At 50.9% G+C, this 71,107-nt stretch overlaps 3 protein-coding genes across 3 annotated transcripts; 1 reads left to right on the forward strand and 2 right to left on the reverse strand.

The window, feature by feature from the left end:
- Positions 1–11,856: 11,856 nt before the first annotated feature.
- On the reverse strand, positions 11,857–12,786 carry LOC134057299 (olfactory receptor 14J1-like). Its single transcript, XM_062514291.1, has one exon. The coding sequence runs from the start codon at positions 12,784–12,786 to the stop codon at positions 11,857–11,859; it is 930 nt and encodes a 309-aa protein (XP_062370275.1).
- A 15,415-nt stretch (positions 12,787–28,201) lies between these two features.
- On the forward strand, positions 28,202–41,108 carry LOC134057300 (olfactory receptor 14J1-like; the record flags this gene model as incomplete). The annotated part of the gene is made up of 4 exons (XM_062514292.1): positions 28,202–28,663; positions 38,954–39,081; positions 40,804–40,920; positions 41,021–41,108. Coding segments are annotated over 4 exons (795 nt in total), but the record flags the coding sequence as incomplete, so codon positions are not given.
- A 3,021-nt stretch (positions 41,109–44,129) lies between these two features.
- Positions 44,130–45,447, reverse strand: LOC134057392 (olfactory receptor 14J1-like). Its single transcript, XM_062514380.1, has one exon. It carries the CDS (start codon positions 45,060–45,062, stop codon positions 44,130–44,132), a length of 933 nt encoding a protein of 310 aa, XP_062370364.1. The 5' UTR covers positions 45,063–45,447.
- Between the last annotated feature and the right edge of the window lie 25,660 nt (positions 45,448–71,107).

Genomic DNA, 71,107 nt, shown 5'->3' on the forward strand with positions numbered 1-71,107 from the left:
ATGGTTCTGAGCCCCTTCTCTTTCTCCTGGGGAAAATCACGTTCCCATATCTCCAGCCGCTTCTTCTTTTTATAAGAGTCCTCTGTTTACAAAGGTCCCCAGCAGGTTTTTCCATTCACAAGGTCCAGACCTCCACAGCTCTCAGCTGCTGGCAACTCTTCCTGGTCACCTTCCCCTGCTGGGGTTCCATCTCCACCGCTGTCCCCATGGTCGGGTTATTGCTGATCACTCATGGCAGTGGAGACAGAAGGGATGACACAAAACTTCATGTTCATGTGACAGTAATTACTAACATTTCAGTTATAAAATTACAGTCAGGATTAATTATAACTGTAAGGCCTCAAGGCCAGCTGTTAGCCACTACACACAGCCACTGAGCAAAGCCACTGACCAGCCCCAATCACCACTCCTCACAGCTCACAGACCACCTCCACTGACCACACCAACAACTGACCACACTGCACTGGCCACCCCATTTACCACACCCACTGACCACCCTCTCACTGCCCAAAGCCACTCACGACCCCCCAGCAACCAACTGACCACACCCAATGACTACCCAAATGATCACACCCAAATGACCACACCCAAATGACCACACCAGTGACCACAGCCCACACCAGTGACCACACCCAGAGACCTTCCAACTGCCCACACCCACTGCCCACACACAGTGATCACACCCACTGACCACAGCCCAAAGAACTCCCAGCTGACCATACCCCAGCTAACAACCCCCAACCATAACCACTGACCACACCCCAATGACCCCTAAACTGACCATACCCCTACTGAACAGCTCCATTGTCCTTAACCAGTGACCACAGCCACTGACCACACCCATATCAGGAAACCAATGTCCACACTCACTGACCACACCCCAATGACCACATTCACTGACCACTCCCCCTTGACCAAACCCCACTGGCCACACCCCTTGACCACACCCAAAAGACCTCCCAACTGATGATACACCCAGGGACCACACCCACAACCCACATCCACTCCCCACACCCACTGACCAAACCCCAATGACCAACCCAATGACCACCCCCTCTGACCACTCCACACTGACCATGTCCAATGACCACACCCACTGACCATAACCACTGACCACACCCAGTGAACACACCTATTGCCAAGACACCAATGTCCCCACCCCACTGACCACACTCACTGACCACAGCCCACCAAATTCTGCCATGGACCACCCCCACTACCCACATCTACTGACCACATCCAACTGACCACAACCACAGTCCACACCTACTGACCACAGAAACTGACCACACCCCAATGACCCCCAAACTGACCATACCCCCACTGACCACCTGCACTGACCAGAATCACTGACACCCACACTGACCACACTCACTGACTCCATCCATACCAAAAAAACAGTGCCCATATCCTAATGACCAGCACAACTGGCTGCACCCACTGACCTCCCCCAATGACCACATCCACTGCCCACACAGACCGCACCAAGAGACCACCCCTCACTGACCACATCCCAATGACCACACCCACTGACCACACCCCACTGACCACACCTGCAGCCTTGTGAAGCCATATGTTCAGTGACTGAATTGGCTGTAAAGGCATCTTCCTTATCAGTCACCATGGACTCCTGAGTTCTGTGAGGAGACACGTTCCCACACTGTCACAATGGCCCCTTGGTTCCATGGGGATCCATAGTGTCTCCATGGTGTCCTTGGATCTGCTGCTGTCCTTGTCACAACTGACCCATGGTTCCATGAGGTTCTGCAGTGTCACCATGGTCACTGTCAGAGGCTGGATGAGATCCATGTCCTGAGAGACCTCGGGATGAGCTGTCAGTCAGTCCCACAGTGGGCTGGTGCTGACCCAGGCTCTCATTGCCCGAGCCATCCCAAGTCCCACCTGGGGGGAGGCCCACGAAGGGCCAGGGGCTGAGAACACAGAGCAGGAGCTCAGCCCATGGTGCGTACCCTGCCTTCTCCTGGGGTCTGTGTCTCACCCACACTGGAACCCTAGGAGTTGGTAGCCATGTGTGTGTGTCTTTCTAGAGAGCTTCTGTCCTTCGGTCTCTCTCTCTTTCTTCTCCTTCTAATGTCCTTTATATAGAACAGTTTAGGGTACCTCAACAATTTAAATGTTTAAAGGTTTCTAAGTTTAAATGGCCAAAGTTAAAGAAGTTCCTGCCATGATAAGAGTTTTATGTTGAATTGGATTTGATATTAAATCATTTTCCAGAATTCCTTGATTTTCTATACTTTGCCACTAAAAGTTTTGTGCCACTTTGACCTCTTGAGAATATCTGGCTGGGGTTTCTCCTGTGCACCAAACTCAAGTAAAGGAACCTTTGGTTACCCATATCATTTCATTCTTCTGGGGTGTTACAGCCCTGCAGGCTCACCGTGGCCTCTTGTTTCCATGAGGCCCCACAGTGTCACCCTGTGCCTTGGTTCCATGAGCATGTGGAGTGTCCCACAGGCTGATGCCATTTGTCCTTGCTGCCCCTGCCATCCCACTGCCCCAGCAACAGCCCCGAGCCACCCGTGAGGGACAGGCCCTGCTGTCCCAGGCCTGGGCTCAGCCTTGGCCTTTCTGCTTCCTCCAGCCAGCCCAGGCCTTGCTCAGCATTGCAGTTCCCTGCTCACAGCCTTTGGCTCCTGCAATCCTGCCCTCAAGGATCTGCTCTCCCCAGGCCCTGGGGAGCCTTGGGCACTCCCTGCCCTCACTCATGGCGGCCACTGATGCTCCAAGGCACTTGCAGTTTTGCTGCTGACTCCTGCAGCAGCTTCTTCAACCTTCTCTCAGTGCCTCAGGCTCCTGCCATCAGCCCCAAATCCCCAAATCTGGGCATCATTAAAATACACAAAGGCCTTGGGAGCTCTTTGTCTTCCTTCCATTGTCTTCAAGTCTCCAGGGCTTGTGCAGCTGCTTGCAGTCACTTTGGAGTTGTGTTAAGGAGGGAGATTCCAAAGTGCACCTCATGATTTTTGGTTTTAATCCAGGGCATATTATTTTTATTTTTCAGCTCATTGCAGAGGAGATAGAAAAATGATAGATCACTCCCCAGGTGATGTTGATGCTGAATGTCTCCTTAGGAGGTCTGGGCACAGAGAAGAATGATCCCTTTCAGGGCTGACCCTGTTTGAACAACCTGCTCCTCACCCCCACCCTCACCATGTCTGACATTGCCCACCTGAGACTGACATCCTGAAAAATAAAAAAAAAATCCCTATAAATGTATTCTTATAATTACAATTAAAGTAAACAATAAAATTATAAATATATTTTCCTTATAAAAGGAAATATTAGCAGTTTTTCATTTAATAAATGAAAAATAATTAAATTTACTAAAGAAATTTATTTTTCTATTTATAAAAAGAAACATTATTTTTAATTATCTAATTTTAGTTTTTATATTAAAATCTATCAATTTTTTAGAAACCAGAGAAGTTACTAGTCATTGGTTCGAAGCAACACAAATCCTTTAAATTATTGGCTGTTCATTTCTCCTTCTTTATGCTAGTGTTTTTAGCAGTCCTTTTGTAATCCTTTTTATGCCAGTTTGGGATCTATGGAAACTTTTTTGGGGCACATTTGGGGATGATTTGTGTCTGGGGAGGGAATTTAGATAGAACTTGAGGGTCTGCAGGACACTTCAGGGAGCCGGGTGGGCACTGGGCAGGGCACTGAGGGATTCTGACGGACACCTCGGCGTACGGGGCAGCTCTTGGGGGTCCAGGGGGAAAAACTTGGAGGGAGGGGAGGGGAATGTGGAGCCCTTCGGGGTCCGGGCGGGCAATTGGGGGGCTCGAACGGGGCTCTCTGGGGCGCGGGGCATGATGGGAGTTGTAGGCGCGGGTAGAATACTGTTCAGTGGAGCCGCGGAGCATCACGGGAGTTGAAGGCGCAGCTGCAATGTCTCTCTGTCGGGCGCGGTGCATGACGGGAGCTGTAGTCCCGGAAGTGTCTGGGACGGGGCATTTGGGGTCCGGGAAGGCTCCTGGGGGACACTTTTGAGTCCGAGCTGTGACTTGACGTGCTCAGGGGGGAACGTGTACGGTTCGGGAGCATTTGGGGGGAGCTTGGGGAGGTCCAACGGGGCCCTTTAGGGCGAGGAACACGGCGGGTGTTTTAAACGTGCAACTGCGTTATATGGGGCTATGGGGCCGCGGGAGGTGACAGGAGATTAATTCCCAGAAGTGGTTGTAACGGGAATCTGTGGCGCTGGGAGCATCCAGGGAATCCGGAGCCGCTTTTGGGGGATTCTGAGAGGATGGTGAGGGGGCACTTCGGGATCCTGGAGAGTGTGGGGGACTATTATGGTACATGGGGGGAGGGGGCAAATAGCGGAGTTCTGTGGAGCGCGGGGCATGATGGACGTTGTAGTCCCAGCTCCAATGGGGCTCTATCGGGCCGCGGTGCATGATGGGTGTTAGAGGCGAAAAGGAAAAGATGGCGCCGTCACAGGCCCCGCCCCCATTCCCCGATTCCCGGCGCTGATTGGCTGCGGGCAGTGATGGGCGGGGGCGGGAGCAGCCCATTGAACCCCTCCAGTCCCTCCCAGTACAGCCCAGTTCATCCCCAGTACAGTTCAATACAACCCCAGCACCTCTCCAGGCTCTCCCAATACACCTGAGTTCATTTGTATTCTCTTCCAGTACTCCCCAGTGTCATCCATAGTACGCCCCAGTGTCCCCCGTCATCCCCACACTGTTCAGAGTGTCTCCAGTTTGTCCCAGTATACCCCATTATCACTCAAAGTATTCATAAATTGCTCCAGTATTGCCCAGTGTCAGTCCCAGTATGTCCCAGTATGTCCCAGTGTGTTTCTGTGAACCCCCACAGTCCATCCCAGTCCACCCAGATCCCCCTCAGCATTCCCAGTGTTCCCCAGTATGTCCCAGTCCTCCCCACTGTTTCCAAAGAAAATTGAACTTCTCATGGTTTCCATGGCACCCAAACCCAGCAGTGGGGTCAGTGCAGTGTCCATGGCCACAGCCCCTGGCAGTGCCCAATGCAGGTTGGGATGATGATCCACCCTCACAGCTGGCCCAGGGCAGCTCTGCAGTGGTTTTGGTGGCACCTTGGGCTGGCACACACCTGAGAAGTGTGTCTGTTTGCAGTGGGGAAACTAGGAGTTTCATAAGTAGAGTTGAAACTTTCCTCATGAACTGCAGCAGACCAGTGGGGAATCAAGGCAGAGCTGTGGTTTGTTAGGAAACCTCTCAAGAACTCCAAGCCAGAATCGAAGTCCAAAGTTTCTTTCACTTTTAATGGGTCCCACTGAGGGACACAACTGAGAAAGTGTGCCCAGGTTGCAGTCAGAGCAGGAAATTGGAGGCAGTGATGACAGGAGGGGACAAAGAGAAGCCAAGTCTTGGTGGCCTGGGGCACAGCAGGGTCTGTGCCAGCAAGGGCTGTGAGCAGACACCTTGTCCTGAGCCCCTGGGGCCTCCTGGCACAGCCCCAGCAAGGCTGGGCACTGTCAGCCCTTGTCCTGCCCTCAGCATCCCCCCACATGCCAGTGGCCTCAGGGATCTGCTGGGACCAGTCCCTGGGGAGCCTTGGTCAGGAATGGCCCTGGGGGCTCCTTCATGCTCCCAGGGACTGCAGGTTTTTCCATGGACTTGGGGTTTTACTTTTGCCTTGGAGTCTCTGAGAGCTTTGTGCAATCATGGCCTCCAATTATCTGCTTTAATTAGTCTCTTGAGAGGGCTCCTCAGTAACAGCACTCAGTGGTGCTCATTAATGCTTCAAGGCACTTCAGTTTTTTTAAAGAACTTTCCCTTGTCTTTTCCTCTCTCATTGTTTGAGAGGTTTTTGGGCAATTGTGGCCTCCAGTTGTCTCTTCCAAGGAGTCCAAGAGGATCTTATGTTGGGGATGTACCTCAGTGGATCCCATTAATGCTTTGAGACACTTTGGGTTTTTCTTCTGACTTGGACTCCTGGAAAACTTTGTGCAATCTCCTCTCAGGCCCTGAGGTTCAAGAGCTCAGCACCAAATGCACCACGGGGCTCATTGGGATCAAGCAAGTCCTGACAAACCATTGGTGTCTCAATGCTCTTTTTGCTTCCATGAGGCATTGATTTGTTGCAAAGGACTCTTGGTTCCATGAGGTTCATTGGTGTCTCCAAGGTCTCTCTCCTTGGTTCCATGAGGTTCATTGGTGTGACCATGGTCTCTCTCCTAGGTTCCAGGAGGTTCATTGGTGTCACCATGGTCTCTCTCCATGGTTCCAGGAGGTTCATTGGTGTCACCATGGTCTCTCTCCTAGGTTCCAGGAGGTTCATTGGTGTCACCATGGTCTCTCTCCTTGGTTCCGTGAGGTTCATTGGTGTCACCATGGGCTCTCTCCCTGGTTCCAGGAGGTTCACTGGTGTCACCATGGTCTCTCTCCTTGGTTCCAGGAGCCATCACAATGTCACAACACCCCCCTGGTTCCATGAGGTTCCTGCAGGAGGACTTCCCCTGTGGCACAGCAGAGCTCATCTGTTCTGTCCATCAGCTGGGCCATCACTCAGGGCATCTTCCCCCTCTCAGCAATTGCTGAGATAACCCAGGCTGGACATCTGTCCTGTGCTGAGTTCTCTCTGGTGCCAGGGAGGTGGAATTCCCAGCTGCCCATGAACATCCTGCCTTGAGAGCAGACTGAAGGGAGGGAGATAAGCCTTGAATTTCTGAGTGACACACACTTCACTGTACAAACTATAAAATATACACAAAACTTTCACCATACAAAACTCTTCTGCATAATCCCTGGAAACAGATAGGGCTTCACTCCCAAATCTGGATGAATCTTTGTGTTTCCTTTTCTGGAAGCTGAGTGAAAGGGCTCCATGTGCATTCCCTCATCAGTTCAGTGGTAAGTTACATTGACTCCTGATCTCTGCTATTTCTTCACTAGCTGTAATATAGGTAACTTTATTGTGCACTGGGTTTGTATCTACCTGTACTTCTTTGGTTTGTATCTGTGCAGTAAGTAGTCCATTTAAAGTCTCTTGTCTGTTAATCTTGAGTCCATTCAGTAAATAATTCATTTTATAATAGACCTAAATTTGCATTCTCAAGAACTTGTTAAGCAAAAAGTTGATGTTCAGGTATCCTGAAACAGAGCTACTACCAAAAACTGGAGCATGAGCCAGAACTTGTCTAAGCTTTCACTCAAATCAAAATATATTTCATTTCAAAACAAAAAGAGAGAAGATATTTTTTCATATTTATTATTTTCATATTTATATACTGATATCAGCAATTTCCAGTTCATATTTATCCCCCAGCACCTCCTCATGCATTCTGAGCAGATATGAACATCCAGTCCCTTTATGGCTGACAATCAATCACACTCTGTCCCTACCCCCACTCCACCATTTCCCTCATCCAAGCCCTGGCACTCAGAGCAGCCCAGTGCAAATCTGAGCTTCCTCCAGTCCAGGCTGTGCCTGCAGCTTTCAGCTCCTTGGCACCAAGTCCCAGCTGCTTTCCTTGGAGAAGGAGCTGCCCCAGACACAGAGGGATGTTCATTTGGGGCCAGCAAACAGAAGCCAAGGCAGGCCCAGCTCCATGGCAAACACAAGTGCAGCCCAAGGAGTGCTGGGCAATGGAGCCACATGCAGGGGTGTCCCCAGGGCTCAGGACTGGGGCCAGGGCAGTTCAATGTGTTCCTTGCTGATGTGGACCAGGCCATGGAGGGCACCCTGAGTCAGTGTCCAGGGGAGCCCAAGCTGGCTGGGAGTGTGGCTGTGCTGCAGGGCAGCAAGCTCTGCACAGGGATCTGGCCAGGCTGGAGCCATGGGCCCAGGACAATTGGATGAGCTTCAGCAAGGCCAAGGGCCGGCTCCTGCCCTGGGCTCACAACCACCCCAAATCCCTGGCCGTGCCCTGCCCCTGATCCCCACAGCCTGTCCTGTTTCCTTCATCCCTGCATTGCCAGGGACTTTGTGGGACAAGGGAGCTCTGCTGTGGCTGTGGAGGGAGGTGCAAGAGCCACCAGTGCAGTGGGCACCACAGCTCATCAGGTTTGTGTCCTTTGGGGGTCAGGAACTGCTGAGACTCAGAGGGACAGGAAGGCTTCTCTTCATGGCCAACATAAGAAGTGTATCAATGTTATAATTTAATAAACATCAGAATTCTTCCCTCAGTTCTGTGCAATGTCAAACCAGTATCAGATATGTCCACCATGCACAAGGGATTTCCATTCAGAAACAGTTTAAAAAAAGACATTAGAAAGGGTGATTCTATTACAAATGAAAACACAACTAAAACTGATGTGAAATTATCAGAGAACAAGTGGAGAAGGAAATCTGGGAGCAATGGGAGGGCCATAGAACCATCTCGTCTCGTGAATAGATATCCTTAGACATGGCCATTTAAACAGGAGAGCGGGTAACACCCAAATGGAGAGGGACATGAAATAATAGACAGCACAGAAGTGACACAGGTAGAGGGGAAGGGCAGGATTTCTTCTCCTGTCATCAGTACATATCCAGGAAATTTCTGTTCTCTCCTGGTGGGAAGACATGGATATTTCTTCAAGTACTCAAATGCCCCAGCTAGTGAGATGTGTTCATGCACCTTGCAAGTGTCAGGTTCCCTACACCCCCAGAGGGCTCCTGTCCCATAAAAATCTGCTCTGGCCCATTCCAAAATCGAGCGCAGCATTGTTCCAGGATCATCAAGGTGCTGAGGATGGAAGGGACCTCAGCAAGTCTGCAGCCCAAGCTGTCAGAGACTGGGTCAGACCAAGTGGTTTAAGGCCAGGTGTGATCAGAATTTGATTATCCAAAAGAAGAGTGATAGGGCATTATCTGAGAACCTGTCTGAGCCCATGGGAACAAGAGTTTTCCACATGTCCTGTCTGATCTCCCCTCTTTCCCCCTTTCCACCCATTGTCTTTTGTCTCCCCCCAGGCCCCCCGGTGAAGATCCTGGCTCTGTGTTCTCCATCAGCTCCTGGCTGGCACTGCCAGGCTGGGATGAGGAGCCCCTCAGCCTTCCCTGCTCCGGGCTGGACAAGCCCAGCTCCCTCAGCCTCTGCTCACAGCCAAAGGGCTCCAGCCCCACCTTGGAGGCCCTTCCCTCACCCTGCTCCAGCTGCCAGACATCTTTCCTGCCCTGGGCAACCCAAACCAGGCCCCAGTGCCCTGGATAATCCACGTCCTTGATGTCCTGGTCCCACAGCCCTGGGTGCTCCTGCCCTGCCTCGCTGCCAGGGCACACGGCTGCCTCCTGCCCAGCTCCTGCCCACCAGGAGTTTTCTGACAGGGCCTGGTGGATACAGGGAGGGCTGTGGATGTTGTCTACTTGAACTTTAGCCTTGGACACCCCATCCCACAGCATTCCCTGGAAAAGCTGAAGCCTGTGTCTTGGAGCGGTTCACCCCTCCCTGGGCTAAGAACTGGATGGACATCGGGGCCCAGAGAGTGGTGGGGAATGGTGCCACATGCAGCGTGTGTGCAGTGGTGTCCTGCAGGGATCAGTGTGGGCCCAGTCCTGTTTAACATCTTTATTGATGATGTGGAGAAGGGAGCACAGTGCAGATGGCACCAAGCTGGGTGTGAGTGTGGATGTGCTGGAGGGTAGGAGAGCTCTGCAGAGGGACCTGGACAGGCTGGATCCAGGGCCCAAATCCAACAGGGTGAGGTTTAACAAGACCAAGAGCTGGGTCCTGCACCTTGACCACAAGAACCCCTGCAGTGCTCCAGGCTGGGGACAGAGTGGCTGGAGAGGGGTCAGGCAGAAAGGGACCTGGGGGCACTTGTCTGTGGAAAAGTGAAGTTCTCCAAGGGGATCTTGCCTGAGCTGTGTGCAGAGGAATCCACATCAGGCCAGGCTGGGGGTGCTCAGTGGCCAGTCAGTTGCGTTGACTGGAAGCTTCTCATGGAGCATTTCCAGGGATGGAATGTTGGGTCTGCCACAGCTGTGGTGTCCCAGAAGGGGGAATGTTGGCACTGCCCTGCTCCTAGCCAGCACGAGTAGGACAGTGATTCTTCACCTGTACTCAGCACTGGTTGGGCAGCACCTGGAGTGCTGTGTCCAGTTCTGAGCCCCCCACTATAGGAAGGACATGGAGGGGCTGGAGCAGTAACAGAGGGGGGCAACAAGGCTGGTGAGGGCTCTGGAACACAAGTCCTGGGAGGAGCAGCTGAAGGAGCTGCTATCCTTTATCCTGGACAACAGGAGGCTCAGAGGAGACAAGGCGGTGTCAGGGAACAGGTTGGACTTGATGATCTCCAAGGTGTTTTCCAGCCTTCCTCAATCTGTGATTGTCTGAAACCACCCCTGCAGCACTTGCAGGATGTGCCCTGGGCCTCCTCCTCAGAAGGTGCAGCAGCTCAGGTCCCTCAGCTTCTCCTCACAGCCCCCAAAGCCCATCCTTTCAGTCCTGCAGAGCCTCTCCAGCCCCTCCTCATTGCCCACAACAGGGAGCCCCACAGCCAGACACACCAGCCCAGATGTGCCCCCCTGGCCTGGGGTGCCTCTGGAAAGAGCAGCACCAGGCACTGCAGGACCCTGCAGACAATTCCTGAAGCACTTGGAGGTTGATTCTGCTCCTTAAGGGATGTTCCTATTGAGCTAGCTCAGGAAGTGAAATGGGGAGTGGGGCCAGAGAGGAAAGGGCAAACAGGGATGGACTGATTGCATGGGAGGGCACAGGGAGGGCAAGAGGAAGAAATCTGGATAAGGAAAGACTAAAGAAAGGAAATGTGAAGCAAAGGAAATGCTCAGGGCAGTTTGGGGGTGGCTGCCTGGCAGCCCTGGCTCTGAGCAGCAATGTCTGCAATTGGACAGGAAAGTCACAGCTCATGGGAACAAACTTTCTGTCTGACTTCAGAGGCCACGACAAACCTGAGTGGTTTCCCTCTGGTCCCGCAGGCCTTGCTGGCCCCAGGGGCTGATGGCATTTGTGCTCCCTCAGGTCCCTCTGCCCACAGCAGCACCATGGCGGTGCTGACGCCTGCTCTGTGCAATGCAAACAGGGGCTCCTGAGGCAGTGCTGCCGTGTGTGTGCCTGCAAGGATGGGGCACCTGTGTGAGCTGGGGGAGAGGCCAGGGCTGCAGAGGGGGGATGTTGTTGGCAGGTGCACGAGGACGCTCTGGGACGCTGCCCTGGGGTGTCCAGCACACTGGGGATGGATCAGCCCCTGCTCTGCTGCTCCTTGCCAGGCTCTCCCCTTGCAGGGACCTTGCAGAGCACCAGCCATGCTGTTTGGGCCCAGCCTGCCCACGGCCAGCCTGGGGCTGCTCCCGGGGCTTTTCTGTGCTCAGCGTTGGCCTGGCCAGGTGTTCTGGAGAGAGCCTGGGCAAGGAGCCTCCAGCCCCCAGGCCCTGCCCTGAGGTGTCAGCGCTGCCCCAGCAGTGCCCATGGCCTGTCCCTGCTGCAGCCCTGGCACTGCCACCCCCAGGGCTGTGCCCGGCCCCGAGAGCACTCAGGCCCTGCAGCAACACCAGGGGCAGGAGGGCAGCGGGGCAGTGGCACGGGAGCAGCACTGGCAACACCAAGTGCTGCTGCTGCTGCTGCTGGGCACAGCTGCTGTGCCAGCACTGATCTGCCCCAGCTCTGCACACAGACCTTGCTGCTGCAGCTCCAGAGAAGGGAACAAAATGGGCATCTATGGAGAAAACTTGGCTGAGAGATCCCTTATTTCATTTTAAGCCACTGAGAGCACAGGTCCTCAATGAAAGAGTGTGTGGCCCCAGTGAAGGTAGAGAGAAACAAAATTACAGATGGCACCAACAGTGACCGTTATTTGTGGACAATATTAAAAAACAAAAACAAAGGGAAAAAAAATGCAAACCAAACCAACAAGAAGTATAAAAATTACTTTTATTACAAGTGATTTGCTGAAGGTGGCCAGCAGATTAATGTTTCTGAAATCGAGTCATCAGTTTGCACACTGCAGCCTTGAGCTCCTGGTTCCTCAGGCTGTAGATGAGGGGGTTCAGGGCTGGAGGCACCACTGAGTACAGAACTGACAGGGCCAGATCCAGGGATGGGGAAGAGATGGAGGGGGGCTTCAGGTAGGTAAATGTGGCAGTGGTGATAAACAGAGAGACCACAGCCAGGTGAGGGAGGCAGGTGGAAAAGGCTTTGTGCCGTCCCTGCTCAGAGGGGATCCTCAGCACAGCCCTGAAGATCTGCACATAGGAGAAAACAATGAACAAAAAACAGCCAAATACCAAACAGACACTAACAGCAATGAGCCCAAGTTCCCTGAGGAAGGAGTGTGAGCAGGAGAGTTTGAGGATCTGGGGGATTTCACAGAAGAACTGGCCCAGGGCATTGCCCTGGCACAGGGGCAGGGAAAATGTATTGGCTGTGTGCAGCAGAGCATAGAGAAAGGCACTGGCCCAGGCAGCTGCTGCCATGTGGGCACAAGCTCTGCTGCCCAGGAGGGTCCCGTAGTGCAGGGGTTTGCAGATGGACACGTAGCGGTCGTAGCACACGATAGTCAGGATTGAGTATTCAGCTGAGATGAAGAACAAAAAGAAAAAGAGCTGAGCTGCGCATCCAGAGTAGGAGATGTTGTTGGTGTGCCAGAGGGAATTGTGCATGGCTTTGGGGACAGTGGTGCAGATGGAGCCCAGGTCAGTGAGGGCCAGGTTGAGCAGGAAGAAGAACATGGGGGTGTGCAGGTGGTGGCCGCAGGCTACGGCGCTGATGATGAGGCCGTTGGCCAGGAGGGCAGCCAGGGAGATGCCCAGGAAGAGGCAGAAGTGCAGGAGCTGCAGCTGCCGCGTGTCTGCCAATGCCAGCAGGAGGAAGTGCCTGATGGAGCTGCTGTTGGACATTTTTGGTGTCTTGACATGGGGATCTGTAAGAACAGTAATAATGGAATAGTTTGGTTTGGAGATGACTGGAAATATCCCAGCCCAGCTTGGTGTCACTTTCCCCCCACTGCCTGCCCAGGGCTCTGCTGCCTGGAGCTCTCCCTGCCAGCTGCTGCTTCCCTGTGCCCAGGGCCGGGCCCTGCCAGTGCTGCCAGAGCCCAGCCCAGCCCTGGGGGCTCAGCTCTGCCCTGCAGACCCCTCCCAGCACAGGGCACTGCCAGGGCCAGCTCTGCCTCTGCAGCCTCTGATGCCAAAGTCAGAGCAACCCTGAGAAGGTTGGAAAAGCAACACTGATGGTGCCTGTAAGGGGCCCTCTGCTGATTTCTTTCTTTGCCTGGTTTATTCAGACCTGAGAAAATTGTTTTTATTGTTCTCAGCCTGAACAGACATATGAATATCAATGTTCAATTTTTTATCTAGGTGACCCTGAGCGGTAGATTATAAAATCAGGATTTTCCCTTTTATGCAGCCCCTGACTTGCTGTGCTCCCTGTATAATCTATTTGGAAATGTTCTGGAGTTAAATGTCACGCTGGGAGCAGTCCTGATCACTGCACCATCCTCACCACACAAGGAGAACACTTCCAAGTCTCACCAGCTGTCTCCCTCCACCCAGACCTTGTCCCCCAGTGCTGGCAGCAGCTCCCAGGGCTGGCTGAGAGCTGTCCCTGGCAGGCAGCAGAGTCCCTGCCCAGCACAGCACCCTGGGCTGCAGGACCCTGCTCTGCAGGACAGCCCTGGGCACCCCTGGCTGCTCTACAGGAGAGAGAATCAGAGAATGTACTCACAGAGTCTGTGGGCATTGGGATGTTCCAGCTTTAGGAGATCACTGCAGGAGCTGCAGCTGCATTGTCCTGCAGCCAGAGGCTTCCTGTGCCCAGGGCTGGGAGTGATTCTGCCCCCGGCACTTGTGAGCATCTTCCCAGCCCTGACTGATAGAAGCTCTCTGTGCCTCTGTGCTGTGCCTGGGGTGGCTGCAGGCAGTGCCCTCAGCCCTGCTGGGCTGGGAGAAGAGCTGCTCATCAAGAGAAATGGGTTTTTAAAGGTCTTCCTGGTTGCCAGGATTATCCTCTATGCCAGGATCCCAGTCCAGCTCAGCAGCACAGACACAGCACAAGGACTTTAATGAACCTCTCTGGGATTTGGTGCTGTTTACATCAGACTCAGTCCCTCAGAGAGTGTGTTCAAAAAACTTGTGAAGAACTCAATCTCACACTGAAACTTCAAAATATCTTAAACTTTTAATAGATCCCACTGAGGGACAGGACTGAGAAAGTGTCTCCACTTTCCAGTTAGAGCAGAACACTGGAGGCAGTGATGACAATTGAGGACAAACAAGGGAAAGGTGTCTGTGATGCTGAGCAAACCTGGATGTGTCTCAGCAATGCCAAGGGCCAAGGGCTGAGCCCCAGCCCCTGGCAAGGCAGATCCTGTCCCTCCCTCCTTGCTCAGGGCTCTTCCCGGGGCACTGGGCTCTGGGGATGTGCAATGCCAAGGGCAGCACCATGGGGCGGCCCCTGCCAGGCTGCTGAGCAGGGACAAGGAGGCAATGAGGCCCCAGCACAGCAAGGCTCACTTGTCCCCTGCTGGCCAAGGGCCCAGGGCCAGCAGCCATGGCCAAAGTGCTGCAGCACTTGGCTCTGGCAGGGCCTTTCAGCTGCTGCCCATCCCTGTGCCCTCTGCAGCCCAGGCTGTCCTACGGTGTCCATGCCCTGCCCCTCTGTCCCTGCAGGCTGTCCTCATCCCCCGGCTGCCCCACCTGGCTGGCCCCTTCCTTTGCTGACAGCTCTGCGTCCTGCCTGCCTCTGCCTGCACACACAAAGCCTTGGGCTGCTCCTGACTCCTTCTGGGGGATGTGTTTCACCACAGTCCTGGGTTAGAAATTCTTTTCTCCTTAGGTCCATTCTGGACCTCACTTTCTCTCCTTGGCATTTTTTTTTTTATTTTCTCAGGCTGTTTTCCACAATGTGAAAAGGGTCCTCTGTCTCTGAAACCACCCTTCAACCCCTCCATGGGCTCTGTACTTCGGTCCCCAGACTCCACTCCACTGAACACAGAGGTCCTTTGTTCCTATACATTGTTCATGGGCTTGAGGCTCCAAACCCCAACCTGAGGAGATTTCTGAGCCCTTTCATGTTACTGGCAAATCAAAACTTTCAGCTCATAGTAAATCATCAGAGGAACAAGGCCAGCCTGACCTCTCTGTTCTGAGTATTTTTGTCTGGGAACAATACTTGCATAGACATAATTTGGGAGGCTAAATCCCACTTTTGACCATGGCCCCTAGACAAAGAAGGCCAGTTCTTTTCCATAAGAAGGAAGGAAGGAACAGAGCCCCAGTGTTTGGTGGTAGATGAGAGACAGCCAGCAGGAGGCCAAGGTCAGGCAGAGCTGTCTGTCCTGGCAGATTTTGGCTGGGACATCCCTTGTATATAGGGAACTCTATAGAGGGAGTACCAATTTCAGCCATGGGCACCAGGAAAGACTAACAGCTCTTTTCCCTAGGAAGGAAAGCACAGAGCCCCAGTGCTCCAGGAGCTGATGAGAAGAAACCCTCAGCTCTCCAGGATCAGCCAGACCTGCCAGGTGGCCCCCGGGACGACCAGACCAGCCAGACCTGTTCCATGTGCCCTTGGCTCCACAAGGCTCCACGGTGTCACAATGTTCTCCTGGATTCTGCAGTGTCACAATGGCCCCTTGCTCTCATAGGACCCTGCAGGGTCACAATGTCCCTTTGGTTCCGTGGTGTCCCACAGTGTCACCATGGTCTCCACATGAAGGAAACAACAGAGCCCCAGTGTTTAAGGGCCTTGATGAGCTGCATCCACCAGAGGCCAAGGCCATGCAGAACTGTCTATCTTGGATGGTTTGTCTGGGTGCAACCCTTGGATGTATGGAATTTTGAATGTGGAATGCCAGGTTCTGCCCTTTCTACCTGGAGGAGAAGGCCAGTTCTTTTCCATAGAAAGGAAAGCACACAGCACCTGGGTTTGGAAGGCAGGTGAGAGCTGTTCCTCAGGAGGCCAAGGCCAGCAAGACCTGTCTGCAATGACAGCTTTGGTGTAGGAGCAATCTCTGGATCTAGGAGGTTTGGAGGCGGAATCCCAATTTTGGCCATGGGCACCTGGAGAAGAAGGATGGTTCTTTTCCATAGGAAGGAAAGCACTGAGCCCCAGTGTTTGAAGGCAGGTGAGAGCCTGCCCTCAGGACTCCAAGGCCAGCCAGGGTTTTTGGAAATGTCAGGTTTTGTCTGGGAGCAATCCCTGGATATAGGGATTTTGGGAGGCAGAATCCTGTGTCAGCCATGGGCGCCTGGATAAGAAGGACAGTTTTTTTCCATTTGATGGAAATCCCAGAGCCCCCGTGTTTCAGGGGCACATGAGAAGAGACCCTCGACATGGCAATTGTAGTTGGACCAGTTAGGCCAATCCAACCAGACCTTTTACCTGTTCCCTTGGATCCATGGAGCCCTGCAGTGTCACACTGGTTGTGTCATGTTGGATCCTTGGCTCCATGAGACCCAGCTGTGTCACACTGGCCCCTTGTTTCCATGGGGCTCCATCCTGTCCCCATGCTCCCTTGCTGCCATGATTCCCTGCAGTGTCAGAATGCTTTCCTTGGTTCCACAGGACTGCACAATGACACAACGACCCCTTGGTGCCACGAGGCCGCAGAGTGTCACAATGGTCTCCATTATTCCATCAGGTCCTGCAGTGTCACAATGGCCCCTTGGCTGCACGAGTCCCTGGTGTGTCACAATGGGCCCCCCTTTCTTCCATGAGCCCTTGCAGTGTCACAGGGCTCTCCTGGGTACCACAGTATTGGGATATAAATATTACGAGAGACGGGGCAACTGAGAGACATTGTAAAAGATGGTTTATTGCCTCATGGCATCAGTCTCATAGAAGGGTGAGACATTAATTCTTAGTTACAATGCCTTATGTTAGTTTCTTAGCCAATCAAATACTTCTGTAAATCTCACTAGGGTTTTTTACCTCAATCATTAATTGCTTTGCTTTTCATGGCTTTGCCACAGTGCGTCATTTTTCAGGCAATCATCTAACACTTCACAAACCTACAGTGATACATCTTAAACTTCTAAATTTTTAATAGGTTCTACTGCCTGTAAGAGCCCAATTGAGGGATGGGGGGCTCCAGGTGCTCTTTAAAATGCTGTTTATTGTATCCAAATGCTGCAGCAATTCACAGGTGACAAGAGCCCAGCCCACAGCCTTTTCAGCCACAGCTCTGGCTTCCTCTGAAGCCAACTCTAGTTCTGGTCACAATGCATTATATACTTTCCATTGCAGAGCATCTTAAAACAAGACAACCAATTAATACTTTTACTGTTACCTACAGCCTATCAGATCTGCTAACATTATTATACTTATGTTACTATCCAATCACAAAAAGTTAGTGCGTTATTACAGTTCAAGATAGAAGTTGTTTTTCAGTTTTCTTCCAGTGGAAAATTTTGAGATCTGCCTCTCTACTTGCAACATGGCACTGTGGTTTGCCTGTGAAAATCTGTTTGCTTGGTAAAAACCATTTCTTTGAGGTGGATTTATCCTTTGCTCAGAGACAAAAATTCCCCTTCCAACTAACTTGCTCTTTGCCTTCTAGTTATCCTGTAAAACTGGCTCAGCAATTCTTTTCTTCTATATCTAAACTTGCTATCATTTCTATCTCTTCTTAGGATTCTACATTCAAAGATCTTTCTGTTATACATACATATCTGTGAGACCTTCCTGTCAAATCCAGAACTTTTCCAACAATTGCTAAACTTGAAAATATTTTACTATCTTATTTAACATATTGTTTTGCTTACATATTTCTGTTTGCCTAAAATATATTTTTACTTAAAATGCAAACTTATATTCTTGCTTCATGTCTGTTTCACTAAAATTGTAAAAATGGCCTCCATGGATTCATGAGACCCTGCTGTGTCACACTGGACCCTCGGCTCCCTGGTGCTCCACAGTGTCACAATGCTCTCCTTGGTTCTGCAGTGTGAGAATGTCCCCTTGGTCCCTTGGAGCTCACAGTGTCACTCTTGTGCCCTTGGTTCCATGAGGCCCTGCAGTGCCACAAAGATCCTTTGGTTCCACGTGGCCTCCAAGTGTCATCATGGTCTCCATGGTTCCACTGGGCTCTGCAGTGTCACAATGGCCTCCATGGTTCCATGAGGCCCTGAGCTGTAACAAAGGTCTCCTTGGTTCCACGGTGTCAGAATGGCCCCTTTGTCCCACGGAGCCCCACACTGTCACTGTGCTCCCCTTGATTCCATCAGGCCCTGCCATTCTACAATGGCCCCAATGGCTACAATGGTCTGCAGTGAGACTCTCCGTAACTCCCTGAAAAGAGGCTGTGGTCAGGTGGGGTTGGTCTCTTCTGCCAGGAAACCACTGACAGAATGAGAGGACACAGTCTAAAGTTGACCCAGGGGTAGTTTAGGTTTGACATCAGGAAAAAATTCTTCAGTGAAAGAGTGATTGGGCACTGGAATCTTCTGCCCCAGGAAGTGATGGAGTCACCAGCCCTGAAGGCATTTAAAAAAAGACTGGACGTGGCACTCAGAGCCATGGTTTAGTTGATGAGGTGATGTTAGGTCAGACGTTGACCTTGATGATGTCCAAGGTCTTTTCCAATCTAATTAATTATTTGATTCTGTTTCATAATAGTCTCCATTGTTCCATGAGTCCTGTGTGCAATGGACCCTTGGTTCCTTGAGGTTCCTCAGTGTCCCAATGGTCTCCTTGGATCCACAGTGCCACAATGGCCCCTTGGTTCCATGAGGCCTTTCTCTGTCACAAAGGACTTTTGGTTCCAGGAGGTTTCTCAGTGCCACAATGGTCTCCTTGGAGCTGCAGTCTCACACTACACCATAGCTTCCATGTGGCCCCACTCTGTCAAAATGGATTTGGGTTCCATGAGTTCCCACAGTGTCACAAGGTGTCGCAGCAGCCAGAGCTGCACTCACTTTGTCACTACGGTCCCATGCCTAGAGTGAGTTCCAGCCGGGAACAGGAGGCCTTAGATGTGGCTAGAGCTATGGCTCCATGGCCTTTTTGGCTGTCAGATCACGTTCGAGGGAGGCAAGGAGGAGGGGGAGGTCTTTTGCGCATCATAAAATGGATTTCTTACTTTGGGGAATTCGTGGGAAAAAGAAAAAAATGGTGAAGGTGCAACAACTGAAATATGGGGGAGGTTCAAGGGGAAGGCACAAATTCCTAGCAAACTGGAGAAATTCTGAGGAGGGATTAAGGGTAGGGTTTCCAAAGGCGTTGTCCAGTGAGAGAGGTATGGGAGAAAACTGGGTGACATGGACAATGAGACCTGGAGTTTTAGGGGATTTCCAAAGAGGAATTCCAAACAGGGGGCTGGCACAAAGCAGGATTGACAAGTAATTCAGAATAGATTGACAAGGTGGATGGGAGGGTATAATTTTGGACTAAACCATTATCTTGGGCAATAACAGAACATAGCATTAACAAGAAACACGCTGCAACAGCAGGGTATCAAAGAAGAAGGCTCAGGTAGTGAAACAGAAAGTGATCTACCTGGGATACGAGATCTCTGCTGGACAACGGACCTTGGGGCAAAGTTGTGAAGAAGAGATATGCCAAACTCCAAAACCTGAGACAATCAAGGAACTGCAAACCTTTTTAGGAATGACAGAGTGGTGCAGATTGTGGATCTGTAATTATGGACTACTTGTAAAACCACTGGATGCTCTCATTGCAACTGGGAACAGGGACCTTCAGTGGACAAAAGAGGCCACACGAGCCAACTTAGAGAAGGCTCTTACGTTGGCCCCAGCTCTGGGAATGCCAGATGTAAGTAAACCATGATTTGTATTTTCCCATGAAGAAAAAGGGATTGCCCTGGGAATACCAGCCCAAAATCTGGGCCCATATCAAAGGGCAGGTGCTTACTTCTCTAAGCAGCTAGACACGATGGCTGGGATGGCTCAGAGCCGTAGCAGCAGTTGTGCCAAATATCCAGGAAGCACACAAATCCACCCTGGGCCAGAAAGTGACTGTGCTAGTGTCTCACACAGTGTGTGCAGTGCTGGAAGTAAAGGGCAGGCACTGGCTCTCCCCACAAAGGTTCCTGAAATACCAAGCCACCATGGTAGAACAAGATGATGCAGAGATAATTGTGACTAACATTACCAACCCAGCTTCTTTCCTTAGTGGAAATCAAGGGGAGCCAGTACACCACGACTGCCTGGAGACTATTGAAGCCTCCTCCTCCAGCTGCCCAGATCTGAAGGACACCCCTTGGGATGATGCAGAAACCTGGTTCACTGATGGGAGCAGCTGCTGGGTATGCACTTACCACCTGTAAAGAGGTAACAGAATGTGGACCCTTGCCAATAGATACCTCTGCACAAAAAGCTGAGATAATCATTCCAACACGCACCCAGGAGATCATGAATGGAAAGAAAACAAACATTTATACAGACACAGAGTATGCATTTGGAGTTGTACATGCACATGGAGCCATCTGGAAAGAAAGGGGACTGTTGAATTCATGAGGGAAAAACATCTAACATGTGCAGGAAATTCTTTCTGCTACTGGAAGCAGTTCAGCTACCTGAGCAGGTAGCAATGATGCACATTAAGGCACACCAGAAGGTGAGCTCAGAACTGGAGGAAGGAAATGAGCTGCTGGACAGAGAGGCAAAAGAAGCAGCAAAAGTGAGATGAGCATTGAGGGAGTTTTAATTCCAGATGGACAGGTCTCCCTTGAAGGTAAGCCAGTATCTATCAGAAAGCATAGAAAACTAATTAGGGATCAAGGAGGAACATGTAACCAAGAGGGATGCACTGTTACTGCAGAAGGGACGATGGTCATCCCTTCTCATCTGTTCTGGTCATTATTAAGGGAGGAACACCAGAAAACTCACTGGGGAGTAGATGCCCTGTATAACTATCTAATTGAAAAAAGTACTCCCAGAAATTTGTACTCTACGGTCATTCAGGTAACCTGGCAGTGTGGCATTTGCCTCCACACCAAACCCAGGAATACCCCCAAACCAAAACTTGGCCAAATTGGAAAAGGCCATGTGTTGGAGTGTCCTGGAGAGCTGTTAAGATGACTGCAGGTGAAAAAGCAGGAAGGGCCTTTGTATGGGTTCCACAGAGATGTTTATTTCAGCCACACACGTGGATAGTCCAGGGTCAAAGGCAAAGGCAAAGGCAAAGCTTGTGGTGAGGGTCCAGGTTCAAGTCCATGGGTATTTGGGGTGGGGGGAATCATCAGAGACCAATTAGCAGGGGACATGGGGAGGGGGGCACAAAGGTGGGGTTAGGGCATGGGAGCCAACGGGGAAACAGGGTGGGAGTGACTGAAAGACTGAGGGACAGGGAAGGGACACGGGGAGAACAAGGGAACAGAACAGGGTGACATTGGAATTTGCTGTGACAAAAGCTTTTGATGTCCCCCTAAGTGGGAATGCCTCTCAGTGTCTCCACAGCCATGGGCCTGGACAACAGTGGCAAATTGACTTTCCAGAACACCACAGAAAAGGGGGGTAGGGATATTTGCTGGTGTTTACGGATTCCTTTTCAGGGTGCCCAGAGGCTTTACCCACCAGAACTGCCAAAGCCTGGGAGGTAACCAGGGTATTGTTACAAGAGATAAGAGCACACTTCAGAGTTCCAGCCACAGTATCTTCAGATAGAGGGCCACATTTGATTTCAAAAATAGTGCACCTAATCAGTCGTCACCTGGGCATAGACTGGGAGGTCCATACCCCATATGGTCCCCAGTCAAGTGGCCAAGTAGAGAAAATGAATCATTAAATTAAGCAGCAAATTGTGAGGCTGGGACAAGAAGCTAATTTAACCTGGCCTCAATCTCTCCCACTGGCATTGATGGGGATCTCAACCAAGCCAGGAGCCAAAGAAAAACTAAGTTCCTTTGAAATGCTTTATGGGAGACCATATGGAGTGCAAAAGGGATTGTCCACTGAAGTGGGGGAAGAAAGGATGATTGTCTGTATGGTAGCCTTAAGTAAGAAACTCAGAGAAATGGAGAAACATGTGGCTGGAACTCAGAGCAGAGGGACAGACGGAGCAGTGCAGGACACACAGCCTGGAGATGATGTGTATGTTAATTCTCTTACAGAGAAAACTCTGGAGCCACAGTGGGAGGGTCCATTCCAGGTGCTCCTTCCTGCCTTCCCTGCAGTAAAGAACAAGGAACAGAGTGCCTGGATTCACCATTCCCTAGTGAAAAAGGCTACAGAACCCCATGGAAAGTCATACCAGGTGACAATGAACTGAAACTTAAACTTACTCAAGCAAAATGAGTACATTGCAGTTGAGAACATTCAGTAATTTAACTTGCAGAAATCTAGTCAAAAGACTGTACTTGTATATATTGGTCTAGGCTGTGTATGTTTAAAAACCGCTTGTGCTTCTGTGGAAATTGATGATAACAATGGAATCTTACCTACTAAGAATCATTCTAATATTTATATTTGAAATTTTATCAGGAATGTCAGGTATGCCTTTTGATACTTGGCACCAGTCACATCCCACCAGATGATGAGATCTAACTAGACAATATATCATAAATTATCACCTAGACCCATTGGAATGAACATTGCATTAGGAAGGTTCATTTCATTAGTAATGAAACGCCAGAACTCGACAAAAATCCTGAAAGAGATTCAGAAAATGGGCAAAGGATTCTAGTTACAGTCTAGAATGATATAAAAGAGATAAGCAAAGTGTTACAAAGAGTGAACCAGGGCCCAAATCATCACAGTGGAATGCACTCTTTGGATGGTCACCAACTACAGCTGGGATTTTGAACACACTTCACCACCCTCTCATTGTCATACTGACATTAGCAGATGTGAGTCTGGTGCTGTCTATTGCAATACTTGTTTGGAATTGGAGGATGTTAAAGTGGAGAGCAGCACTGACTTCCTTAGGGGCAATACATGGAGATGCAATGAGGGATACACGCCGAGAAGAGAGAGCTGTGGAGGTAAACTGGAAAAAGGAAAAGGTATCAATATTATTAAGTAAAAGAATTTATTAATTTTCTAGAATATGGGGTCTGAGTCCGAGGAATTGAGAATTAAGAATCGAGCATCAAGAAATGCTTTGAGTAAAAGGGGGCTGACAAAAGCATATGGAATTCCTAAACATTTACTGTGCGTACAAGAACAGGAGGAGAACAAAGTTACAAGATGAGATAAAGAGCTAGAATGCACAAACAGGATGCAAGGACCACAGGACAAAGGGGTTTTTCAGAGCCCTGAAGCAGGAAAACTGGTATCAAAGTCCAGAAGATGACCAATGGGCTAAAAAGAGTATGCACAAGGAGACAAGGTGAAAAGTTCAACTGAGAGGAAGACTGTTTACTTCATCCCAAGGACCCTCAGACGACCACCAGAGTGACCAACAAGGAGCAGTGCTCAGTCCCACAGAGGTGTGGAGCTAATTTTAATACAAAGCTGGGACAAGCAGGGTTAGGAAATGAACATGTGTTAGGTGAATTGTGTAGTCCTAGTTTGTAGAGAATAAAAAGAGAGGCACTTTTGGATCCCAGAAACCTGGGGTTTTTGAGGTTTCTGTGCTGGCAGGCACTGACCCACTGGAGAGCACTGCTTTTGACCTGAGGCCTTCCTTGGAGACGGCTTCTAGACAGGAGTGATGAAGTTCAAATGACGAGTGTGTAGTGAAATAGAAGTGTGTGCTTTCCCATGGTGATGGGTTTGAAATTGGAGGGTTTTATAATACAGCAATAGGTATGAGACAAAATGGAGGATCTTTGGTGTTGTCTCTTTCAGTTTTCATCTTCCATCTTCCTCCTCCTTCTTCATGGGTTTCAGGTAGCAGTTTCTGGTTGATCATTCAGTGTCACCCTAAGGGACATGGGAATTTAGTTATTGGGTTAAAAGCATCAATGATACAGGTGTTAATTCTCTATTGGACTCTTTAGCTCTAAAAGACCTTGTAGCTACATGTGTCTTCCTTTCCTACAGGAAAAAAGCAACTTTCACCTCCAGGCACCCATGGCCAAAATTTGGGAATCCACCTCCAGAATTCCCTATATCCAAGAACAGCTCCCAGACAAAAGCTGCCATGACTGACAGGTCTGGCTGGCCTTGGCTTCCTGAGGGCTGGCTCTCATCTGCCTTTTGAAACACTGGGCCTCCATTTTTTATTTCCTAAGGAAAAGAACTCTTCTTCCATTCAGGCACAACCAAAATTTAGATTCAATCTCTGAAAATCCCTGTGTCCGAGAATATCCCCCAGATGAAAGGTGCCAGGAGAGACAGGTCTGGCTGGCTTGGCCTAAGGGTGGCCACCTCTCATCTTCTTCCAAAGCACCTGGGCTTTGCACTTTTCTTTCCTATGGAAGAAAACATCCATCTCGACCACACGCCCATGTCCAAAATTGGGATTCCAGCTCCAAAACTCCGTACATTCAAGGATTGCTCCCAAGTGAAAGCTGCCACAACAGAGAGCTCTGGCTGCCCTTGGTCTCTGGTGGCCGCCTTTCATCTGCTCCTGAAACACTGGTGTTCTGTGCTTTCCATCCTACAGAAAAGAACTGTCCTTTTCCTCCAGATTTCCATGTCTGAAATTGGTATTCCACCTATAAAATTCCGTATATCTGGGGATTACTCCCAGACAGAATCTGCAAATAGCAACAGGTCTGGCTGTCCTTGGCCTCTGGTGACTGCCCCACATCTGCCCCTGCAACACAGGGGGTCAGCTGTTTCCTTCCTATGGAGATGGTGGTGACACCTTTGGGACCCCGTGGCACCAAGGACATCACTGTGGCACTGCTGGGCTGCATGGTGCCAAGGGGCCGGTGTGAAGCAGCAGGGCTGTGTGGAACCAAGAGGCCATTGTTGCATTACAGGGCCTCGTGCAGCCAAAGGGGCACTGTGATCCTGCAGGGCACCGTGGATCCATGGAGAACATTGTGGCATTGCAAGGCCCCATGGAATCATGGAGACCATTGTGACACTGTGGGGTCCCATGGAACCAAGGGGACATGGAAGATCTCTGGCTGGCCTTGGCCTCCTGGGGGCCACCTGGCAGGTCTGGCTGATCCTGGCATGTTGAGAGCTGCCTCTCATCAGCCCCTGGAACACTGGGGCTCTGGGCTTTCCTTTTGATGAAAAAGAGCCATCCACCTTTGCAGGTGCGCAAGGCTGGAATTGGACCTCATTGTAAAAAGTTCTTCATATACAAGGGTTGCTCCCAGCCAAAATCTGCCAGGACAGACAACTCTGGCTGGCCTTGGCCTCCTGAGGGCTGTCTCCCATCTACCATCACACACTGGGACTCAGTGCTTTCCTTCCAGTGGGAAAGAACTGCCCTCCTTACCAAGCTGCCAATGCCCAAATCTGGGATTCCACCTTCAAAATTGCATTTGTCCAAGAACTGGGCCCAGACAAAAGTAGCCAGGACAGACAGGTCTGGCTGCCTTGTTTTCTGGTGATTTCCTCAGACTTTGAGCAGAATGTTTTCATTTGCCAACACCTTGGAGATGGTCCAGAGATCAGTAGGCAGCACTAAATGGAATGAGAGGACACAGTGTCAAATTGTTTAAAGGGAACAATTGGGTTGGATATGAGGAAAAAGGTTTTTCAAGGAAAGAGTGATAAAAGTACTGGAATGATCTGCCCAGTGAGGTGGTGGAGTCACCATCCATGGATGTGTTAAAACAAAGACTGGATGTGGCAATTTGGGCCATAGTTAAGTTGAGGTGTTAGGGCATGGGTTGGACTTGATGTTCTTGAAGGTCTCTTCCAAACTAGTCAATCTGTGAAATCGCTGAATTCTGTGAATTCTGTGAATCTCAGAAGTTTGGGTTTGGAGGAAGCAAGAACATGACTTGTGTATCAGGACAAAACAGCTCTGTGTTCAGTGGAGTGGAGACTGGGGACAGAAGAAGAGAGTGGTTCAAGGGAGGTTTCATAGATGGAGGATCTTTTAGACATAGCTGAAAACAGGCTGAGAAAGAAAGAATTAATGCCAAGAGCAGATAGGATGGTCCAGACTGGACCCAAGGTTAAAGAAATTTCTCTCCCAGGGCAGGGCTGTGGTGCAGCAGATCCCCCACAAGGAGTCTGGAGCAGCCCAAGGCTTTGTGTGTGCAGGCAGAGGCAGGCAGGACGCAGAGCTGTCAGCAAAGGAAGGGGCCAGCCAGGTGGGGCAGCCGGGGGATGAGGACAGCCTGCAGGGACAGAGGGGCAGGGCATGGACACCGTAGGACAGCCTGGGCTGCAGAGGGCACAGGGATGGGCAGCAGCTGAAAGGCCCTGCCAGAGCCAAGTGCTGCAGCACTTTGGCCATGGCTGCTGGCCCTGGGCCCTTGGCCAGCAGGGGACAAGTGAGCCTTGCTGTGCTGGGGCCTCATTGCCTCCTTGTCCCTGCTCAGCAGCCTGGCAGGGGCCGCCCCATGGTGCTGCCCTTGGCATTGCACATCCCCAGAGCCCAGTGCCCTGGGAAGAGCCCTGAGCAAGGAGGGAGGGACAGGATCTGCCTTGCCAGGGGCTGGGGCTCAGCCCTTGGCCCTTGGCATTGCTGAGACACATCCAGGTTTGCTCAGCATCACAGACACCTTTCCCTTGTTTGTCCCCTCCTGTCATCACTGCCTCCAGTGTTCTTCTCTAACTGGAACCTGGGGACATTTTCTCAGTTCTGTTCCTTACTGGAATCCATTAAAACTTTCAAGAAACTTTGCAGTTTGAATATCACTTTGGGTTTTTGTGAAGATTTTAAGCACAGTATGGGGGACTGTGTCTGATGTAAACAGCATCCAAGCCTCAAGAGGGCCATTAAAGTCCTTGTGCTGTGTCTCTGCTAGTGAGCTTGGCTGGGCTCCTAGCACAGAGGCAGCTCTTGGCAACCATGAAAAGCTTCAAAAAGACCTTTCTGCTGATTTGCAGCTCTTCTCCCAGCCCAGCAGGGCTGAGGGCACTGCCTGCAGCCACCCTGGGCACAGCACAGAGGCACAGAGAGCTTCAATCAGTCAGGGCTGGGAAGATGCTCACAAGTGCCTGGGGCAGAATCACTCCCAGCCCTGGACACAGGAAGCCTCTGGCTGCAGGACAATGCAGCTGCAGCTCCTGCAGTGATCTCCTAAAGCTGGAACATCCCAATGCCTGCAGACTCTGTGAGTACATTCTCTGATTCTCTCTCCTGTAGAGCAGCCAGGGGTGCCCAGGGCTGTCCTGCAGTGCAGGGTCCTGCAGCCCAGGGTGCTGTGCTGGGCAGGGACTCTGCTGCCTGCCAGGGACAGCTCTCAGCCAGCCCTGGGAGCTGCTGACAGCACTGGGGGACAAGGTCTGGGTGGAGGGAGACAGCTGGTGAGACTTGGAAGTGTTCTCCTTGTGCGGTGAGGATGGTTCATTGATCAGGACTGCTCCCAGCACGACATTTAACTACAGAACATTTCCAAATAAATTATAAAGGGAGCACAGCAAGTCAGGGGCTGCATAAAAGAGAAAATCCTGATTTTATAATCTACTGCTCAGGGTTGCCAAGATGGAACACTGCACATTGATATTCATGTTTCAGATGAGGTTGACAAAGATGAAAAGGTTTTCTCTCAGGTCAGAATAAACCAGACAGTGACAGAAATCAGCACAGGGCCCCTTACAGGCACCCTCAGTGTGACTTTTCCAGCATCCTCTGGGTTGCTCTGATTTTGCCATCAGAGCCTGCAGAGGCAGAGCTGGCCCTGGCAGTGCCCTGTGCTGGGAGGGGTCTGCAGGGCAGAGCTGAGCCCCCAGGGCTGGGCTGGGCTCTGGCAGCACTGGCAGGGCCCAGCCCTGGGCACAGGGAAGCAGCAGCTGGCAGGGAGAGCTCCAGGCAGCAGAGCCCTGGGCAGGCAGTGGGGGGAAAGTGACACCAAGCTGGGCTGGGATATATCAAGTCCTCCCAAAATTGAACTATTCCATGATTTCTTTTTATTTTTTTTTTACAGGTCCCCACGCCAAGACACAGCAAATGTCCAACAGCAGCTCCATCAGGCACTTCCTCCTGCTGGCATTGGCAGACACGCGGCAGCTGCAGCTCCTGCACTTCTGCCTCTTCCTGGGCATCTCCCTGGCTGCCCTCCTGGCCAACGGCCTCATCATCAGCGCCGTAGCCTGCGGCCACCACCTGCACACCCCCATGTTCTTCTTCCTGCTCAACCTGGCCCTCACTGACCTGAGCTCCATCTGCACCACTGTCCCCAAAGCCATGCACAATTCCCTCTGGCACACCAACAACATCTCCTACTCTGCATGTGCTGCTCAGGTGTTTCTGCTGGTCTTCTTCATTGGAACAGAGTTTTCCCTCCTGACCATCATGAGCTACGACCGCTACGTGTCCATCTGCAAACCCCTGCACTACGGGACCCTCCTGGGCAGCAGAGCTTGTGCCCACATGGCAGCAGCTGCCTGGGCCAGTGCCTTTCTCAATGCTCTGCTGCACACAGCCAATACATTTTCCCTGCCCCTGTGCCAGGGCAATGCCCTGGGCCAGTTCTTCTGTGAAATCCCCCAGATCCTCAAACTCTCCTGCTCACACTCCTACCTCAGGGAACTTGGGCTCCTTGCTGTTAGTGCTTTTCCTTTCTTTGGTTGTTTTGTGTTCATTGTTTTCTCCTATGTGCAGATCTTCAGGGCTGTGCTGAGGATCCCCTCTGAGCAGGGACGGCACAAAGCCTTTTCCACCTGCCTCCCTCACCTGGCCGTAGTTTCCCTGTTGATTAGCACTGGGGTTTTTGCCTACCTGAAGCCCCCCTCCATCTCCTCCCCATTCCTGGATCTGTCCCTGTCATTTCTGTACTCAGTGGTGCCTCCAGCCCTGAACCCCCTCATCTACAGCCTGAGGAACCAGGAGCTCAAGGCTGCACTGTGGACACTGATGACTGGAAGGTTTCAGAAACTGTGAACTTTGCCAATTTCTGTGAGTTGCCATTTTCTCCTAGTCACTTGTAATATAAATAATTTTTGAGAATTCTTTCTTTTCCTTCATTGCCGAAAGTTTTTTCCTTTTAGTCTAATAATTTGTGCACAAAATCATGCCCATATATGTGATATTTTTTTGTCTCTCCACCTTTGCTCTGGCCCCAGACTCTGTCCAGGACGGGCTCTGTTCTCTGTAGCTTTAAATTAACTAAAGGATCTCCCAAAACTGTTTTTACTGGAGATCTCATTTCTTTGGAGAGTCCTTCTGCTCCCTTCTCTAGAGCTGCAGCAGCAATATCTGTGTGCAGAGGTGGGGGCAGGTCAGGGGTGGCACAGCAGCTCGGCTCCTGATGGCCACACCATTCCTCATCCATTAATATTTTTACAACAACAAAAAAAAACCTTTACAATACTCTTAAAAAAATCCTATATATATACAAATCATACCAAAATTACACAAAATACCATAACAAAACGACAATAAAAAAATTAAAAAAAACAAATCACAAGAAACCCCCAACAAAATTAATATAAATCATAGTTTAACCATTCCCCATAACTTACCACCCTCTTAACATCTCTTACCAAACTAATAATAGTACTAATTTAAAATTATCATTTAAAGCATATATTCTTAACAAAATAATTACTATTATAAAAATCCACCTAAAAACTACCCATTTAATACTCATCCAAACTAAATATAAACCAACAAAAAACCCCCAATCTTAACTAAAACTCGAATTCTAGATCATGAAAAATTAAAACAGTTCAATAAACAAAATAAAAAATAATAAAACAAAATGCAATCAATATTTATTCACCAAACTAATTAACAAAAAAACCCAACAAAATATACATTACCCAAAATCCAACTACAAACATAAAACCTAGCTACAAACATTAAATCTAACTACAACCATCCAATAAAAAAAAAAAAATAAAAATCCTAAAAATTACATAAGAAATATATAAAAATTCATCAAAACAAACAAACAAAAAACCCTTCATCCTCACAACGACTAGAAAACAAAAAAAACCTCTAAAAACACATCACACCACACATACACAAAACACAACAAAAAAGATACATGACACAAAAAATTAAAAATAAATAAATCAAAACTATCAAATAAAAAATCATACACTGTTAATAAAACAAAAACTCCCCAACCACCCAACACTCTTTTAGTTACTATAACTTACTCAATAAATCATACTAAATCTAATCAAATTTATTTCTATCAATTCCTCTAACTCACTTATAACACAGGCCAGGTGCCATTGCCCACCTGGGCACACTGCTGGCTCATGTCCACCCTGCTGTCCATCACTGCCCCCAGGTCCCTTTCTGCCTGGCCCCTCTCCAGCCACTCTGTCCCCAGCCTGGAGCACTGCAGGGGTTCTTGTGGTCAAGGTGCAGGACCCAGCTCTTGGTCTTGTTAAACCTCACCCTGTTGGATTTGGGCCCTGGATCCAGCCTGTCCAGGTCCCTCTGCAGAGCTCTCCTACCCTCCAGCACATCCACACTCACACCCAGCTTGGTGCCATCTGCACATTTGCTGATGGTGCACTGTGCTCCCTTCTCCACATCATCAATAAAGATGTTAAACAGGACTGGGCCCACACTGATCCCTGTAGGACACCACTGCACACACGCTGCATGTGGCACCATTCCCCACCACTCTCTGGGCCCCGATGTCCATCCAGTTCTTAGCCCAGGGAGGGGTGAACCGCTCCAAGCCACAGGCTTCAGCTTTTCCAGGGAATGCTGTGGGATGGGGTGTCCAAGGCTAAAGTTCAAGTAGACAACATCCCCAGCCCTCCCTGTATCCACCAGGCCCTGTCAGAAAACTCCTGGTGGGCAGGAGCTGGGCAGGAGGCAGCCGTGTGCCCTGGCAGCGAGGCAGGGCAGGAGCACCCAGGGCTGTGGGACCAGGACATCAAGGACGTGGATTATCCAGGGCACTGGGGCCTGGTTTGGGTTGCCCAGGGCAAGAAAGATGTCTGGCAGCTGGAGCAGGGTGAGGGAAGGGCCTCCAAGGTGGGGCTGGAGCCCTTTGGCTGTGAGCAGAGGCTGAGGGAGCTGGGCTTGTCCAGCCCGGAGCAGGGAAGGCTGAGGGGCTCCTCATCCCAGCCTGGCAGTGCCAGCCAGGAGCTGATGGAGAACACAGAGCCAGGATCTTCACCGGGGGGCCTGGGGGGAGACAAAAGACAATGGGTGGAAAGGGGGAAAGAGGGGAGATCAGACAGGACATGTGGAAAACCTTTGTTCCCATGGGCTCAGACAGGTTCTCAGATAATGCCCTATCACTCTTCTTTTGGATAATCAAATTCAGATCACATCTGGCCTTAAACCACTTGGTCTGACCCAGTCTCTGACAGCTTGGGCTGCAGACTTGCTGAGGTCCCTTCCATCCTCAGCACCTTGATGATCCTGGAACAATGCTGCGCTCGATTTTGGAATGGGCCAGAGCAGATTTTTATGGGACAGGAGCCCTCTGGGGGTGTAGGGAACCTGACACTTGCAAGGTGCATGAACACATCTCACTAGCTGGGGCATTTGAGTACTTGAAGAAATATCCATGTCTTCCCACCAGGAGAGAACAGAAATTTCCTGGATATGTACTGATGACAGGAGAAGAAATCCTGCCCTTCCCCTCTACCTGTGTCACTTCTGTGCTGTCTATTATTTCATGTCCCTCTCCATTTGGGTGTTACCCGCTCTCCTGTTTAAATGGCCATGTCTAAGGATATCTATTCACGAGACCAGATGGTTCTATGGCCCTCCCATTGCTCCCAGATTTCCTTCTCCACTTGTTCTCTGATAATTTCACATCAGTCTTAGTTGTGTTTTCATTTGTAATAGAATCACCCTTTCTAATGTCTTTTTCTAAAATTGTTTCTGAATGGAAATCCCTTGTGCATGGCAGACATATCTGATACTGGTTTGACATTGCACAGAGCTGAGGGAAGAATTCTGATGATTATTAAATTATAACATTGATACACTTCTTATGTTGGCATATGAAGATAAACCTTCCTGTCCCTCTGAGTCTCAGCAGTTCCTGACCCCCAAAGGACACAAACCTGATGAGCTGTGGTGCCCACTGCACTGGTGGCTCTTGCACCTCCCTCCATAGGCACAGCAGAGCTCCCTTGTCCCACAAAGTCCCTGGCAATGCAGGGATGAAGGAAACAGGACAGGCTGTGGGGATCAGGGGCAGGGCACAGCCAGGGATTTGGGGTGGTTGTGAGCCCAGGGCAGGAGCCGGCCCTTGGCCTTGCTGAAGCTCATCCAATTGTCCTGGGCCCATGGCTCCAGCCTGGCCAGATCCCTGTGCAGAGCTTGCTGCCCTGCAGCACAGCCACACTCCCAGCCAGCTTGGGCTCCCCTGGACACTGACTCAGGGTGCCCTCCATGGCCTGGTCCACATCAGCAAGGAACACATTGAACTGCCCTGGCCCCAGTCCTGAGCCCTGGGGACACCCCTGCATGTGGCTCCATTGCCCAGCACTCCTTGGGCTGCACTTGTGTTTGCCATGGAGCTGGGCCTGCCTTGGCTTCTGTTTGCTGACCCCAAATGAACATCCCTCTGTGTCTGGGGCAGCTCCTTCTCCAAGGAAAGCAGCTGGGACTTGGTGCCAAGGAGCTGAAAGCTGCAGGCACAGCCTGGACTGGAGGAAGCTCAGATTTGCACTGGGCTGCTCTGAGTGCCAGGGCTTGGATGAGGGAAATGGTGGGGTGGGGGTAGGGACAGAGTGTGATTGATTGTCAGCCATAAAGGGACTGGATGTTCATATCTGCTCAGAATGCATGAGGAGGTGCTGGGGGATCAATATGAACTGGAAATTGCTGATATCAGTATATAAATATGAAAATAATAAATATGAAAAAAATATCTTCTCTCTTTTTGTTTTGAAATGAAATATATTTTGATTTGAGTGAAAGCTTAGACAAGTTCTGGCTCATGCTCCAGTTTTTGGTAGTAGCTCTGTTTCAGGATACCTGAACATCAACTTTTTGCTTAACAAGTTCTTGAGAATGCAAATTTAGGTCTATTATAAAATGAATTATTTACTGAATGGACTCAAGATTAACAGACAAGAGACTTTAAATGGACTACTTACTGCACAGATACAAACCAAAGAAGTACAGGTAGATACAAACCCAGTGCACAATAAAGTTACCTATATTACAGCTAGTGAAGAAATAGCGGAGATCAGGAGTCAATGTAACTTACCACTGAACTGATGAGGGAGTGCACATGGAGCCCTTTCACTCAGCTTCCAGAAAAGGAAACACAAAGATTCATCCAGATTTGGGAGTGAAGCCCTATCTGTTTCCAGGGATTATGCAGAAGAGTTTTGTATGGTGAAAGTTTTGTGTATATTTTATAGTTTGTACAGTGAAGTGTGTGTCACTGAGAAATTCAAGGCTTATCTCCCTCCCTTCAGTCTGCTCTCAAGGCAGGATGTTCATGGGCAGCTGGGAATTCCACCTCCCTGGCACCAGAGATAACTCAGCACAGGACAGATGTCCAGCCTGGGTTATCTCAGCAATTGCTGAGAGGGGGAAGATGCCCAGAGTGATGGCCCAGCTGATGGACAGAACAGATGAGCTCTGCTGTGCCACAGGGGAAGTCCTGCTGCAGGAACCTCATGGAACCAGGGGGGTGTTGTGACATTGTGATGGCTCCTGGAACCAAGGAGAGAGACCATGGTGACACCAGTGAACCTCCTGGAACCAGGGAGAGAGCCCATGGTGACACCAATGAACCTCATGGAACCAAGGAGAGAGACCATGGTGACACCAATGAACCTCCTGGAACCTAGGAGAGAGACCATGGTGACACCAATGAACCTCATGGAACCATGGAGAGAGACCATGGTGACACCAATGAACCTCATGCAACCAAGGAGAGAGACCATGGTGACACCAATGAACCTCCTGGAACCTAGGAGAGAGACCATGGTCACACCAATGAACCTCCTGGAACCAAGGAGAGAGACCTTGGAGACACCAATGAACCTCATGGAACCAAGAGTCCTTTGCAACAGATCAATGCCTCATGGAAGCAAAAAGAGCATTGAGACACCAATGGTTTGTCAGGACTTGCTTGATCCCAATGAGCCCCGTGGTGCGTTTGGTGCTGAGCTCTTGAACCTCAGGGCCTGAGAGGAGATTGCACAAAGTTTTCCAGGAGTCCAAGTCAGAAGAAAAACCCAAAGTGTCTCAAAGCATTAATGGGATCCACTGAGGTCCATCCCCAACATAAGATCCTCTTGGACTCCTTGGAAGAGACAACTGGAGGCCACAATTGCCCAAAAACCTCTCAAACAATGAGAGAGGAAAAGACAAGGGAAAGTTCTTTAAAAAAACGGAAGTACCTTGAAGCATTAATGAGCACCACTGAGTGCTGTTACTGAGGAGCCCTCTCAAGAGACTAATTAAAGCAGATAATTGGAGGCCATGATTGCACAAAGCTCTCAGAGACTCCAAGGCAAAAGTAAAACCCAAAGTCCATGGAAAAACCTGCAGTCCCTGGGAGCATGAAGGAGCCCCCAGGGCCATTCCTGACCAAGGCTCCCCAGGGACTGGTCCCAGCAGATCCCTGAGGCCACTGGCATGTGGGGGGATGCTGAGGACATGACAAGGGCTGACAGTGCCCAACCTTGCTGGGGCTGTGCCAGGAGGCCCTAGGGGCTCAGGACAAGGTGTCTGCTCACAGCCCTTGGTGGCACAGACCCTGCTGTGCCCCAGGCCACCAAGACTTGGCTTCTCTTTGTCCCCTCCTGTCATCACTGCCTCCAATTTCCTGCTCTGACTGCAACCTGGGCACACTTTCTCAGTTGTGTCCCTCAGTGGGACCCATTAAAAGTGAAAGAAACTTTGGACTTCGATTCCGGCTTGGAGTTCTTGAGAGGTTTCCTAACAAACCACAGCTCTGCCTTGATTCCCCACTGGTCTGCTGCAGTTCATGAGGAAAGTTTCAACTCTACTTATGAAACTCCTAGTTTCCCCACTGCAAACAGACACACTTCTCAGGTGTGTGCCAGCCCAAGGTGCCACCAAAACCACTGCAGAGCTGCCCTGGGCCAGCTGTGAGGGTGGATCATCATCCCAACCTGCATTGGGCACTGCCAGGGGCTGTGGCCATGGACACTGCACTGACCCCACTGCTGGGTTTGAGTGCCATGGAAACCATGAGAAGTTCAATTTTCTTTGGAAACAGTGGGGAGGACTGGGACATACTGGGGAACACTGGGAATGCTGAGGGGGATCTGGGTGGACTGGGATGGACTGTGGGGGTTCACAGAAACACACTGGGACATACTGGGACATACTGGGACTGACACTGGGCAATACTGGAGCAATTTATGAATACTTTGAGTGATAATGGGGTATACTGGGACAAACTGGAGACACTCTGAACAGTGTGGGGATGACGGGGGACACTGGGGCGTACTATGGATGACACTGGGGAGTACTGGAAGAGAATACAAATGAACTCAGGTGTATTGGGAGGGCCTGGAGAGGTGCTGGGGTTGTATTGAACTGTACTGGGGATGAACTGGGCTGTACTGGGAGGGACTGGAGGGGTTCAATGGGCTGCTCCCGCCCCCGCCCATCACTGCCCGCAGCCAATCAGCGCCGGGAATCGGGGAATGGGGGCGGGGCCTGTGACGGCGCCATCTTTTCCTTTTCGCCTCTAACACCCATCATGCACCGCGGCCCGATAGAGCCCCATTGGAGCTGGGACTACAACGTCCATCATGCCCCGCGCTCCACAGAACTCCGCTATCTGCCCCCTCCCCCCATGTACCATAATAGTCCCCCACACTCTCCAGGATCCCGAAGTGCCCCCTCACCATCCTCTCAGGATCCCCCAAAAGCGGCTCCAGATTCCCTGATTGCTCCCAGCGCCACAGATTCCCGTTACAACCACTTCTGGGAATTAATCTCCTGTCACCTCCCGCGGCCCCATAGCCCCATATAACGCAGTTGCACGTTTAAAACACCCGCCGTGTTCCTCGCCCTAAAGGGCCCCGTTGGACCTCCCCAAGCTCCCCCCAAATGCTCCCGAACCGTACACGTTCCCCCCTGAGCACGTCAAGTCACAGCTCGGACTCAAAAGTGTCCCCCAGGAGCCTTCCCGGACCCCAAATGCCCCGTCCCAGACACTTCCGGGACTACAGCTCCCGTCATGCACCGCGCCCGACAGAGAGACATTGCAGCTGCGCCTTCAACTCCCGTGATGCTCCGCGGCTCCATTGAACAGTATTCTACCCGCGCCTACAACTCCCATCATGCCCCGCGCCCCAGAGAGCCCCGTTCGAGCCCCCCAAGTGCCCGCCCGGACCCCGAAGGGCTCCACATTCCCCTCCCTGACCTCCAAGTTTTTCCCCCTGGACCCCCAAGAGCTGCCCCGGACGCCGAGGTGTCCGTCAGAATCCCTCAGTGCCCTGCCCAGTGCCCACCCTGCTCCCTGAAGTGTCCTGCAGACCCTCAAGTTCTATCTAAATTCCCTCCCCAGACACAAATCATCCCCAAATGTGCCCCAAAAAAGTTTCCATAGATCCCAAACTGGCATAAAAAGGATTACAAAAGGACTGCTAAAAACACTAGCATAAAGAAGGAGAAATGAACAGCCAATAATTTAAAGGATTTGTGTTGCTTCGAACCAATGACTAGTAACTTCTCTGGTTTCTAAAAAATTGATAGATTTTAATATAAAAACTAAAATTAGATAATTAAAAATAATGTTTCTTTTTATAAATAGAAAAATAAATTTCTTTAGTAAATTTAATTATTTTTCATTTATTAAATGAAAAACTGCTAATATTTCCTTTTATAAGGAAAATATATTTATAATTTTATTGTTTACTTTAATTGTAATTATAAGAATACATTTATAGGGATTTTTTTTTTATTTTTCAGGATGTCAGTCTCAGGTGGGCAATGTCAGACACGGTGAGGGTGGGGGTGAGGAGCAGGTTGTTCAAACAGGTTCAGCCCTGAAAGGGATCATTCTGCTCTGTGCCCAGATCTCCTAAGGAGACATTCAGCATCAACATCACCTGGGGAGTGATCTATCATTTTTCTATCTCCTCTGCAATGAGCTGAAAAATAATAATAATATGCCCTGGATTAAAACCAAAAATCATGAGGTGCACTTTGAAATCTCCCTCCTTAACAGAACTCCAAAGTGACTGCAAGCAGCTGCACAAGCCCTGGAGACTTGAGGACAATGGAAGGAAGACAAAGAGCTCCCAAGGCCTTTGTGTATTTTAATGATGCCCAGATTTGGGGATTTGGGGCTGATGGCAGGAGCCTGAGGCACTGAGAGAAGGTTGAAGAAGCTGCTGCAGGAGTCAGCAGCAAAACTGCAAGTGCCTTGGAGCATCAGTGGCCGCCATGAGTGAGGGCAGGGAGTGCCCAAGGCTCCCCAGGGCCTGGGGAGAGCAGATCCTTGAGGGCAGGATTGCAGGAGCCAAAGGCTGTGAGCAGGGAACTGCAATGCTGAGCAAGGCCTGGGCTGGCTGGAGGAAGCAGAAAGGCCAAGGCTGAGCCCAGGCCTGGGACAGCAGGGCCTGTCCCTCACGGGTGGCTCGGGGCTGTTGCTGGGGCAGTGGGATGGCAGGGGCAGCAAGGACAAATGGCATCAGCCTGTGGGACACTCCACATGCTCATGGAACCAAGGCACAGGGTGACACTGTGGGGCCTCATGGAAACAAGAGGCCATGGTGAGCCTGCAGGGCTGTAACACCCCAGAACAATGAAATGATATGGGTAACCAAAGGTTCCTTTACTTGAGTTTGGTGCACAGGAGAAACCCCAGCCAGATATTCTCAAGAGGTCAAAGTGGCACAAAACTTTTAGTGGCAAAGTATAGAAAATCAAGGAATTCTGGGAAATGATTTAATATCAAATCCAATTCAACATAAAACTCTTATCATGGCAGGAACTTCTTTAACTTTGGCCATTTAAACTTAGAAACCTTTAAACATTTAAATTGTTGAGGTACCCTAAACTGTTCTATATAAAGGACATTAGAAGGAGAAGAAAGAGAGAGAGACCGAAGGACAGAAGCTCTCTAGAAAGACACACACACATGGCTACCAACTCCTAGGGTTCCAGTGTGGGTGAGACACAGACCCCAGGAGAAGGCAGGGTACGCACCATGGGCTGAGCTCCTGCTCTGTGTTCTCAGCCCCTGGCCCTTTGTGGGCCTCCCCCCAGGTGGGACTTGGGATGGCTCGGGCAATGAGAGCCTGGGTCAGCACCAGCCCACTGTGGGACTGACTGACAGCTCATCCCGAGGTCTCTCAGGACATGGATCTCATCCAGCCTCTGACAGTGACCATGGTGACACTGCAGAACCTCATGGAACCATGGGTCAGTTGTGACAAGGACAGCAGCAGATCCAAGGACACCATGGAGACACTATGGATCCTCATGGAACCAAGGGGCCATTGTGACAGTGTGGGAACGTGTCTCCTCACAGAACTCAGGAGTCCATGGTGACTGATAAGGAAGATGCCTTTACAGACAATTCAGTCACTGAACATATGGCTTCACAAGGCTGCAGGTGTGGTCAGTGGGGTGTGGTCAGTGGGTGTGGTCATTGGGATGTGGTCAGTGAGGGGTTGTCTCTTGGTGCAGTCTGTGTGGGCAGTGGATGTGGTCATTGGGGGAGGTCAGTGGGTGCAGCCAGTTGCGCTGGTCATTAGGATATGGGCACTGTTTTTTTGGTATGGATGGAGTCAGTGAGTGTGGTCAGTGTGGGTGTCAGTGATTCTGGTCAGTGCAGGTGGTCAGTGGGGGTATGGTCAGTTTGGGGGTCATTGGGGTGTGGTCAGTTTCTGTGGTCAGTAGGTGTGGACTGTGGTTGTGGTCAGTTGGATGTGGTCAGTAGATGTGGGTAGTGGGGGTGGTCCATGGCAGAATTTGGTGGGCTGTGGTCAGTGAGTGTGGTCAGTGGGGTGGGGGCATTGGTGTCTTGGCAATAGGTGTGTTCACTGGGTGTGGTCAGTGGTTATGGTCAGTGGGTGTGGTCATTGGACATGGTCAGTGTGGAGTGGTCAGAGGGGGTGGTCATTGGGTTGGTCATTGGGGTTTGGTCAGTGGGTGTGGGGAGTGGATGTGGGTTGTGGGTGTGGTCCCTGGGTGTATCATCAGTTGGGAGGTCTTTTGGGTGTGGTCAAGGGGTGTGGCCAGTGGGGTTTGGTCAAGGGGGAGTGGTCAGTGAATGTGGTCATTGGGGTGTGGTCAGTGAGTGTGGACATTGGTTTCCTGATATGGGTGTGGTCAGTGGCTGTGGTCACTGGTTAAGGACAATGGAGCTGTTCAGTAGGGGTATGGTCAGTTTAGGGGTCATTGGGGTGTGGTCAGTGGTTATGGTTGGGGGTTGTTAGCTGGGGTATGGTCAGCTGGGAGTCCTTTGGGCTGTGGTCAGTGGGTGTGATCACTGTGTGTGGGCAGTGGGTGTGGGCAGTTGGAAGGTCTCTGGGTGTGGTCACTGGTGTGGGCTGTGGTCACTGGTGTGGTCATTTGGGTGTGGTCATTTGGGTGTGATCATTTGGGTAGTCATTGGGTGTGGTCAGTTGGTTGCTGGGGGGTCGTGAGTGGCTTTGGGCAGTGAGAGGGTGGTCAGTGGGTGTGGTAAATGGGGTGGCCAGTGCAGTGTGGTCAGTTGTTGGTGTGGTCAGTGGAGGTGGTCAGTGAGCTGTGAGGAGTGGTGATTGGGGCTGGTCAGTGGCTTTGCTCAGTGGCTGTGTGTAGTGGCTAACAGCTGGCCTTGAGGCCTTACAGTTATAATTAATCCTGACTGTAATTTTATAACTGAAATGTTAGTAATTACTGTCACATGAACATGAAGTTTTGTGTCATCCCTTCTGTCTCCACTGCCATGAGTGATCAGCAATAACCCGACCATGGGGACAGCGGTGGAGATGGAACCCCAGCAGGGGAAGGTGACCAGGAAGAGTTGCCAGCAGCTGAGATCTGTGGAAGTCTGGACCTTGTGAATGGAAAAACCTGCTGGGGATCCTTGAAAATAGAAGACTCTTATAAAAAGAAGAAGCGGCTGGAGATATGGGAACGTGATTTTCCCCAGGAGAAAGAGAAGGGGCTCAGAGCCATGCACTGGACACAGCCATGAGAGCCCAGCAGAGATGCCGTGGGCACCACCCACCAGGGAAGCAGCAAGGAGAGTGAGTGCACCCTCGGGAACGCAGCATGGGAGGAGAGGCAGGAAGTGCAGGAAGCCGAGGGAGGGATGGTTGATATCCAGGACCCCTATCCTTTCCTTGCCACCCTGCTGCATTGACAGCGGAGCTCCCACAGCACTGCTATTGGCATCCCCTGTATCGTGTGTGGGTTTGACCACACTGCGAGTGCCCGAGCTGCTGCCATCACCATTGGGTGAGCAAGTGCAGCCCAGAGAGGACTGAGCCCCGGCCATGGGGGAAGGTGCTTGGCCAAGGCCAAAGGAGGCTCCCTGTGTGCCCTGCTGCCCTCTCCCTGAGCTCCTGAGAGCTCTGCAGCCCCTCCTGCCATCCCATCTGCCCAGGCCAGCACAACAGCCCTGGCCTTGGGGTCCTCCAGAGCTGCTCCTGCTCCAGGCCCAGGGCCCATCCCAAAGCTGGGGCAGCCACAAAGCTGGGCTCATTTCTGCTCATTCCTGCTCTGATGAGGATGGATCCTCAATGATTTAGAGGTTGCTGAAGAATTTTACTACTCCAGAAGCCTCTTCTTTATGGAGTTCAGAACTTCAGACACAAAAGTTCATAAACATTTGTTCAAAACAAATAAAGAAAAAAAGTATAAGTGAATAAGTGGGAATAAGTGAAGTTATCAAATCCTCTGTTATTAATTAGATGCATTTCAGAACTGTATTCCAAGAGAATATACCATATTGACAACAATGCAGAGAGAAGTATTTTGTCCTGTTAGGTTTACTTTTCCTGTTTCTAGGTTGACATCAGCAATGTCCAATTAATATTGACCCCCAGAACCGTCTAGTGCAGTCTGAAGAGATATGAAAATCAAGACCCTTCATGGCTGACAATCAGTCACGCTTTGTCCCCACACCCTTCCTACCATTTCCGTCATCCAGCTCCAGTGATTGCTATGGATCAGGAATGGTGTGGCCAGCAGGAGCAGGGCAGTAATCCTTCCCCTTTGTTTGGCATTGCTTAGGCAGTACCCTGAGTGCTGTGTCCAGTTCTGGGCCCCCCAATTTAGGGAGGACATGGAGGAGCTGGAGTGTGTCCAGAGAAGGCGACAAGGCTGGTGCGGGGTCTTGAACACAGCTCCTCTTAGGAGTGGCTGATGGAGCTGAGGATGTTTATCCTGGAGAAGAAGAGGCTCAAGGGAGACCTCATCACTCTCTACAAATCCCTGACAGAAGGGAGCAGCCAGGTGGGGGTCAGGCTCTTCTCCCAGGGAGCAAAGACATGAGAAGAAGATGCAGCCTTAAAGCTGCACTAAGGGAGATTTAAGCTGGACATTAGTAAATATTCTTCACAACATTGGTGATTGGAAGGTCATTGGAATGGGCTGTGGAGAGGTAGGTGCGTCACCATTCCTAGAAGAGTTTCAGGAAAGACTGGATGTGGCACTGAGTGCCATGGTCTGGGTGACAAGGTGGTGTTGGGTCACAGGTTGGACTTGATGCTCTCTAAGGTCTTTTCCAGCCCTGGTGATTCTGGGATGATTGTGACACTGCAGGGCCCTGGGGAAGCAAGGGGCCACTGTGACACTGCGGGGCCTGGTGGAACTGAGAGGACCGGAGTGACACTGTGTACGACATGGCACCATAGAGCCAAGGGGCCATTGTGACACTGTGGGGATAAATGGAATCAAGGAGTCCATGGTGACAGTCTGGGTCCTCGTGGAACCACAGAGGTCACTGTGACACTGCAGGGCCTTGTGGAACCATGCAGAGCATTGTGACAGAGCAGGGCCTCGTGTAATGATGGGGCCATTGTGACACTGTAGTGCCCCATGGAACCAAGGGGCCAGGTCTGCTCGACAGGGACTCTTAGAATGAAGGAAACATGTATGACATTGGTGCCTCTTGAGACCAAGAGGCCATTGTGACACTGGGAGGACTCATGGAATCATGGAGACAATTGTGAGACTTCAGGGACTCATAGAACTGCGGTGGCACCAAGTTTTTCTGGCAGTGTTCATATGCAAGAGAGTAGGAGGGCTCTGCACAGGGACCTGGACAGGCTGGATCCAGGGCCCAAATCCAACAAGGTGACATTTAACGAGACCAAGAATGGGGACCTGCGCTTTGACCACAACAACCTCTGCAGTGCTACAGGCTGGGGACAGAGTGGTTGGAAATGGTCCAGGCAGAAAGTGACCTGGGGGCAGTGATGGACAGCAGGCTGGGCATGAGCCAGCAGTGTGCCCAGGTGGCCAAGAAGGCCATTGGCACCTGGGCCTGGATCAGGAATGGTGTGGCCAGCAGGAGCAGGGCAGTGATTCTTCCCCTGTGCTCTGCACAGCACCTTGAGTGCTGTGTCCAGTTCTGGGCCCCCCAATTTAGGAAGGACATGGAGGGGCTGGATTGTGTCCAGAGAAGAGCAACAAGGCTGGTGAGGGGTCTAGAATACAAGTCCTGTGAGGAGGGGCTGGGAGAACTGGGATTGTTTATCCTGGACAAAAGGAAGCTCAGGGAGACAAGGCAGTGTCAGGGCACAGGTTGGACTTGATGATCTCCAAGGCCTTTTCCAGCCTTCCTCGTTCTGTGATTCTCTGAAACCACCCCTTGAGCAGTTCAGGATGAGCCCTGGGCCTCCTCCTCAGAAGGTGCAGCAGCCCAGGTCCCTCAGCTCCTCCTCACAGCCCCCAAAGTCCATCCTGTCAGTCCTGCAGAGCCTCTCCAGCCCCTCCTCATTGCCCACAACAGGGAGCCCCACAGCCAGACACACCAGCCCAGATGTGCCCCCCTGGCCTGTGGTGCCTCTGGCAAGGGAGCGGCACCAGACACTGCAAGACCCTGCAGACCATTCCTGGACCACTTGGAGGATGATCCTGCACCCCAAGGGACATTCCCATGGTGCCAGCTCAGGAAGTGAAATGGGGAGTGGGGACAGAGAGGAAAGGGATGGGTGGTTTGCAGGGGAGGTTACAGGGAAGCGCAACAGGAAGAAATCTGGATCAGGAAAGAGTAAAGAAAGCAAAGATGAAGCAAAGGAAATGCTCAGAGCAGTGTGGGGGTGGCTGCCCGGTAGCCCTGGCTCTGAGCAGCAATGCCTGCAGTGGGACAGGAAAGTCACAGCTCATGGGAACAAACTTTCTGTCTGACTTCAGAGGCCACGACAAACCTGAGTGGTTTCCCTCTGGTCCCGCAGCCCTTGCTGGCCCCAGGGGCTGATGGCATTTGTGCTCCCTCAGGTCCCTCTGCCCACAGCAGCACCATGGCGGTGCTGACGCCTGCTCTGTGCAATGCAAACAGGGGCTCCTGAGGCAGTGCTGCCGTGTGTGTGCCTGCAAGGATGGGGCACCTGTGTGAGCTGGGGGAGAGGCCAGGGCTGCAGAGGGGGGATGTTGTTGGCAGGTGCACGAGGACGCTCTGGGACGCTGCCCTGGGGTGTCCAGCGCACTGGGGATGGATCAGCCCCTGCTCTGCTGCTCCTTGCCAGGCTCTCCCCTTGCAGGGACCTTGCAGAGCACCAGCCATGCTGTTTGGGCCCAGCCTGCCCACGGCCAGCCTGGGGCTGCTCCCGGGGCTTTTCTGTGCTCAGCGTTGGCCTGGCCAGGTGTTCTGGAGAGAGCCTGGGCAAGGAGCCTCCAGCCCCCAGGCCCTGCCCTGAGGTGTCAGCGCTGCCCCAGCAGTGCCCATGGCCTGTCCCTGCTGCAGCCCTGGCACTGCCACCCCCAGGGCTGTGCCCGGCCCCGAGAGCACTCAGGCCCTGCAGCAACACCAGGGGCAGGAGGGCAGCGGGGCAGTGGCACGGGAGCAGCACTGGCAACACCAAGTGCTGCTGCTGCTGCTGCTGGGCACAGCTGCTGTGCCAGCACTGATCTGCCCCAGCTCTGCACACAGACATTGCTGCTGCAGCTCCAGGGAAGGGAACAAAATGGGCATCTATGGAGGAAACTTTGCTGCTAGAGAGATCCTTTTGTTCATTAGAGACACTTAGAGCACAGCTACTCACTGACACACTCTGTGGCCACTATGAAGGTGGAGAGAAACAAAATTATAACCTGCACAATCTACAAATTTCCTTTGTGGACAATATAAAAAAACAAAGGAAGAAAATTCCACAACCAAACTAACAAGAAGTATTCAAAATTACTTTTATTACGAGTGATTTGAGAAAATTGGCCCCCCCGTTCAATGTTTATGAAATCCTCGTGCCAGCAATCTCCACACTGCAGCTTTGAGCTCCTGGTTCCTCAAGCTGTAGATGAAGGGGTTCAGGGCTGGAGGCACCACTGAGTACAGAACTGACAGTGCCAGGTCCAGGGTTGGGGAGGAAATGGAAGGGGACTTGAAGTAGGCAAAAAACCCAGTGCTGAGGAAAAGAGAGGCCACGGCAGGGTGAGGGAGGCAGGTGGAAAAGGCTTTGTTCCGTCCCTGCTCAGAGGGGATCCTCAGCACAGCCCTGAAGATCTGCACATAGGAGAAAACAATGAACACAAAACAACTAAAATACAGAAATGCACTTAGCACAATTATCCCAAGTTCCCTGAGGTAGGATTTGGAGCAGGAGAGTTTGAGGATCTGGGGGATTTCACAGAAGAACTGGCCCAGGGCATTGCCATGGCACAGGGGCAGGGAAAATGTATTGGCTGTGTGCAGCAGGGAATAGAGAAAGGCACTGGCCCAGGCAGCTGCTGCCATGTGGGCACAAGCTCTGCTGCCCAGGAGGGTCCCGTAGTGCAGGGGTTTGCAGATGGACACGTAGCGGTCGTAGCACATGATGGTCAGGAGGGACAACTCTGCTGAGAGGAAGAACACAAAGAAAAACACCTGAGCAGCACATGCAGAGTAGGAGATGTTGTTGGTGTGCCAGAGGGAATTGTGCATGGCTTTGGGGACAGTGGTGCAGATGGAGCCCAGGTCAGTGAGGGCCAGGTTGAGCAGGAAGAAGAACATGGGGGTGTGCAGGTGGTGGCCGCAGGCTACGGCGCTGATGATGAGGCCGTTGGCCAGGAGGGCAGCCAGGGAGATGCCCAGGAAGAGGCAGAAGTGCAGGAGCTGCAGCTGCCGCGTGTCTGCCAATGCCAGCAGGAGGAAGTGCCTGATGGAGCTGCTGTTGGACATTTCTGCACTCTGGGCATTGTGGACTGTTCAAATAGACATTGACAAGTTGGTGTCAATTTCTCTGACTCAGTCCTATGCTATTTCTTTTTGAATCCCCCTAAAATACTGTTCTTCCTATGGAGAAACTTTGCTTAACTTTTTGAACTTGGGGACTGTTGCTGCTTATTTACTGCCTCATCTTTAGCAGTGCTATCAGCCTGGACACTGAGGAGCACAGATGGCAAACAGAACTCCCTGTGCCTTTTGCTCCTTACAGCTTCCTCTGTTTCTGGGTGATTGCACTTAATGCATCCTTGAAAAAAGAAGTAGCCTTTTTAAAGCCTCCAATTCCAAAATAATTTTCCCTAAACTCTTTTTTTTTTTTTTTTCCCCTCTGTGCAGATGGACAGAGAAAGAGATACCCAGAGTTGCTCTGGCTCTCTGCTGCCTGGAGTAGTGCCTATTATGGGAGCTGTTTCTCTGTTTCCAAGGCTTGTCCCTGCCAGTGCTGCCAGAGCCCAGCCCAGCCCTGGGGGCTCAGCTCTGCCCTGCAGACCCCTCCCAGCACAGGGCACTGCCCAGGGGCATCTCCCTGGCAGCAGGGCCTGAAGGGCAGCTCAGACAAACTGAGATGCTGCAAGCCAAGGTGCTGCTGCTGCTGTCTGTAGGCAGAGCAGGCTGAGGAGGAGGCACTTTGTGAGGCAGATCTGAGGCACATCTGCTGATGCCCAGTGGGACAGTGCAGGAGTCTCAGGGACACAGACACACCTGACAGCCCCTTTGCCTTGCCTTGAGGAGAGAGCTGAGAGCAGCCCTGGCCATGCAGCAGCATCTCCAGAGCAGGAGGAATCTGCCCTGATGGGGGTGGCTCCTTCCACCTCCAACTTCTGCCCACAGTCCATGGGGAGCTGCCAGGCAGGCTGAGAGCTGTCCCTGGCAGGTGGCACATGCCCTGGGCTGGCCAAGAGCCCTGAGGGCTGCAGGAGCTGCTCTGCAGGGCAGCCCTGGCTGCAGCCCCAGCTTCAGCCCCTGCAGCCGTCCCTGGCAGCAGCGCTGGCAGAGTCCTCCTGACACATCCCCCAGGCTGTGGGCTGTGCTGGCTGCAGGAGATCCCTCCAGGAGCACAGGGGACATTGCCCTGCACCCACAGACTCACCATGTCCAGGCCTGTGAAGATGTTTCCCCAAGTGAAGTCTCAGCTCAATGTCTTCCCAGTCCTGATTGCCTTTAGCCTGTCTGTGCCTGGCTCCTGTCCCCTCAGTGCCTGAAGGCAGTGCCTTCAGCCCTGCTGGGCTGGGAGAGGAGCTGCAAATCAGCAGAAATGCCCTTTTTGAAGCTTTTCTTAGTTTACCTTAGGAGCCACCTCTGTGCCCTGAGCTCAACGCATCTCAGCTGCACAGACACAGTACAAGGACTTTAATGACCCTCTTGGGGACTGGGTGCTGTTTACATCAGACTCAGTCCCTCAGAGAGTGTTCAAAGAACTTCTCAAGAACTCAGAACTAAAAGAGAACTCTAAACTTATCTGAAGTTTTAATGGGTTCCACTGAGGGACACAACTGAGTAATTGTCCCAGGTTCCAGTTAGAGCAGAACACTGGTGGCAGCAATGACAGGTGGGGACAAACAAGGGGAAGGTGTCTGTGATGCTGAGCAAACCTGGATGTGTCTCAGCAATGCCAAGGGCCAAGGGCTGAGCCCCAGCCCCTGGCAAGGCAGATCCTGTCCCTCCCTCCTTGCTCAGGGCTCTTCCCGGGGCACTGGGCTCTGGGGATGTGCAATGCCAAGGGCAGCACCATGGGGCGGCCCCTGCCAGGCTGCTGAGCAGGGACAAGGAGGCAATGAGGCCCCAGCACAGCAAGGCTCACTTGTCCCCTGCTGGCCAAGGGCCCAGGGCCAGCAGCCATGGCCAAAGTGCTGCAGCACTTGGCTCTGGCAGGGCCTTTCAGCTGCTGCCCATCCCTGTGCCCTCTGCAGCCCAGGCTGTCCTACGGTGTCCATGCCCTGCCCCTCTGTCCCTGCAGGCTGTCCTCATCCCCCGGCTGCCCCACCTGGCTGGCCCCTTCCTTTGCTGACAGCTCTGCGTCCTGCCTGCCTCTGCCTGCACACACAAAGCCTTGGGCTGCTCCAGACTCCTTCTGCATGTCTTGTTTCACTACAGCCCTGACCTGGGAGAGAAATTTCTTTAACCTTGGGTCCAGTCTGAACCATCCCAGCTGCTCTTGGCATCAATTCTTTCTTTTTTTCTCAGGCTGTTTTCAGCTATGTCCGAAGGATCCTCTATCTATGAAACGTCCCTTGAATCACTCCCTGGGCTCTCTTCCGTCCTCAGTCTCCACTCCACTGAACACAGAGCTCCTTTGTCCTTATACATTGGTCATGTTCTTGCAGCCTCCAAACCCAAACTTGGGAGATTCACAGAATTCTTGGAATTCACAAAACTCACAGGGCAGGTTGGAAGACACCTTCAGGAACATCAAGTCTAACCCCTGCCCTAACACCTCACCTTGACCATGGCCACAAGTGCCACATACAGTGGTTTTTTTAACACATCCAGGGTGGCGACTCCACCACCTCCCTGGGCAGACCATTCCAGTACTTCATCACTCTTTCCATGAAAAATTTTAGTCAGTATATAAGGTTTTGGGGAATTAAACATTTGACCGGGACACCTAATTCCCCAACTGGTCAAGCCATAGTAGAAAGAGCTAATGGAACAGTAAAACAATACCTAAAGAAATTTAGGGAGGTAAAAGAACCACAAGAAAAACTATTAAGATGTCTTTTTGTATTGAATTATTTGTGTGTATTTGGGGAGAATAAGGTCCCAGCGGCGATAAGACACTATTCGCCCCCAGTGGAGGAAACAAAGGAGCACATCTGGGTGCTCTATCAAGATCCGAAAACGGGGGCCTGGGGTGGGCCAGCAGAAGTTTTATACTGGGGACGAGGTTATCTTTGTGTGTCTACGCCAACAGGGCCACTATGGGTTCCGGCCAGGTGGACTAAAGCAGCTGTGAAGGAAGTTGCGGATGTCGCCCGAACGGTCAGCTGATCCAAAGACGGACCTCCTGCGCGACCATCTGGCCCTTGACCCGCTTCTCCAAACATTGCAAGGTGTTGTTGGCAGACCACTTAGCTGGAACTGGGAAAGGGCAGAAGACGTGATTCACCTTACTAGACTGTTAAAGGAAGAGGTGGCCAGTCAGATTGGACTGGCATCATGGAACTGTTTGGATTGTGGGGCTGGTGATGAGGTGATAGTGCTGTAGAGGTGTGGGGGATGTGGTGAAAAAGTGTTGGATCATCAATTGGCCCTGCACTACCCCCTCTGCCTATCCTGCCGGTGGCGGGAACAGCGCAAATCTTGGCAGTGAGATGCTCAAAATTTAACCCAATCAGGGTCATTGCGAGAGGCACGCCAGCTTTTTGAGAATCGAGAAGAATGGGGACGGTTGGTAGCTAAGTGGGAAGTTATACAATGTACTAAGTATATAGCTTGTTGCTTGCAAACGAGAATTTTTGCAATAGTATGTGAAAAGTGGCTTTTGTAAGGGCTTGTCAGGCCAAGACCTAGAACAGCTTGCACGGAGAGCACCCGAACAGGTTGAGGCATTGGCGGTGCGTGGCTCCTTGAAAGCTTTAGATAAGCTTAATCAAAAACTAAGCAAGTTAGGAATTACAACCTAAAAATGATAAATATTGGATTAGTGTTCTGTGACTGCAAGTTGCCTGTTACCCTTGGGTTCCTGCTCGACCCAAAGAAAACGTGTGGGTAACCCTGGCCAATAAAACAGGCCAGGAGGCCATATGTTTGTCCCTCTCTTCTCCAGGCAACTCTTTTTCCACCTGTTTGGTAGGGGTACCTGTAGAACCCCCATGCCTGCAGCAGGTTTTTAGTTGTCAATCTAATAACTCAAGGGCTTATGCGGACCAATGGGACAGTACGATCCCATACTTCCCATTAGCATCAATGGAGCCCCAGGAACTAGAGCTGTTGGCATCGGTAGCAGCAGACTGGTGCATCTTCTTTAACTGGTCAAGTGTCCAAAGACGGAAGATAGGCACCAACCATAGCGTCATTGTTAACTCCAGTCTGCCGGTTTATAGAAACTCCTCAGCATGGTGCAATTATACGAGCAATATCATTTCTCGCTCTTCAAATAATCCCATACAGTTGCCAACTGGAATCTTTTTAATATGTGGAGATAGAGCCTGGCCTAACATCCCTTCCCGATTAGTGGGCGGGCCCTGTACATTAGGTTGGCTTACATTGCTTACTCCTAACAACACCATGATATTACAGGCACATAAACAGCACTATCGTGCCAAAAGATTCGCGCATGCCTTGGTGCCAAATGTGATGACCGAGCCAAATTCTGGTCCCCAGAACAAATTATGGCAGCATCATTTTTAGCTCCAGGACTAGCAAGCGCAGGAGCATTAGCCCTTTTAAATAAACTAGGCTGCTAGCTCACAAAACAAACTAACGCCACGACGACTGCTATATCAGAACTTTTATTAGATACTGATTCAATACGCCACGCTATGCTACAGAACAGAGCTGCAATAGATTTTTTGCTATTACCTCAAGGACATGGATGTGAAGAATTCGAGGGGATGTGTTGCATGAACCTTTCTGATCACTCAAAATCAATTCACGCACAGTTGGCTAAGCTACAAACACTTACTAGTCATTTGCAGCAGAATACCGGACCAGGTCTGACAGACTGGCTGTGATCTTTAGGACTAGGCCCTTGGGTAACATCTTTATTACAACAATTAATTTGATTGGCGTTGTTGTTTTAGTTATTTTGATTTTTGTGCCCTGTATTTTAAACTGTATGTGCCAAGCCATTCAACGATCGGTCAACAAGGCCACTACCAGTGCCTTTATTTATAACTCCCTTAATAAAGACGGGGGAATTGTGGAAGAATGGCTTAGAGAGAAAGACAATATTCCCATGCAAGAACTAGCTGATGGGGCTTTGGGAAAGTACTGACAGCAGATATTTTGAAGGACAGCTTTTCCTTGAGCAATAGATATGCAACCATTTTTGCAATAACAGGATACTGCAGTTAAGATAGCATGCAGAACCTCCACAGCTAAGGGATCACAAGAATGAGGAACTGGGTGGGACTGACCTTTGCTGTGGTAGCCAATGATGAGCTTGCTTTTGCACTATGTATGAGCTTAATTATTGATGATATAAATGTAAACAAAAGCATTCAATAAAGTGAGACTTGCTGATCATTCACATTGAGTGCTGCATTTCTCCTGCCAACTCCGACGGACAACAGTGGCAAATTGACTTTCCAGAACTCCCCAGAAAAGGGGGGTAGGGATATTTGCTGGTGTTTACGGATTCCTTTTCAGGGTGCCCAGAGGCTTTACCCACCAGAACTGCCAAAGCCTGGGAGGTAACCAGGGTATTGTTACAAGAGATAAGAGCACACTTCAGAGTTCCAGCCACGGCAATTTTCTTACAGAGAAAACTCTGGAGCCACAGTGGGAGGGTCCATTCCAGGTGCTCCTTCCTGCCTTCCCTGCAGTAAAGATCAAGGAACAGAGTGCCTGGATTCACCATTCCCTAGTGAAAAAGGCTACAGAAGCCCCTTGGAAAGTCATACCAGGTGACAATGAACTGAAACTTAAACTTACTCAAGCAAAATGAGTACATTGCAGTTGAGAACATTCAGTAATTTAACTTGCAGAAATCTAGTCAAAAGACTGTACTTGTATATATTGGTCAAGGCTGTGCATGTTTAAGAACCGCTTGTGCTTCTGTGGAAATAGATGATAACAATGGAATCTTACCTACTAAGAACCATTCTAATATTTATATTTGAAATTTTATCAGGAATGTCAGGTATGCCTTTTGATACTTGGCACCGGTCACATCCCACCAGTTGATGAGATCTAACTACACAATATATCATAAATTATCACCTAGACCCATTGGAATGAACATTGCATTAGTAAGGTTCATTTCATTAGTAATGAAACACCAGCACTTGACAAAAATCCTGGAAGAGATTCAGAAAATGGGCAAAGGATTCTAGTTACAGTCTAGAATGATATAAAAGAGACAAGCAAAGTGTTACAAAGAGTAAACCAGGACACAAATCATCACAGTGCAATGCACTCTTTGGATGGTCACCAACTACAGCTGGGATTTTGAACACACTTCACCACCCTCTCATTGTCGTACTGACATTAGCAGATGTGAGTCTGGTGCTGTCTATTGCAATATTTGTTTGGAATTGGAGGATGTTAAAGTGGAGAGCAGCACTGACTTCCTTAGGGGCAATACATGGAGATGCAATGAGGGATACACGCCGAGAAGAGAGAGCTGTGGAGGTAAACTGGAAAAAGGGAAAGGTATCGATATGATTAACTAAAGGAATTTGCTAATTTTCTAGAAAAGGGGGGACTGAGACAGAGAAATTGAGAATTAGGAATTGAGCATCAAGAAATGCTTTGAGTAAAAGGGGGCTGACAAAAGCATATGGAATTCCTAAACATTTACTGTGCGTACAAGAACAGGAGGAGAGCAAAGTTACAAGATGAGATAAAGAGCTAGAATGCACAAACAGGATGCAAGGATCACAGGACAAAGGGGTTTTTCAGAGCCCGGAAGCAGAAAAACTGGTATCAAAGTCCAGAAGATGACCAAAGGACTAAAAAGAACATGCACAAGCAGACAAGGTGAAAAGTTCAACGGAGAGGAAGACTGTTTACTTCATCCCAAGGACCCCCAGAAAACCACCAGAGTGACCAACAAGGAGCAGTGCTCAGTCCCACAGAGGTGTGGAGCTAATTTTAATACAAAGCTGGGACAAGCAGGGTTAGGAAATGAACATGTGTTAGGTGAATTGTGTAGTCCTAGTTTGTAGAGAATAAAAAGAGAGGCACTGTTGGATCCCAGAAACCTGGGGTTTTTGAGGTTTCTGTGCTGGCAGGCACTGACCCACTGGAGAGCACTGCTTTTGACCTGAGGCCTTCCTTGGAGACGGCTTCTAGATAGGAGTGATGAAGTTCAAATGACGAGTGTGTAGTGAAATAGAAATGTGTGTTTTCCCATGGTGATGGGTTTGAAATTGGAGGGTTTTATAATACAGCAATAGGTATGAGACGAAATGGAGGATTTTTGGTGTTGTCTCTTTCAGTTTTCATCTTCCTTCTTCCTCCTCCTTCTTCATGGGTTTCAGGTAGCAGTTTCTGGTTGGTCAGTCAGTGTCACCCTAAGGGACATGGGAATTTAGTTATTGGGTTGAAAGCATCAATGATACAGGTGTTAATTCTCTATTGGACTCTTTAGCTCTAAAAGACCTTGTAGCTACATGTGTCTTCCTTTCCTACAGGAAAAAAACAACTTTCACCTCCAGGCACCCATGGCCAAAATTTGGGAATCTACCTCCAGAATTCCCTATCTCCAAGAACAGCTCCCAGAAAAAAGCTGCCATGACTGACAAGTCTGGCTGGCCTTGGCTTCCTGAGGGCTGGCTCTCATCTGCCTTTTGAAACACTGGGCCTCCGTTTTTTCTTTCCTAATGAAAAGAACTCTTCTTCCATTCAGGCACAACCAAAATTGAGATTCTATCTCTAAAAATCCCTGTGGCCAAGGATTTCCCCCAGATGAAAGGTGCCAGGAGAGACAGGTCTGGCTGGCTTGGCCTAAGGGTGGCCACCTCTCATCTTCTTCCAAAGCACTTGGGCTTCGCACTTTTCTTTCCTATGGAAGAAAACATCCATCTCGACCACACGCCCATGGCCACAATTGGGATTCCAGCTCCAAAACTTCATACATTCAAGGATTGCTCCCAAGTGAAAGCTGCCACAACAGAGAGGTCTGGGTGCCCTTGGTCTCTGGTGGCCACCTTTCATCTGCTCCTGAAACACTGGTGTTCTGTGCTTTCCTTCCTACAGAAAAGAACTGTCTTTTTCCTCCGTTTTTCCATGTCTGAAATTGGTATTCCACCTCTAAAATTCCGTATATCTGGGGATTACTCCCAGACAGAATCTGCAAATAGCAACAGGTCTGGCTGTCCTTGGCCTCTGGTGACTGCCCCACATCTGCCCCTGCAACACGGGGGGTCAGCTGTTTCCTTCCTATGGAGATGGTGGTGACACCTTTGGGACCTCATTGCACCAAGTTCATCACTGTGGCACTGCTGGGCTGCATGGTGCCAAGGGGCCGGTGTGAAGCAGCAGGGCTGTGTGGAACCAAGAGGCCATTGTTGCATTACAGGGCCTCGTGCAGCCAAAGGGGCACTGTGATCCGGCAGGGCACCGTGGATCCATGGAGAACATTGTGGCATTGCAAGGTCCCATGGAATCATGGAGACCATTGTGACACTGTGGGCTCCACAGAGGCAAAGGGGCATTGTGATCCTGCAGAAGCATGGAGAACGTTCTGACACTGAGGAGCCTCGTGGAACCAAAGGGACATGGAACATTTCTGGCTGGCTGGGAATCCCACAGACCACCTGGCACGTCCAGCTGAATTTAGCATGTCAAGGGCTGCTTCTCATCTGCCCCTGGAGCACTTGGGCTTTTGGCTTTCCTTCCTATGGAAAAGAACCATCTGTCTTTGCTGTTACCCATCGCTGAAATTGGAGCTCCCCCTAAAATATTCCATATATAAAAGGGTTTCTCCAAGGCAAAACATACAAGACCAGACCACTCCAGCTGGCCTTGTCCTCAGGAGGTGACCTCTCATCCACCCGTGAAACACTGGTGCACTCTTCCTTCCTTTATACGGAAAGGAATCTTGCTTCTCCTCCAGGGGCCATGGCCAGAACAGGCATGTGGCCTCCAAAATTCCACATATCCAAGAATTGCTCCCAGATGGAAGTATGCAGGACAGAGAGGTCTGGCTGCCTTGTTCCTCCAGTGTTTTTTGTAGATTATGAGCAGAATCTTTTCAATAGCAAACACCTTGGAGAGGGCCCAGAGATCACCCAAGGTGGGGTTGGGTGGCTTTGGGCACAAGACCACGATACAGAGACAAAGGAGTTCTGTGCTCAGTGGAGTTGAAACTGAAGTTGAAAGGAGAGCCTAGACTGGACCCAAGGAGAAAGGAATTTCTCTCCCAGGGCAGGGCTGTGGTGCAACACATCTCGCAGAAGGAGTCTGGAGCAGCCCAAGGCTTTGTGTGTGCAGGCAGAGGCAGGCAGGACGCAGAGCTGTCAGCAAAGGAAGGGGCCAGCCAGGTGGGGCAGCCGGGGGATGAGGACAGCCTGCAGGGACAGAGGGGCAGGGCATGGACACCGTAGGACAGCCTGGGCTGCAGAGGGCACAGGGATGGGCAGCAGCTGAAAGGCCCTGCCAGAGCCAAGTGCTGCAGCACTTTGGCCATGGCTGCTGGCCCTGGGCCCTTGGCCAGCAGGGGACAAGTGAGCCTTGCTGTGCTGGGGCCTCATTGCCTCCTTGTCCCTGCTCAGCAGCCTGGCAGGGGCCGCCCCATGGTGCTGCCCTTGGCATTGCACATCCCCAGAGCCCAGTGCCCCGGGAAGAGCCCTGAGCAAGGAGGGAGGGACAGGATCTGCCTTGCCAGGGGCTGGGGCTCAGCCCTTGGTCCTTGGCATTGCTGAGACACATCCAGGTTTGCTCAGCATCACAGACACCTTCCCCTTGTTTGTCCCCACCAGTCATCACTGCCTACAGTGTTCTGCTCTAACTGGAACATGGAGACACTTTCTCAGTCTTGTCCCTCAGTGGGATCTATTAAAATTTTAAGATATTTTGAAGTTTCAATCTGACTTTCAGTTGTTGACAAGTTTTTTGAACACACTATCTGAGGGACTGAGTCTGATGTAAACAGCACCAAATCCCAGAGACGGTCATTAAAGTCCTTGTGCTCTGTCTGTGCTGCTGAGCTGGGCTGGGATCCTGGCATAGAGGACAATCCTGGTAACCAAGAAGAGATTCAAAAACCCATTTCTCTTGCTGAGCAGCTCTTCTCCCAGCCCAGCAGGGCTGAGGGCATGGCCTGCAGCCACCCCAGGCACAGCACAGAGGCACAGAGAGCTTCAATCAGTCAGGGCTGGGAAGATGCTCACAAGTGCCTGGGGCAGAATCACTCCCAGCCCTGGACACAGGAAGCCTCTGGCTGCAGGACAATGCAGCTGCAGCTCCTGCAGTGATCTCCTAAAGCTGGAACATCCCAATGCCCACAGACTCTGTGAGTACATTCTCTGATTCTCTCTCCTGTAGAGCAGCCAGGGGTGCCCAGGGCTGTCCTGCAGAGCAGGGTCCTGCAGCCCAGGGTGCTGTGCTGGGCAGGGACTCTGCTGCCTGCCAGGGACAGCTCTCAGCCAGCCCTGGGAGCTGCTGACAGCACTGGGGGACAAGGTCTGGGTGGAGGGAGACAGCTGGTGAGACTTGGAAGTGTTCTCCTTGTGTGGTGAGGATGGTGCATTGATCAGGACTGCTCCCAGCACGACATTTAACTCCAGAACATTTCCAAATAGATTATAAAGGGAGCACAGCAAGTCAGGGGCTGCATAAAAGGGAAAATCCTGATTTTATAATCTACTGCTCAGGGTTGCCAAGATGGAACACTGCACATTGATATTCATGTCTCAGTTGAGGTTGAGAAAGATGAAAAGGTTTCCTCTCAGGTCTGAATAAACCAGGCAAAGAAAGAAATACACACAGGGCCCCTTACAGGCAGCATCAGTGTAGCTTTTCCAGCATCCTCAGGGTTGCTCTGACTTTGCCATCAGAGCCTGCAGAGGCAGAGCTGGCCCTGGCAGTGCCCTGTGCTGGGAGGGGTCTGCAGGGCAGAGCTGAGCCCCCAGGGCTGGGCTGGGCTCTGGCAGCACTGGCAGGGCCCAGCCCTGGGCACAGGGAAGCAGCAGCTGGCAGGGAGAGCTCCAGGCAGCAGAGCCCTGGGCAGGCAGTGGGGGGAAAGTGACACCAAGCTGGGCTGGGATATTTCAAGTCCTCCCAAAATTGAACTATTCCATGATTTCTTTTTTTTTTACAGGTCCCCATGCCCAGGCACAGCAAATGTCCAACAGCAGCTCCATCAGGCACTTCCTCCTGCTGGCATTGGCAGACACGCGGCAGCTGCAGCTCCTGCACTTCTGCCTCTTCCTGGGCATCTCCCTGGCTGCCCTCCTGGCCAACGGCCTCATCATCAGCGCCGTAGCCTGCGGCCACCACCTGCACACCCCCATGTTCTTCTTCCTGCTCAACCTGGCCCTCACTGACCTGGGCTCCATCTGCACCACTGTCCCCAAAGCCATGCACAATTCCCTCTGGCACACCAACAACATCTCCTACTCTGCATGTGCTGCTCAGGTGTTTTTCTTTTTGTTCTTCATCTCTGCAGAGTTTTCCCTCCTGACCATCATGTGCTACGACCGCTACATGTCCATCTGCAAACCCCTGCACTACGGGACCCTCCTGGGCAGCAGAGCTTGTGCCCACATGGCAGCAGCTGCCTGGGCCAGTGCCTTTCTCAATGCTCTGCTGCACACAGCCAATACATTTTCCCTGCCCCTGTGCCAGGGCAATGCCCTGGGCCAGTTCTTCTGTGAAATCCCCCAGATCCTCAAACTCTCCTGCTCACACTCCTACCTCAGGGAACTTGCACTTCTTGGTCTTAGTGCTTGTTTAGCTTCTGGATGTTTTGTGTTCATTGTTTTCTCCTATGTGCAGATCTTCAGGGCTGTGCTGAGGATCCCCTCTGAGCAGGGAAGGCACAAAGCCTTTTCCACCTGCCTCCCTCACCAGGCTGTGCTCTCTCTGTTCCTCAGCACTGTTATTTTTGCCTACCTGAAGCCCCCCTCCATCTCCTCCCCATCCCTGGATCTGGCCCTGTCAGTTCTGTACTCAGTGGTGCCTCCAGCCCTGAACCCTCTCATCTACAGCCTGAGGAACCAGGAGCTCAAGGCTGCACTGTGGACACTGATGACTGGACAATTTCAGCAATTTTTATGGGGTTTCTGAAAGTGAAGTGCCAATTGCAGTGCATCTCTTGTACTAAAAGTAATCTTTGATACTTCTCGTTTTTTATTTTTTTCCCTGTTTTCAGTTTTTAATATTGTCCATAAACCAAGCCCATTGTTTCTGCTATCTCCTCTTTTTTTTCCTCTCCACCTTTACTGTGACCCACAGATTGTGTCAATGCAGAGCTGTGCTCTTGATCATTTTAAATGAAATAAAGGATATGCAAAAAGTCTTTTCATGGCAGATGCTCCTTGTATTCCCTCCTCTGGAGCAGAAGCAGCAATGTCTGTGTGCAGAGCTGGGGACAGATCAGTGATGGCACATCTGGCCACACCATTCCTGATCCAGGCCAGGTGCCAGGGGCCCACCTGGGCACACTGCTGGCTCATGTCCACCCTGCTGTCCATCACTGCCCCCAGGTCCCTTTCTGCCTGGCCCCTCTCCAGCCACTCTGTCCCCAGCCTGGAGCACTGCAGGGGTTGTTGTGGCCAAAGTGCAGGACCCAGCTCTTGGTCTTGTTAAACCTCACCCTGTTGGATTTGGGCCCTGGATCCAGCCTGTCCAGGTCCCTCTGCAGAGCTCTCCAACCCTCCAGCACATCCACACTCATGCCAAGCTTGGTGCCACCAAGGTTCCATGATGCCTAACAGTGTGACATTGGTCTACATGATTCCATGGGGACTGCCAGTGTGACAGTGTGCCTTTGGTTCCATGGGACCTGTTGGGGCCACAAAGCCCCTTGGATCCTGGGGCCCTGCTGTGTCACCCTGGATCCTTGTTTCCATAAGGTCTCACAGTGCAGCAATGCTCTATTTGGTTCCACAGTGTCACAATGGCCTCTAGGTCCTTGAGAGCACCACAATGTCAAACATGTCTCCTTCATTCCATGAATCCCTGAGGAGCAGCACTGGCCCCTTGGTTCCAGGGGGCCCTGCAGTGTCACAATGTACCCATCATTACACGAGGTCCTGCTCTGTCACAATGCTCTGCATGGTTCCACAAGGCCCTGCAGTGTCACTGTGACCTCTTGGCTCCATGAGGCCTCCGAGTGCCACCATGAATTCCTTGGTGCTGCAGTGTCACAATGGAGCCCTGCTTACACCAGACCCCACAGTGTCACAAGGGACCCTTGGCTCTATGGTGCCATGTCGTACACAGTGTCACTCTGGTCCTCTCCATTCCACCAGGCCCCGCAGTGTCACAGTGGCCCCTTGCTTCCCCAGGGCCCTGCAGTGTCACAATCATCCCAGAATCACCCAGGCTGGAAAAGACCTTTGAGAGCATCATCTCCCACCTGTAACCCAACACCACCTTGTTACCCAGACCATGGCACTCAGTGCCACATCCAGTCTTTCCTTAAACTCTTCCAGGGATGGTGACTCACTCACCTCCCTGGCAGCCCATTCCAATGCCCAATTCCTCTTTTTGTGAAGAACATTTCCTAATGTCCAGCCTAAATCTCCCTTAGTGCAGCTTTAAGGCTGCATCATCTTGTCCTGCCACTGTTCCCTGGGAGAAGAGCCTGAACCCCACCTGGCTGCTCACTTCTGTCAGGGATTTGTAGAGAGTGATGAGGTCTCCATTGAGCCTCTTCTGGTCCAGGATAAACATCCTCAGCTCCATCAGCCACTCCTAAGAGGAACTGTGTTCAAGACCCCGCACCAGCCTTGTCGCCCATCTCTGGACATGCTTCAGCCCCTTTATGTCCTCCCTAAATTGTGGGGCCCAGAACTGGACACAGCACTCAGGGTGCTGCCCAACCAGTACCAAACAAAGGGGAAGGATTACTGCCCTGCTCCTGCTGGACACACCATTCCTGATCCATAGGAGTCACAGGAGCTGGATGAGGGAAATGGTAGGAAGGCTGTGGGGACAAAGTGTGACTGATTGTCAGCCATGAAGGGTCTTGATCTTCATATCTCTTCAGACTGCACTAGATGGTTCTGGGGGTCAATATCAATTGGACACTGCTGATGTCAATCTAGAAACAGGAAAAGGAAATCTAACAGGACGAAACACTTCTCTCTGCATTGTTGTCAATATAGTATATTCGCTTGGAATACACTTCTGAAACTTGTCTTATTAATAACAGAGGATTTGAAAACTTCACTTATTCCCACTTATTCACTTATGCTTTTCTTCTTTATCTGTTTTGAACAAATGTTTATGAACCTTTGTCTCTGAAGTTCTGAACTCCATAAAGTAGAGGCCTCTGGAGCAGTAAAATTCATCAGCAACCTCCAAATCATTGAGGATCCATCCTCATCAGAGCAGGAATGAGCAGAAATGAGCCCAGCTTTGTGGCTGCCCCAGCTTTGGGATGGGCCCTGGGCCTGGAGCAGGAGCAGCTCTGGAGGGCCCCAAGGCCGGGGCTGTTGTGCTGGCCTGGGCAGATGGGATGGCAGGAGGGGCCGCAGAGCTCTCAGGAGCTCAGGGAGAGGGCAGCAGGGCACACAGGGAGCCTCCTTTGGCCTTGGCCAAGCACCTTCCCCCATGGCCGGGGCTCAGTCCTCTCTGGGCTGCACTTGCTCACCCAATGGTGATGGCAGCAGCTCGGGCACTCGCAGTGTGGTCAAACCCACACACGATACAGGGGATGCCAATAGCAGTGCTGTGGGAGCTCCGCTGTCAATGCAGCAGGGTGGCAAGGAAAGGATAGGGGTCCTGGATATCAACCATCCCTCCCTCGGCTTCCTGCACTTCCTGCCTCTCCTCCCATGCTGCGTTCCCGAGGGTGCACTCACTCTCCTTGCCGCTTCCCTGGTGGGTGGTGCCCACGGCATCTCTGCTGGGCTCTCATGGCTGTGTCCAGTGCATGGTTCTGAGCCCCTTCTCTTTCTGCTGGGGAAAATCACGTTCCCATATCTCCAGCCGCTTCTTCTTTTTATAAGAGTCTTCTATTTTCAAGGATCCCCAGCAGGTTTTTTCCATTCACAAGGTCCAGACCTCCACAGCTCTCAGCTGCTGGCAGCTCTTCCTGGTCACCTTCCCCTGCTGGGGTTCCATCTCCACTGCTGTCCCCATGGTCAGGTTATTGCTGATCACTCATGGCAGTGGAGACAGAAGGGATGACACAAAACTTCATGTTCATGTGACAGTAATTACTAACATTTCAGTTATGAAATTACAGTCAGGATTAATTATAACTGTAAGGCCTCAAGGCCAGCTGTTAGCCACTACACACAGCCACTGAGCAAAGCCACTGACCAGCCCCAATCACCACTCCTCACAGCTCATAGACCACCTCCACTGACCACACCAACAACTGACCACACTGCACTGGCCACCCCATTTACCACACCCACTGACCACCTCTCACTGCCCAAAGCCACTCACGACCCCCCAGCGACCAACTGACCACACCCACTGACCACAACCACAGTTCACACCTAATGACTGCAGAAACTGACCACACCCCAATGACCCCCAAACTGACCATACCCCCACTGACCACCTGCACTGACCAGAATCACTGACACACACACTGACCACACTCACTGACTCCATCCATACCAAAAAAACAGCGCCCATATCCTAATGACCACCGCAACTGGCTGCACCCACTGACCTCCCCCAATGACCACATCCACTGCCCACACAGACCGCACCAAGAGACCACCCCTCACTGACCACATCCCAATGACCACATCCCAATGACCACACCCACTGACCACATCCACCGACCACACCTGCAGCCTTGTGAAGCCATATGTTCAGTGACTGAATTGTCTGTAAAGGCATCTTCCTTATCAGTCACAATGGACTCCTGAGTTCTGTGAGGAGACACGTTCCCACACTGTCACAATGGTCTCTTTGGTTCCATGGGGATCCATAGTGTCTCCATGGTGTCCTTGGATCTGCTGCTGCCCTTGTCACAACTGACCCATGGTTCCATGAGGTTCTGCAGTGTCACCATGGTCACTGTCAGAGGCTGGATGAGATCCATGTCCCCAGACACCTCGGGATGAGCTGTCAGTCAGTCCCACAGTGGGCTGGTTCTGACCCAGGCTCTCATTGCCTGAGCCATCCCAAGTCCCACCTGGGGGGAGGCCCACGAAGGGCCAGGGGCTGAGAACACAGAGCAGGAACTCAGCCCATGGTGCGTACCCTGCCTTCTCCTGGGGTCTGTGTCTCACCCACACTGGAACCCTAGGAGTTGGTAGCCATGTGTGTGTGTCTTTCTAGAGAGCTTCTGTCCTTCGGTCTCTCTCTCTTTCCTCTAATTCTAATGTTCTTTATATGGAACAGTTTTGGGTACCTCAACAATTAAATGTTTAAAGGTTTCTAAGGTTAAATGGCCAAAGATAAAGAAATTCCTGCCATGATAAGAGTTTTATGTTGAATTGAATTCTATATTAAATCATTTTCCAGAATTACTTGATTTTCTATACTTTGCCACTAAAGATTTTGTGCCATTAGGAGCTCTTGAGAACATCTGGCTGGGCTTTCTCCTGTGCACCAAACACAAGTAAAGGAACCTTTGGTTACCCCCAGCATTTCATTGCTCTGGGGTGTTACAGCCCTGCAGGCTCACCATGGCCTCTTGTTTCCATGAGGCCCCACAGTGTCACCCTGTGCCTTGGTTCCATGAGCATGTGGAGTGTCCCACAGGCTGATGCCATTTGTCCTTGCTGCCCCTGCCATCCCACTGCCCCAGCAACAGCCCCGAGCCACCCGTGAGGGACAGGCCCTGCTGTCCCAGGCCTGGGCTCAGCCTTGGCCTTTCTGCTTCCTCCAGCCAGCCCAGGCCTTGCTCAGCATTGCAGTTCCCTGCTCACAGCCTTTGGCTCCTGCAATCCTGCCCTCAAGGATCTGCTCTCCCCAGGCCCTGGGGAGCCTTGGGCACTCCCTGCCCTCACTCATGGCGGCCACTGATGCTCCAAGGCACTTGCAGTTTTGCTGCTGACTCCTGCAGCAGCTTCTTCAACCTTCTCTCAGTGCCTCTCATAAAACATACTAGAAAAAGACTCCTTAACACTCATTTGGGTTTAGAGAGGGCTGGGGATGTCAGGGGATGACACATAACCCTCTGTGGACATGTGATTCTAAAAGCGTGTTGCACGTATGCATTTGCTCCATTTGATTGACAGCTCATCCCGCGGTGTCTCGGGACATGGATCTCATCCAGCCTCTAACAGCAACCATGGTGACACTGCAGAACCTCATGGAACCATGGGTCAGTTGTGACAAGGACAGCAGCAGATCCATGGACACCATGGAGACACTATGGATCCTCATGGAACCAAAGAGACCATTGTGACACTCTGGTGCCTCATGGAATCAGGGGGACCCTTGTGAAACCTGGGACGCCTATGGAACCAAGGTTCAAGGATGAAGTTGTGGGTCCTGTAGAACCAAGGGGCCGTTGTGACACTGAAACGAGGGAAATTAACATTTAAATTAAAGAGTTTAGGGTAAAAACACGGGAGGATGTTTTAACTAGAAAAGGGGGGGTGACAAGATCCTATGACTGTTTCACATTCTTTGTCTTTGCATGAACAGGAGATGAGAGCAAGGCTACAAGATAAGATAGAGGAGCAAGAATGTGCAAACAGGATGGAAGAGTGAGGACTCCTTAAGACTGAGGGGATTCCTTAGACTCATGAGCCAGAAAACCTGGTGTCAAGGTCTGGAAAGAGACCAAAAACTAATTAGCCCATGCAAAGAAGGGAAGATGAAAAGTTCAGCTGAGAGGAAGACCGTTCAATTCATCCCAAGGACCTCCAGACAACCACCAGAGCGACCAACAAGGAGCAGTGCTCAGTTGCAAAGAGGTGTGGAGCTAATATTAATAGAAAGCAGGGACAGGTGGAGTTAGGAAATGAATGTGTATTAGGTGAATTGTGCAATCCTAGTTTGTAGAGAATGAAAAGAGGGGCACATGTTACCAAAGGTGTGCCTGTTTTTGGAGGAGCCATCCCCCATGCACCTCAGCACTGAATAAAATACCATCCTAGAACTTAATTTGTGGGTTATACAGTTTTTCTGCACATCACTTTGGGTGACCCTGCTGTCCCCCTGAGATTTTGGGGTGCCCCCTTTGCCTCCATCCAGAACTGGCGCTGGTGGAGAACACCATCTTCAGTCACCCCAGATACCAAAGCACCTGAGTGTACCTGCACTGCATCCTCTCCCGAGGTCACCTGGGCTCCCTCCCACCCCTGGAGATCTCACCAGGAGGTTGGAGGAATCCCCAGAATGTTGGGGTGCCCCGTGAAAGTCCCCCCACCACCAAGGATCTTCTGAATCCTCATTGACTGGGTGCATGCAACGGGGGCCATCATCTTCTCCAGACCCGTCAGGACGCTTGGGTGCCCCAAACATCACCTGGATAGCCCCCAGAAATCACCTGGGTACACCTGAGTACCACCAAAAACCACCTAGGTGCCCCAAAAATCAGCTGGGTAGACCTAGGTACCCCTTGGACACCTGGATCACCTAAAATCCCTTGGGCCCCATAAAACCGGTGTCCCAAAAATCCTCATTGCTTTGACTGGGTAGACCTGGTGTCCCTAAAATCCCGGTTGACTGTAATGGGTACACCTGATATCCCTAAATTCTGATGGATTTCAATGGGGCCCACTTTATCCCCATTTATCTCTACCAATCCCTACCAGTGGTGCCACTTTTGCCTCAGTACTCCCAGGAACTCCAGTGGTCCCCTGAGACACTCCCAGTGCTCCCAGTTAAGCCACTAATCCTTCCCGATCAAGCTCTATTAATGGATAGACCCGGTGTCCCAAAATTCCCAAATGATTTCAATGAGGAAGACCTGGTGTTCCTCAATACCCCTTGACTTCAAATAACAGACCCTATGTCCCAAAATTTTTCGTGCTAAAAATCCAAATTTTGGGCTCAGAATTTCCAGATTTTGAGCTGAAAATGGAGATTTTTGGGCTTACCTGCAGGAACAGCTCCAGCACAGGCCGCAGTTGTCAGATCAGGGATCCGGGACTGGGTCCCAGGAATTCATCCAGGACTTCCAGAGCATCACCACCACTTTCCTGGAACAGAAATTCCCAGAATTCAGCCCATGATTTCTCTGTAATTTACCCATATTTCTCCATTTGACCTCCAATTTTCTGCAAAATCATCACTGACTTTAATTGGTAGACCTGGTTTCCCTAAATCCTCATTGACTTCAATGGGGCACACCTGGTGTTCCTACATCCCTATTGACTTTAAAGAGTACTCCAGATGTTTAGAAAATACCAATCAGGAGATTAATATTACAAAGGACAGGGCAACTGAGAGACATCGTAAAAGGTGGTTTATGGGTTGATTGCATCCATCTCATTGAATGCTGAGATATTAAATGTAACACATCCAAGGCCATAATATCAGAGGATGCCCAATTCTCAGTTACAATGCCTTATGTCAGTTTTTTAGCCAATACAATACCTCTACAAGTTTGCTAGCATCTTTTTACACCAATCATTAATTGCTTTGCTTCCCATGGCTCTACCACAATGTGTCATTTCTCAACCAATCAAATATAACACATCACAAACTGGTACATCTTTAACTTCTTACTAAATTTATAACAGGTTCTATTGCTCAAGTTTAAATTATTTTACTATCTTACTTCTCATATTGCTCTGCTTACATAATACATATCTCTGTTTGCTTAAAACATATTTGTACTTAAACTACAAACTTATATTCTTGGTTTATGTTTCTTTTTCTTTTAATGCTCTAACTCTCCAATTCTTCTCCAACGTCTTAGGTCAAACCTTGGATCCATCTCTATCTCTCAGCCTGTATGTACAAGGCTCTGGGAGCTCTCCATGCCTGCATTTCCCACACCACCTGTCATCTCTGCCTCCAATTTCCTGCTCTGACTGCAACCTGGGCACACTTTCTCAGTTGTGTCCCTCAATGGGACCCATGAACGATATCAGAAACTTTGGAGTTTGATTATGACTGAATTCATGAGAGGTTTCCTATCAAACCATGGTTCTGCCTTGATTTCCCTCTGCTCTGGTGCAGTTCATCAGGAAAGTTTTCAACTCCATTTATGGAGAAATATGTCAAAGAACTTAGAAATCTCCATTGGTATTATCAAGGCTGCATTTTATTACTGTTGTCTCTAGAGCAGAGGTCATTGTAGCATTTTGTGATTGATACTTGTGAGAAATGGATTTGTAAAGGATTCTCAAAGCCTGACTGAAAGCTCTCACAGTCTTGTTCATGTGCATTCAAACTCTGAGATAAGGTGTGCTGACTTAGAAAGGCCATGGAATAGAGAAGGCATTGTAGAGAGAGAGATTGAACTAGAAACACAATTCAAATGATGGCCCTGCAAAAAGACTAGATATTTTGGAGGATTTAAACTGTAAAAGATGCATTGTGGCAAGACCACATGGGATAAAATAATATTTGATTGATGTTAGAAATATCAGCGCTATTGTCTGGCAAAAGCTAATAGGTTGAAAAATATTTATTTATTGCATTGCAATCAGGAAATACATTGGCTTCTGATAGACTGGCATGTAGTTTTACCTCTCCTATATTTCACCCTTTACGAGACTGATAATGTAATAATATCTTTCAGAAGAATTCCTCACACTTGCCCTGTCTGTAGAGCTGGGGTGTTCCAAGAGTGCTGAGTCCCTGGACATCAGTCCCTGAGAGGGAGCAGAAAGAAAACTTGTCAAGAACTCAAAGTCATATTCAAACTCCAAAGTTTCTTGAAGTTTTAATGGATGCCACTGAGGGACCCCACTAAGTGTCCCAGGTTCCAGTTAGAGCAGAACACTGGTGGCACAGTGATGACAGGAGGGGACAAACAAGGGAAAGGTGTCCCTGATGCTGAGCAAACCTGGATGTGTCTCAGCAATGCCAAGGGCCAAGGGCTGAGCCCCAGCCCCTGGCAAGGCAGATCCTGTCCCTCCCTCCTTGCTCAGGGCTCTTCCCGGGGCACTGGGCTCTGGGGATGTGCAATGCCAAGGGCAGCACCATGGGGCGGCCCCTGCCAGGCTGCTGAGCAGGGACAAGGAGGCAATGAGGCCCCAGCCCTGCCATGGGAGGGAAATTCCTTTCTCCTCGTGTCCTGTCTGTGCTCTCCTCTGCTCTCTTCAGTCTCCACTCCTCTGGGCACAAAGCTCCTTTGTCCCTATATAGTGGTCGTTTGCTTGTAGCCTCCAAACACCATCTTGAGAGATTTTTAGTCCCTCTCAACGTTGCTGGCAAATTAAAACATTCTTCTCATAATCTAACCAAATCAACAGAGGGCAAGGCAGCCAAATAGTTGTGTCCTGGATACTTTTGTCTGGGCACAATTCTTGGCTAGTGCCTACATACAAAAATGATGGTCCCCATTAAATTTAAAAAAAATTGTAAGTTTGGTCTGTCTCAATATCAGTGGTTAATTCTCCCTTTGCAGCTTCAGGGAATGAAGCCATATTACCCCAGTTTGCTCCCCCAAATTCATGTTTATTTATATTTTCAGACCCTGCGGCTGTAGGCTGTCCTTGAATTTCAGGCCAGGAGGAATTTTTTGCCTGATCAAAATGTGAAGATGGTAAACTGACATTTTCTATGGCATTTAGAGATATGCACTGATGCAGTACAGGATTTGAAAAATGTCAAGGCTGAAAGCTTAAGGCATCACAGTTGTCACTGAACCAAGGGGCCAGTGTGACACTTTGCAGCCCCACGAAACCAAGGAGTCCATTGTGACACTGCAGGGCCCCATGGAACTAAGGATTCATGGAACAGTGTGGGACCCCATGGAACCAAAGGTCCATTGTGACACTGGGGCCTCATGGAATCCTGGAGGCCATGAGGACACTTTAAGGCCTCGTTGAATCGAGGGGCTCTGAAGGGATTCATGGAACCAAGGAGACCCTTGTGACACTGTGAGTCCCCATGGAACCAAGGGTTCATTTTGGTGGCACAAGGCACCAAGGAGACCCCTGTGACACTGCAGGGCCCCATGAATCCAAGGGAACAGGGAACAGGTCTGGTTGGATTGACCTGACTGGTCCAACTGTCCGTGGCTGGTCAAGGGTCTCTTCTCATGTTGCCCTGAAACACTGGGGCTCTGGGATTTCCTTCAAATGGAAAAGGACTGTCCTTCCTATTCAAGAATCCATGGCCAAAATGAGATTCCACTTCCAGAATTCCCAATATCCAGGGATTGCTACCATATAAAAGCTGCCATTACCCACACGTCTGGCTGTCCTTGTCTTCCTTAGAGCCAGCTCTCACCTTCCTTCAAACCCTGGGGCTCGGTGCTTTCCTTCCTAAGGAAAAGAGCCATCCCTCCTGTACAAGCACGATGGCCAAAATGGGAACTTTTCCTCCCAGATTCCTATCCTCAAGGGTTTCTCCCACAAAATGCTACTAGCACAGATAGGTCTGTCTGGTCCTGGCCTCTGCTGACTGCAGTTTATCAGCCCCTGAAACACTGGGGCTCTGTGGTTTCCTCTCTGTGCAGACCATTGTGATATTGAGGGGTCCCATGGAACCATGGAGACAAATGTGACACTTTCAGGAGTTGTGAAATGACACTTTGTGACACCATCAAAACCCCTTGGAACCAAGTTCATCACTGAGGCACTGCTGGGCTGCATGGTGCCAAGGGGCCGGTGTGAAGCAGCAGGGCTGTGTGGAACCAAGAGGCCATTGTTGCATTACAGGGCCTCGTGCAGCCAAAGGGGCACTGTGATCCTGCAGGGCACTGTGGATCCATGGAGAACATTGTGGCATTGCAAGGCCCCATGGAATCGTGGAGACCATTGTGACACTGTGGGGTCCCATGGAACCAAGGGGTCATGGAACAGCTCTGGTGACTGGGACTCCCACAGATTACCTGGCAGGTCTAGCTGAATTTAGCATGTCAAGGGCTGCCTCTCATCTGCCCTGGAGCACTGAGACTTTGTGATTTCCTTCCTATGGAAAAGAACCATCTGCGTTTCCTGTAACCCATAGCTGAAACTGGAGCTCCCCCTAAAACTTCCATATATAAAAGGGTTACTCTAAGGCAAAAGATACAAGACAAGACCGCTCCAGCTGGCCTTGGCCTCCGGTGGTGAATGCTCATTCGCCCCTGAAACACTGGTGCATACTTCCTTCCTTTCTATGGAAAAAAACCTAGCTTCTTGTCCAGAGGCAATGGCTAAAATTGGCCTCCAAAATTCCATGTATCCAAGCATAGCTCCTAGAAGGAAATAGGCAGAACAGAGAGATCTGGCTGCCTTGTTCCTCTGTTTTTTTCAGTAGACTATGAACAGAATGTTTTCAATTGCAAACACCTCTAAGAGGGCCCAGAAATCACCCAAGGGTGGTTTTGGAGGCTTTGGACACATGACCACAATATAGAGACAAAGGAGCTCTGTGCACGATGGCGTCGGAACTGAGGAGAGCAGAGGAGAGCCCAGACAGGACCCAAGGAGAAAAGAATTTCCCTCCCAGAGTAGGGCTGAGTGCAGCACGTCCCCCAGAAGGAATCTGGAGGAGCCCAAGGCTTTGTGTGTGCAGGCAGAGGCAGGCAGGACGCAGAGCTGTCAGCAAAGGAAGGGGCCAGCCAGGTGGGGCAGCCGGGGGATGAGGACAGCCTGCAGGGACAGAGGGGCAGGGCATGGACACCGTAGGACAGCCTGGGCTGCAGAGGGCACAGGGATGGGCAGCAGCTGAAAGGCCCTGCCAGAGCCAAGTGCTGCAGCACTTTGGCCATGGCTGCTGGCCCTGGGCCCTTGGCCAGCAGGGGACAAGTGAGCCTTGCTGTGCTGGGGCCTCATTGCCTCCTTGTCCCTGCTCAGCAGCCTGGCAGGGGCCGCCCCATGGTGCTGCCCTTGGCATTGCACATCCCCAGAGCCCAGTGCCCCGGGAAGAGCCCTGAGCAAGGAGGGAGGGACAGGATCTGCCTTGCCAGGGGCTGGGGCTCAGCCCTTGGCCCTTGGCATTGCTGAGACACATCCAGGTTTGCTCAGCATCAGGGACACCTTTCCCTTGTTTGTCCCCTCCTGTCATCACTGCCTCCACTGTTCCTTTCTAACTCGATCCTGGGGACACTTTCTCAGTCCTGTCCCTCAATGGCACCCATTAAAACTTCAAAAAACTTTGGAATTTAATTTTAACTTCGAATATTTGAGAAGATTTTTGAGCACTCTCTCAGGGACTGAGTCTGATGTAAACAGCACCAAAGCCCCAAGAGGTTCATTAAAGTCCTTGGGCTGTGTCTGTGCTGCTGAGCTCAGATTGGCTCCTGGCCCATAGGGTGATTCTGGGAACTAAAAAGAGTTTCAAAATCACATTTCTCTCGCTGAGAATCACTTCTCTCAGCACAGCAGGGCTGAGGGCACTGCCTGCAGCCACCCCAGGCACAGCACAGAGGCACAGAGAGCTTCAATCAGTCAGGGCTGGGAAGATGCTCACAAGTGCCTGGGGCAGAATCACTCCCAGCCCTGGACACAGGAAGCCTCTGGCTGCAGGACAATGCAGCTGCAGCTCCTGCAGGGATCTCCTAAAGCTGGAACATCCCAATGCCCACAGACTCTGTGAGTACATTCTCTGATTCTCTCTCCTGTAGAGCAGCCAGGGGTGCCCAGGGCTGTCCTGCAGAGCAGGGTCCTGCAGCCCAGGGTGCTGTGCTGGGCAGGGACTCTGCTGCCTGCCAGGGACAGCTCTCAGCCAGCCCTGGGAGCTGCTGACAGCACTGGGGGACAAGGTCTGGGTGGAGGGAGACAGCTGGTGAGACTTGGAAGTGTTCTCCTTGTGCGGTGAGGATGGTGCATTGATCAGGACTGATCCCAGCATGACATTTATCTACAGAACATTTCCAAATAGATTATAAAGGGAGAACAGCAAGTCAGGGGCTGCATAAAAGGGAAAATCCTGATTTTATAATCTACTGCTCAGGTTTGCCTGGATGCAAAATTGAACATTGATATTCATATCTATGCTCTGGTTGAGTACAATAAAAACAATTTCTCTCATTTCTGAATAAACCAGGCAAAGAAAGAAATCAGCACAGGGTCCCTTACAGGCAGCATCAGTGTTGCTTTTCCAACCTCCTCAGGGTTGCTCTGACTTTGCCATCAGAGCCTGCAGAGGCAGAGCTGGCCCTGGCAGTGCCCTGTGCTGGGAGGGGTCTGCAGGGCAGAGCTGAGCCCCCAGGGCTGGGCTGGGCTCTGGCAGCACTGGCAGGGCCCAGCCCTGGGCACAGGGAAGCAGCAGCTGGCAGGGAGAGCTCCAGGCAGCAGAGCCCTGGGCAGGCAGTGGGGGGAAAGTGACACCAAGCTGGGCTGGGATATTTCAAGTCCTCCCAAAATTGAACTATTCCATGATTTCTTTTTATTTTACAGGTCCCCACGCCAAGACACAGCAAATGTCCAACAGCAGCTCCATCAGGCACTTCCTCCTGCTGGCATTGGCAGACACGCGGCAGCTGCAGCTCCTGCACTTCTGCCTCTTCCTGGGCATCTCCCTGGCTGCCCTCCTGGCCAACGGCCTCATCATCAGCGCCGTAGCCTGCGGCCACCACCTGCACACCCCCATGTTCTTCTTCCTGCTCAACCTGGCCCTCACTGACCTGGGCTCCATCTGCACCACTGTCCCTAAAGCCATGCACAATTCCCTCTGGCACACCAACAACATCTCCTACTCTGCATGTGCTGCTCAGCTGTTTTTCTTTGTGTTCTTCATCTCAGCAGAGCTGTCCCTCCTGACCATCATGTGCTACGACCGCTACGTGTCCATCTGCAAACCCCTGCACTACGGGACCCTCCTGGGCAGCAGAGCTTGTGCCCACATGGCAGCAGCTGCCTGGGCCAGTGCCTTTCTCTATTCCCTGCTGCACACAGCCAATACATTTTCCCTGCCCCTGTGCCATGGCAATGCCCTGGGCCAGTTCTTCTGTGAAATCCCCCAGATCCTCAAACTCTCCTGCTCACACTCCTACCTCAGGAAACTTGGGCTTCTTGGTCTCAGTGGCTGTTTAGCTTTTGGTTGTTTTGTGTTCATTGTTTTCTCCTATGTGCAGATCTTCAGGGCTGTGCTGAGGATCCCCTCTGAGCATGGAAGGCACAAAGCCTTTTCCACCTGTCTCCCTCACCTGGCTGTGGTGTCTCTGTTTATCACCACTGGCACATTTAGCTACC

The sequence above is a fragment of the Cinclus cinclus genome, unplaced genomic scaffold, assembly GCF_963662255.1.
Source record: "Cinclus cinclus unplaced genomic scaffold, bCinCin1.1 SCAFFOLD_32, whole genome shotgun sequence".
In the NCBI taxonomy this organism is placed as follows: Eukaryota; Metazoa; Chordata; class Aves; order Passeriformes; family Cinclidae; genus Cinclus; species Cinclus cinclus.

Bases quoted from the DNA above. Each gene is read 5' to 3' on its own strand.
- LOC134057299 (XM_062514291.1), bottom strand. From the start codon at position 12,786: ATGTCCAACAGCAGCTCCATCAGGCACTTCCTCCTGCTGGCATTGGCA.
- LOC134057392 (XM_062514380.1), bottom strand. From the start codon at position 45,062: ATGTCCAACAGCAGCTCCATCAGGCACTTCCTCCTGCTGGCATTGGCA.